Source organism: Aythya fuligula, chromosome 1 (genome assembly GCF_009819795.1).
Source record: "Aythya fuligula isolate bAytFul2 chromosome 1, bAytFul2.pri, whole genome shotgun sequence".
In the NCBI taxonomy this organism is placed as follows: Eukaryota; Metazoa; Chordata; class Aves; order Anseriformes; family Anatidae; genus Aythya; species Aythya fuligula.
The window spans coordinates 21,084,289-21,156,377 of NC_045559.1; the positions used below are offsets into that span (position 1 = coordinate 21,084,289).

At 38.0% G+C, this 72,089-nt stretch overlaps 2 protein-coding genes across 5 annotated transcripts in view; both read right to left on the reverse strand.

Moving 5' to 3' along the window:
• Positions 1-3,863: 3,863 nt before the first annotated feature.
• IL17REL (interleukin 17 receptor E like) lies at positions 3,864-59,786 on the reverse strand. The gene is made up of 18 exons (XM_032200113.1): positions 59,745-59,786; positions 53,091-53,193; positions 33,087-33,114; positions 26,774-26,923; positions 24,290-24,399; positions 22,495-22,609; positions 20,880-20,924; positions 19,908-20,047; positions 19,673-19,744; positions 17,761-17,815; positions 15,864-16,027; positions 13,450-13,494; positions 12,149-12,206; positions 11,629-11,774; positions 9,049-9,108; positions 7,911-7,968; positions 5,735-5,789; positions 3,864-4,792 (listed from the first exon to the last, which is right to left on the reverse strand). Coding segments are annotated over exons 1-18 (1,434 nt in total). The 5' UTR covers positions 59,747-59,786; the 3' UTR covers positions 3,864-4,764.
• Positions 59,787-71,748: 11,962 nt separating this feature from the next.
• MLC1 (modulator of VRAC current 1) overlaps positions 71,749-72,089 on the reverse strand; it is an 18,505-nt gene continuing 18,164 nt past the window's right edge. For all 4 annotated transcript variants that reach the window (XM_032191701.1, XM_032191718.1, XM_032191710.1 and 1 more), the window contains one exon: positions 71,749-72,089. This exon is cut by the window's right edge and continues 443 nt beyond it. The gene's annotated coding sequence lies outside the window, so the exon portion shown is untranslated.

Sequence of the window (72,089 nt, forward strand, 5' to 3'; positions counted from 1 at the left end):
TGAGAACTGTTTTGACACCAACGGCTCCTAGGAAATTGTAATTCCAATAGTTCTTGTGAATCCAAATACAGGAACTTATACTTGTGCATTTAGTCAAAGTTTTGAAAAAGTGACACCTATTGCCACATAAAAGAGTGCAACTTGAGCCAATGGCATAGAGCAGAAGAAAAACAGAAGAGGAATGGGAGTAATAGCTCTCACCACTGCTACTGGACTTGTTCCAGTATGACACTGAACACTGCAGCATTGTTTTTTCTCTAAAGAACTTTTCAGACAAGAGGGAGAAGTTGTCTTCTTAATCCAGGAAATATATTTCTGTGACAACAAAAAACTTGCAGACAATATGAGATATAAGACAAAATCACCATTTTTAAAGGCCAGCCTTTAATAAGATATGAGCAAAGGAGAAATAGCTCATTGAAACCTGTTGAAATAAATCACCAAGCTTCTCCTATTAGCTAAGAACAGCTAAGTGATCAGGTTGCAGTGTTATACTGCCATTCAATCTGCTATCTAATGAACTAAGAGAAGCAGCATCCCTTCCACTTCCTTGTAGCTGGGTTGCTTCCCTTGCGGTGGCTCACATGTGTGACTTTGAAGTTCAGTGACTCAAATCAGCAGAAAACTAACCATACAAAAGTAGTCATTATTTCTTTTCTCATTTATTTCTCTGAAATGGTTTAACAGCAGTTTACTAGAAGGCCAGAAAAGAGATGGGTGGGGAACACAATCTGCAGAGCACTGGATCAGGTCTGCTGTGGCTGTTACTATGGCTTAGTGAATATACAGCTACTCACTAAGATGTGGCAATTCAAGTATGCTGCTCAACTCTAGCTTGCTACCAAGGAAATGTATCCAGAAATGCAAACAAAAGACATCCAAAAATACTGCAGCAGGATCAGTCTGGTTTCCCACACCAGACTAAATGGGGGTATGGCAAGTAAAAATAAATTCCTAATTAGTGGAGGAAAAGTGCTTTAATTTATGCAGTATCTTTAAATGATAGTTTCAAGTTTGTGCAATGTACTAGCCATTACTGACAGTCTTTTGAAAAGATTACTACAGAGCATCCATCATCCCTTTTGCTATACCTCAATGGTAATCTGATATATGCCAATATCTTGGAAGAACTGGGACATTGATGCTCTGTGATAATTGAAAGGATGTCCATATGAAATGGAAAGCAAGTAACTGTGATTTTTTTCAAAACAGGGTGGTCCAGCTGGGCTCACAATCAGCAAGAAGGGAATTTCCTTTAATAAACATGGAGGCACTACAGGATTAGTCAAGTCTACAGGCACTCACATAGGAGATTTGGGGATTTGGCTATTGTTGCAGTATCTTGAGTTGTGCATTGGTCAATATTGCAAAACTATTGCATAGTTTGGGTGAGAAAAAGAAAACATTTCACATTTCAGTGTTCAGCTGAATGAAGTGAATGCTTTTAGGGCTGGAAAATATTCTCATACCTGATTCTTTCAGGATTGACCTACTAATGTCAAAAATGTTTTGTGAAAAAGAAAAATTAACAAATAAAAATAAAAATGTGTTTTTGCATCTGTAGCATCACAAGTATACTAGTGTCTCGTAGCTTAGTAATGCGGAAGTCTAACTACTCTAGAAAAAGCAATATCAGAGTGCAACTCCTTCCAGGCCACTACATGTATAATGCAGTCCTGTTTGAAAGAGCTAGTTTCAGGTGGAGCCAGAATTTTGTAATCAGAAGAGATGATGTTTACCTGAAGCGGTGTATTAGAAACAGAATTCTTGAGGTTCACATTGGGAGTCAATCAGAAGAGCTATCCGCAATTTTCTCAGTATACAAATGCAAACAGGCAGATCTGAGCCAAAGTATGGAAATACAGCTAGGGATTACTTGCAAACATTGCTATAGGCAGGAATGTCAACGGTAAGCATTTAGGCTAAGCTGTCTAGGCTCCCTCAAAAACAAGTGCCAAAGTAGAATATACTAAGTTAAATAAACTTAGGAAGTAGCTATCACTGCGGTGGCAATCATGGGAGTCTGGACTACTACCTATCAGTGAACTGTTAACTTTCAGACATTTAAGTGGCATGTCTGCTACTTTCACCATTCAAGCTTTACTGTGAAGCAGCACCAAAGTGATCAGGACCAGGGCCCATTCTGTTTGGCATTACCATCACTGCAGCCAACAAGGGAAGATTTGACCATCTGATTTAGCATCTGTACAGCCAAAACAGGATCTTAAAATTGAAAGGATCCAGCAACCTCCAGTACAGATATTTTTACTTCAGGACCTTATATGAACTTGTCATCAGAGGTCATATCTTGTCATGGATACACTTTGGTTTTCAGATCCTACCACAGCTGTACAAACTTGATTCATTTTCAGTCTGAGGACATAGACAAAAACATGGTGTTTTTACTTCAGCTGGGAAGCTGAGCTCCACCACAGCCACTCTCTCACTCCCTCTGCTCAAAGTGAAAGGGGGAGAAAATACAATGAAAAGGGAACAAAGGTTAAGATAAGGGCAGGGAGATCATTCAACAATTATAATCACAGGCAAAACAAATTCAGCATAGGGAGATTAATGCAATTTATTACCTATTACTAACAAGCTAGAGGACTGAGAAACTGAAAGCAAATTAAAAACACCTGCCCCCCATCCTTCTTCCACCTCCTCCTCCTAAGCTGTACAGGGGAATGGGGTGTGTGGTCACTGCTGCTTCTTCATGGTCACTCTCTGCCCCTCCTCCAGTGTGGGGTCCCTCCCATGGGATGCTCTCCTTCCTGAACTGACCCTGTGGGTCAGGGAACTGACCCTGTGGGGGCTTCCCACAGGCAGCAGCTCCCCCCAGACCCCTGCTCCTGTGTGGGCTCCTCTCCATGGGCTGCAGCTCTGGCCCGGGGCCTGCTCCTGTGGGGGCTCTCCATGGACTCCAGCCTTCTCCAGGCCACAGCCACCTGCTCTGCTGGGGGCTCCTCCACCCATGGGGGGGCTGCAGCGTGGAGATCTGCTCCATGTGGGACCCATGGGCTGCAGGGGGACAGCCTGTTCCACCAGGGGCCTCTCCACAGGCCACAGGGGAACTGCTGCTGCCTGCCTGGAGCACCTCCTGCCCTCCTCCTGCCTTGACCTGAGGGTCTGCAGTGCTGGTTCTCACTCCTCTCTCCCAGCTGCTGTTGCACAGCAGTTTTGTTTGTTTGTTTTTGGTTTTGCTTTTCTTAAATCTGCTCTCACAGAGAGCAGATCACTTATTGGCTCGACTTTGCCCAGCAGCAGGTCCCTTTTGGAGCCAGCTGGAACTGGCCCTTATCTGACATGGGGCAGCTTCTGGACTCTTCTCATACAGGCCACCCCTGCAGTCCCCCACCCCCACTACCAAACCCTTGCCACGTAAACCAACCCTTCCTACAGAAAATACTTTTCCACTGGATGAAAGTGAGGAGACTAATGTTACAATGATCTCTCTGTTTAATGTGTTGTTTCTGGCTGCAATTGGAAGGGTATTAAAGGAAAAGCAGATGTCTGACTAGATCGGTGCTTCTGTTTCACAGCCAAAGCAAGTAACCAAATGCTTTAGAGGTGATGCCTTCCTGCCTCTGCGTTTGGAGCTGTGGCACTGAATGGAATAAGAATATATCTAGGAGGTATGCACTGTGGACAATTAAGTTTTAGTATTTAAGTTTTAGAGCCAAGCACCATTTGGCCTCTTGAGGGCCACTCAAAAAACTTGTGCTTCAATGTAGTAGCTACATCTCTTACACCATTTGTAAGTCTTCTGTAAATTGTTCCTTTTAAGTCTTGAAACAAAAAAACACATTCAGGTGGAAAATATTTTTTATTGATCAGCTTCTTCTTCCAGACCCTTGCTCCCCACCCATCTTCCTGATCCCACATGAGCAATTCCACATGGTTTCAGGATTTGTTATTAATCATCTTTTAATTGACTTTATTTCCTTGTTACACAACAGGAAGTAAGTATGTTTGACAGGAGTATTCATTGAAATAAAGCCCAAATGTTTGATAATCAGTACAGTGTGTAATATTATTCTCAACTGTTAAGTATAAATACTGATATAATGGGAAAAAAAATACTTCAATTACTTCCACCAAACTGTTTCCTTCTAGGTAGGCTGGATTTTCACATGACAGTTTTAAATAGGTATCAAACTGAAGACATGTACCTCCTCAGACAAATGGGAAAGTCATCTCCAATTCAAATACAAATGCAAACACAGAAAGCAGTTAGATATATTTAAGGAATATAGTCTGTCATGGTGAGGTCATGGCATGAGAAAATGAAGGAAATTACAAAGAAAGACAATGTAACAAAGATGAGAAAACTTCCTCTATTCTTCATTTCCCAAAAACTTTTTGCTTATGGTTTAAAAAGGGAAGTTACAAATAAGAATGTCTGAAATTCTTGTTCCATAGGTACATGAGGTACTGTGAAAGTATTTATTTATAGTATATGATATCAAAAACATCAATTTCAAAGGAAAATGTGAACCTGATTCTCTAACTACATGATCTAAGGGTTCTCTAACTACATGATCTAAGACACGGTTTGTTTTGAAATACTGGGAAATGAGGAATCATAATCCAGCTTCTTTTGGACACATTAAAATAGGCATAACTTGCTAAATTCTTCACCCATTTGAATAATCCCACAGTAATTTGGGGAATTTATTAAGGTGAGAGATAACAGTTTGCAAGTTACACCAAAATACAACTTGATGTTGCAAAGCCACTATGGAAATTGAAAGTGTGTTGTTAACTTCAATGCAAGGAATGCATACTCTTCATTCTGGGGGAGAAACAGAAGAGGTGAGATTTATTTTTTTTCATTTTCTCAGAACTGTGGGAGATTTCATTGCATTTATACTGTTGCAGTTAACAGTAAACTTAACAATTTACCTCTACCTTGAGGACTTGACTGTCACTATCCAAATCACTCAGTCATTTTGAACAAATGAAGAAAAATTAGATGGTTCTTTCTGAATGGTATCTTCTGGCAAGGCAAAAGGCAAAGACTGCCTCAAATCAAAGATGCATATGTTCTGCAGGACTGCATCTTTTTCTCATCTTCAAACAAAGGTTTTTCAGAGCATCTCTACTCTTTATGGAGCTCTAGGTTGCTCTTACTGTTCTAGTTTGCCTCTCAAAGGACTTTCTTGAAGGAAAAGTTTTTGAAAATCTCAGGGTCCTGCCAAGATCATACGTACATTGGCTGCATTAATTACCGATTTATTTTTTTTTACTGCATAGGAAAAAAATGCCCTTGTTTCAAAAAGAGTTATGGGAATGAAAAGATACAGTGGAACAGCTGAGCAGATGTATCCAATGAGTGAGAGCACAGAGGGGACTGTGATCTCCCTGCAAATGCTAGGGAAAAAGCAGGAAACAGATGCTAATAATATGAAGGTCATGCTCAGCAAATCTGAGATTGTTCTAGGGTTCTTGAAGTTCATCGCTTTACAATCTTCTTATTTTCACTGGTTAATTGTCTCCTTTAGTCCTCAGTCTTTGGCAGCAAGGTTGCTACCCCTGATGCCAGACTGTATATAGAGAGATCAAGAGGACAGGAAGAGGGGACAGACAGGAACCTGATATTCCTGACAGTAAGTATAAATTTCACTTTGACATTGTTTCTGTTCTTTAGCAAGAGTAATGGTATGTTTTCAGGATTAACAACTCTGTCAACTACTAAGAGTTTTTAAACAATGCATTAAAGAGAATGGCTGAATACCTGTGTGTCATGGCCTTTGCGGGGCTTCCATTACCATATGTGTGTCCACGAAAACCTAAAGAAACAAGTTCAAATGTAAGCTGCCATTGTGTTTTCCTTATGGTTCATATATTTATTTTCACATTAACTTATTCGGGTTATTTTTTGCATTTAGAATATATATGTTTCTTCCTAAATGGGTGAACTAATGTCTCAGAATATTTGGCTGCATTAAACAGAATCCAGAAAAGTGGGCAGAAGAAAAAAAAAAAAATGGAAAGGAAAGCAAAGTTTTGCCTTTGGTTTTGAATAACAAAATGCATGTTAATAACATCACTGCTCTTTCAGGCATGCTGGTGCTGCATGGTACCTTTAACATAATGTAGTAATGCTGTCGATTTCTATTTCACAAAAAATGTATATAGTAAGTATTTTCACTATGCCATCATAAGATCGTTTCTCATTTACTTTGACGTTTTATACAATTTAAATTGTCACAAATTATGGACAGATCCCATCTTTAATATTCCCTTTGTCCTTGTGTGGATTGTTTCTCGTAGCATCTTAGGTTCAAAGACACCCTAGATGAAATAGTCTTTAAGAAACTTTCATCATCTCTTGATTTTGAAAAGCTAATACTTGTGAACATTTTTGTTATAGAAAATAAACATTTGAGAATTCAAAACTCTTAGTAGTACACATGACAAAACAAGCAGTTTTGACTCCCAATGAGCTATTAAGAGCACAAGAATTACGTCAATGATCTGGACCCACACAGTTCAGTGTCCCATCACTGATGCTGGCTTGCTCCACCTGTCTCAGAGGGAAGTTTCAGTAATCCCCTCCTGATCAGATGGCAGAGATCGATTCATCCCCCTGCTAATATGGATGGCATTATCCCAAAAATATGAATTTTGGCAGAAGCCATGAAGTGTGTTGCATGTATCCTTCATACAAAAAAGCGATCACATATTACAGTTCTGATGTACTTGATATGCACAGTTTATCTTTTATTTTTTTTCCTCACAATATCAATTTTCACAGTATCTCCACAAATTCTTCATCAGAACAGAGACTAGGATGACAAATTCCACATTTTAATCAAATAACGTCCAAAAAGTTCTTTACTCGATTTTCAGTGTTCCACCATTTTCATTTAATACACAGACCTGTTCTTTCATACTATAAAGCAGCGGGGAATTCCCAGGCTGCCATCTCTGGAGCCTTCTGTTATTTTAGATGCTTTTGTCATATCCTTCGCGTTTGTTAAAAGGAAACTATGAATAAGGAAAATGCATCCAGATTACATGAATCACATCACTCAGTATTTAATTGATTCACCTTGAGTGGGCTTGTTATGAGTTTGTAAGTACAGAAAAAAGGGAACTAGTGGTATGCCAGTGCTTGCAGAGATATACAGTTAGACTACAAATTCAAGCCCCCTCCTTTTAAGTATCAGAAAATATGTCATAGAAATTGCTGTTTTTATAATGAACTGGGAGAGACAGTGTTTGCTTGGGTGGGTTTGGGGAGTTTTTTTGGCAATGAGAAGGCTCAGTTTGAGCCTTCTCTCAGCTTGACTCCTTTCAGACTTTTTAATTCTAATCAATCTAATCCTCTGCTCATTTCTATAAACCCCAAAGGCTTTTACTGAAAATTCACTAGCTTTTATAGTGACATACTCTTAGGATTTGGAGATTCAGAATCCTCTGGCATCGTGAGCATATCTGAGTGCACCTCAAATCACAGTAATATCCTCAGAGTGCTTCAGTGGAGAGAACTTCCACCATCCCATTTGCAGAGGTGGAGGATTAACAGTAGGGCTATGCTGCAATCACTACAGTGACAGAACTGTGTGCCTACTTGCCAAGGATTGTTCTTAACTAGTTAACTCATGTACCAACAGCAAGGTAAATATAGGTGTGGTATGCAGAACTTGGCACAGGCTAGAAAATTCAACCAAGAAGCAGAGAAAACACAGCCACACAAGTTGCCCTTGCAGTAGCTAATTAAAAACTACTTCAGGTATGAGTACATTGTCTATAAAGGAAGCTGAGCATATCTAGTTCACATGTAGACATTGACATATAGTCAGAGGAATCCTATCTCAGTTTCTCAATGAAAGCATGCTTCACCTGAGATGCTCTCTTCCGTACAATCAAGACCTAATTTTTCTTTTGTTATCGTTAATACTTACCACAGTGGATATCACAGATCTGCAGTGGAACTGAATAATCTACATCTGTCCTCCAGCCCTTGTAAAAGAAATAATTGAGTCTTATTCCACTTTCAGCAGTACTGTTACTAAATACTTCTGTTGACATAAATAATAAAGCATTGCTTTATTAGTCTACTCAACAGATTGCACTCTTAATCTGTTTTTAAATAAATGCATATGGAGACTGTGGTCTAGTGAGACGCAATCACTTTTAGGTTTCCAGAGGATAAAGCTAATCAGATTTTTTATTTTTTTTTTTGAGAATTATACTCCAACAATGTATTATTTACACAATAAACAATTTATACTGGAGAATATCAATTTTATCACCGAATCTGACTTTCCACCAGGGAAAGAAAAATAACTCTCCTTGCCAAGAAGGCTTTTGCCAATCTCACTTTCATCCTGTCCTTTTCTTCCTAACAGCAAAAAGTGAAGCTGGCAAGGGCCCTCCAGGGCAGCTGCTGGAGCCTCATAGCTCTGGCTGCCAGTCACTCTTGTCTGGTGTCTGTTGAGAACATTAACTCCAGAGAGGAATAAACCTATCATCTTCATGATCATTTTCTATTAATGTTGTCTTAAAGTAGTTTAGCTACAGCGGTGTAGCATAAATGTCAGAAATTTGCTCTGCTGTGCTTTCAGGAGTGCTAATTCCAGCATACTTTGTACTTAGTGTACTGTTAGCTAACTGCCTAACCTTTCTAGCAAATGTCAATTTTTGAAAGATTCATCTATGAGTTGCTTGGATCTTTCAGCTAACTATTACAAAGGAACCTATAAAGACCGGATTAACAATTCCCTGTTGATATTCCTTTATTTGGCACTTACAAAGAGGAAAGATTGTGGAGAGCACCTTCTCTGTTAATTAATATCATCTCAACAAGAGGTGGTGGCAGTGCATCAAGCCATAAATAACGCTCTTTGCCAATTCCATTTGCACAGTGATCAGATCTGGTTAGGAGGAGGAAGCTATGGGAGTTCCAGCTGTTTTTTGTTTGTTTGTTTGCTTGCTTGTTTTATTGGGGGGGAGGGGGGGGGAGGGGGAACATGGAGGGAAGGGGATTAATGATGATGTGTTTATTTTGTACATAGTACTTGGCAAAATCAAGACTCATACCTGAATGCAAATTGTTGATCCACACATTTCCTGTGACATAGTGATTGATACAGAATCACCCTAATGAGTAAGAAAGAAAGAAGTTATTTTCCACACCTCAGAACAAAGAAAATGTATTTTTCTTTCCACCTCTCTGGTTCCTTTGCCAATAATAGTACATGTCCTACTATGCTGGAAAATTAATAAAGTATACATTCATTATGGAAGGTTACTTATTTTCAGAAATACCTCTAGCTCTCTATAACCATCAGCAGTTGGTGTCATTTTGCTAAATACAATTTGGACAGCACAGGAAGAGAGCTAATATTCCTGCATTTTGTGAAGTACATAGTATTAAAATGGAGGAGTATTAAAAAAGGGAGTATTAAAACTCCCTGCCAAGCCTGCTGACACCATGTTAGCCACTGAACATCTTCACTTCTATCCCCTGGTGTATGTGAGTTGAAGGAATAACCCTTTCTTTGCAGTTCTTGTGGGTTTCCGATCATATTGTATGCCAAGAACAAGCTCAGCCTTAGGGTAAAATTGTCCTAAATGACTGTCCTGACACTTAACATTTGATTGTTTATGGTTTGTCCTCAAAACAGTGTTAGTTTGTCCACTAATAACTTTGCATCCTACACCGTTTTCTTTAGTGTGGCAAACTCCTAAAATAATTTGGGGTAAATTAGGTGAATATGTTCTTGCTCAAGCACAACTGAACAGTGATTACTAGAAGGAACATCGGTTTCTGGGAACACAAAGCTAAATCATGATGAAAATTTTGTGTGTATTGCTCACAGTGGTAAGACAGGAACTGTACATAATTTACATTGGTTCCCATAGTGTCAGAGTAGCAGAGGAAATCACAGCTTTGTACCAGAGGGAAGGAAAAAGCATTTCTAAATGCAGCAGTGCCCTTCATGAAAGACACAGTATAACAGCTGGCTCTGACTTATCAGTGCTCTACCATTACCTTTCTTACTTTGCAATTCACACAGGGAACCTTTAAAACTGAAAGTCTACATTCCACAGATTTTATTTGAAATAAGCCATCTGAAAGGAAGTGCCACTGCTAAGTGTTCACTGAACATAGTCTTTGACAACTCTGGTACTGTAAAGATCTCCATTTCTGCCAGTAATACAGCACTTCCCCAGATATCTTGCCCTGTTAGAACAGACTCTTGATAGTTCCACCTGTGCTCTCAGCTCTGAAATCTCTTGACAGTGCAGTTACCACTTCAGCACATCTTCAGCTTGTGCAACAAAACTCAGAGTTGGAAATCTCTGCTTTTAACAGCTGGTCTGTTACACTTGGAACCAGAGATGTAATAAAAACCAAAACAGATGTAATAAAAACCAAAACTGATTTATTAGAAAATAAATTCAGTGTCCACCCCTTTGAGTTTAAGAAGTTGCCTGCTTCATAGTTACCTGCTTGTCAACTACCCCTTGGTATGTGCACCCTGCACACTGAAAGGATCAGAGGTACTTCAAAAATCAGTTGCAGCTTATACATGCAGACAGTGACAAACTACAGCTAGAATATATCCTAAAGAGGACAGGTGTAGGAACTACAGTATGCTTGTGTCTTCTATAACACAACCCCATGAAGAGAATTCAATGGACACAACAAGGAATAACAGTACAAATCATAAGATCCAGATTTCTCAACTTTCTCAAAATCTGTCATGCAACATCTCATATGCTTCGTAGGCAGGGCAATGGCAAGAGCACACCTTTGGGGGTGGACATAAGACTACTGAGAAGCTGGCAGTTGAAACAGCAGGGTGCCTACAGCTCCTACAAACTATTTTGCTAATATTCTCCTAATAGAAAAATAATGTTATGAGCACTCTTAAGCTCTTTGACCCTGCCTTCCAGATGTACCTCCCAACAGATCACAGGTCAGGCCAACACGGTAATTGGTACACAGGCCTGAAGGGCAAGGGCAAGCCACAGTGCTGCACTGAAAACATATGGGATACATGCTTAGCTGCAGGAGAGGAATGAGGCTCCCATTTCATGACAAGCTGCTGCCTGAAATAGCAGTCTCACCCTTCAACAATCTTCTCCTCTCTCCCTTCCTTTTGCTGGAAGAAGCAGTTGTGTACTCACACAGTCAGATGGCTCGTACAGTTAATTTGGCTGACTACTCACCTTTTTCTGTATTGAGATTTTTTTGGCAGCCATGAGATTTAGAGTGGCTCAAGATCATTGTGGAAGTATGCCTCAAGTCTTCTATTTCATGAGTGAGATTTGAGATCAGTTGCATCAGTGACCAATATATGAAAAGCTAATAGTTTATATATACATAATACAAAGAGTGCACTACCAAAACGATGTTAAAAGAATAAGAAGGTTCCACTCAATAGTCACTTTCTTTGATGTGACCTATTTGACTTCAGCATCCTTATTTATATTTTGCACAGAGTGAGGTCAGAATTAGAACTACGTGCTTTAAATGTTCTGGTAATTGTTCCAATAAGTACATGCATGTGTTTATCAATGCTTTCAAGCTGCAGAGCAATAAATGGAATAATAAATAAACACAGATTTCATAAAAAGTATGCCAGTCTTGAAGAAATAATATATACAAACCACAGAGACTGAATGGTGCATCCCAAGTGAGTCACATGAGGCCAGCTGTGTCTTGTTACACACAAGCACTGAGAAGTGTGCCTTGGTTTGGGACGTGAAGAAAACTTGTATCTGATCAGCAACTGCAGCAGTTCTCATTTTCCAAGCTGATATTAGGGGGGGAAATACTTATTTTTAGATGTGCAAGACCATATTTTATATTTCAAATTGGTGTATTTAAAACAAAACCTTTTTAATTAGTTGAGTAACTAATGAGAAAGTAACTATTCTCATTACTTTTCTCATTACTTTTTCATTATTATTCTCTTATTACTTCTTCATACTGATAAACACTTAACCTACCGGGAAGTTTATACATACAATTAACAAGCTGTCAAATCTCTTTGCTATAATTTATAAGCTACAGTGATGTGAATACATTTCTAAAGTGAAAGGTTACTTACTGGAGAAGGTGAGTGAGTGATTTATTATTATTATTATTATTTTAATTTAATAATATGTAGTAAAAAAATGTGCTTACCTGGAAATTCTCCATGTGCGAATGGACATTTAACCCAAGAGCCTTGCTTGGTTGTAAACTGAAACCGGAGAAATTGGTTAGGAAAACTGATTTTTAAATTTCAGTCTGTAGCTACAGATTCAAGTAGAGATAATCAGTGCATTCCAGAAAGGTGCAGAAAAAGAATTCACAGCTTTCCTGCTTTATAGTATCTTCCAATACTTGATTTAAATTAGGTCCACAATTCTTCAGACATTTACACACACACTAAATTTTACAGAAACATGTAGTTCCATTGACTTAAAAGTAGCCTAAAAGAAAATAATAATATGCCTATATTAATCTTACGCGGCACTTTTTCTCACCTGGAATAATAAACAGTACTCCAGCAAATGTAGTGTATCGATCATTTTTATTATTGAATATTCAATATGGGCAATATTCCACATTAAGTTTAATGCAAGCTTCAGAGTTTGCATATATGACCTTTTTTTTAAGTGGTGAAAATGGAGGGCACAATCTGACCCATGTCCTATCGTTGCTGCTGCACTTCCAAAGAACCTCCTTGTACTGGGTCTGCAGGGATGGAGTCACCCTTCCCTGCAGCAGCCCACACAGTGCTGTGCTGTACACCTGTAGCTAGAACAGCCCTGGTATCACTCATGTTGTGTCTATTGCTGAGCAGTGCTGGCAACATCAGGACTCCCTCCAAACGCCTGATCCTGCAGGCTGAGGGTGGGCAAGAGGTGGGGAAGGGACATAACCAGGGCAGCTGACCTAAACCAACCAAAGGGATGTTCCGTGCCAGATGGTGTCACACTCAGCAGTAAAAGGAGGGAAGGGGGAAGGAGAAGGACGTCTCTCATTATGAAGACGTCTGTCCTCCCAAACAACCACTGTATCAAGGCTCTGCTTCCCAGGATGTGGCCAAACACTGATGGGAAATATAAAATAATGTTTTTTTTTTCTATCTGCATGCTTCTGTGCAGCCTTGTCTTGTTTTCTTCCTCTTCCTTTTCCCTTTAATTAGATTATCTTAACCTCAAACTATGAGCTTTTTTTCTCTTGCCAGCACACTTTTTTCTCCCCATCTGCTTCTGAGGAGTGGGAATAAGAGAGTGGTTGTGGTGGAGTTCAGCTGCTCAGCTGGGTAAAACCACGACACTGTTATTAATTTAATCTTTCACATTTCTTTCATTCTTACTTCCTAGTCATCAGAGCTATAAAACAAAACATTAATCCTAAAGAATATTAGCAATTCATTTTTTAAAGCTGACAGACAGAGGACAGGAAAGATATCTTGTACAAATAAATCACTGTACCTTCATGCAAAGCCTCGGGTGAGTGTCCACACGAGAATACTTAACCTGCTTGAAAAGACAGCACTTGTCATTAGCTAGTTTCATTGGCTAGTTTCAGAAAATTAATTACCCCAAATTTTCTTGGTTTTATTACTGAGAAAGGAACTGGTTTATTTGCTTTATAAACATCTTAGTAAGTTACTCACATAAAATAGTAAGAAAATTGGGTTACTGAATAATTATCTTCTTTTTATCTGTAATGTAGCATTTTTATAGTCAGCCTGACCCTTTAGAGTTTAATTAATTGATTTTGTGGTGACTCGTACAAAATTCTGGTTACACAGTTGTCTCCTTCCAGTCCCTTTTTTACCACCGATCAACAGTACTGCAGACCATTTAAACATATACTCAACATTGTTGTTGAATTAAGACTTCCACCTTCAGTTTAGAAAATTCTCAATTTTCAGTATCCCTATTCAAGAAAAAACTTAAACATAGACTGAACTTTAGAAACCTAAAAAAAAAAAAGTCACATTCTTGATTAACAATTGTTTACCTCCCCAAAGGCTTCGCCATAAAAAGCCTTTTCTCATATAAGCCATTAGTACCTATTAAATGATGTTACTATAACAAACACCATTGCTCACGTGACTGAGCACAATGGATCCAACACACAAAACATAGTATCATGACCAAAGTAACACCTCTTTCATGTAGCTTTTTTGAGGACAACACAACGGATGTACTTAGGCTTATCTACAGTAGGTTCACAGAAGATATTTCCATGAGAATCCATTCAGAAGTGGAGACAGAATTGCCATTGATAGAGAAAGCCCCATCCTCATTAGAGAGAACAGTTACATAGCATTTGGGCCTAAAAGTGCATAGTTTTAGAGTGTGCAGCATTGTGTGGATTTACTGGGAAGCTGGTACTATTGGAGGAATCTCTGCAATTGTCTCCAGCACAGTATACAAATGTTCTTCAAGGTTTATAGTATAAGAAATGGACTAAATTTAATGTGTGATTCTGTAATACCAAACTTTTTGCAATGGAATAGAAAAATTCATCCTCTCCAATAATATTTGTTCAGCCATTAAAAGCAATAAGTACAGGAAAACACTCATTGTCTGTAATAAACCAACCTTGCACTGTGTTCTGAGTAATAGATATGACCATTACCAGCCAAATCTCATTATATGCTTCTTTATTTTTCCTTTTTTTTTTTTTTTCTACTGCAATGAATGAGCTGTGCTTGTTGTCAGCAGATGATGAATCCCATAGGGACCATTCACATGTGTAAAATTAAATATATTTGTTTTTGCAAGATCAAAGCTTTGCTGAAACACATAATATGGTGAATCTGAACAATCACTGAACACTTGGCCAATCAAAACACTTTCCTAATCAAAAAAGCATTCAAAAGTTTTGAGTCAACTCCCCCAGATCATTTCATCAGAATAAGACTCATAAAGTTTCAAAAATTAAGAATTTGTATTTGATTGGTTTGGTTTTTGAATTGTTACATAAAGTTTACTAGCTCTTCACAATCAAGAAAGCCTGAAACTTACTTTTCAGGATGAAAGCAGGAATTCTAACCATCCTCATAAATCCAATACATTCAGTATTGTGAGATTTATGGTTGAAGTACATAGCAGTTCAAGATAATTGCATTTAAATTCCTTTTCAACTTTAGAATATAAATGCTGGAGGAACTGAGCAATGCCCACAATTTCAAGACATTGAACCCAGGCTGAGGCAGTCATTTCAAAGAGATCTTAATAGAGTATAAAACTACCATGACCTATCAAGGTACCATTACCTCTCCAGTAAGATCTAAGGAGATTTAGATTCATCTCAATTATATTTTAGATGTCTAAATGTTAAATATCCAATCCAATCACAATAGACCCTTGTCATTTGTGAAGAGAAACGTGAAATGAGAAACTCAGTGAAGAGAAATGGGTACCTTCAGAGATGTATCCCTCTGGACTTTTTTATATACCCATCATCAGATGAGAAGAGTTGTCCTTTGAGTATGTCTGCTTCATTTGCTTACTTTAAAGGGAATCTGAGATGAATAGTTCAGATTTGAACACCTATCTTTTAGACAGCAAAGTCAGGGAAGATGAATCATGTCTTTACTATAAATGAAAAGCAGACCCTATTGACCCCAAAGAATTTAGTAAACATTACTAGCTTTATAGTCATCTCCACATTTTATTTGTTAGTAGTGAGTCATCCATTATTGAGCTTTCTGAATAAATTATGTGGTTAGAGTACAAGAAGAGACTGTGGTTATAAATAGTTTTAAGTATCAGAGAAGAAGAGAGGAATTTGCAACTGCTCTTATTCCAAAGTCTAGCTGTTCATGTTATGCATTGATTTGGTCATGGCCTTCACTCTCAGTGGTTGAATATATCTGCATAGCTCTTACCTTCTCAGGAAAATGTTTGGAAGAGTTTTGTATATCTTCACAGTGGTCATTAGACTTTGTTAATCTGCATAGGTTAACCGTGACAAGCACAGGACAAGCTGGTTCCCAAGCTAGGGTTTGTGTTGCTGGATTATAAACAATATTATCCCATAGCACCTTTGTATCTGTGAGAAAAAGTAGAAACATTGTTCAAAATGTCAAAAAATGAATAAAAACCTTTCCTAAAATTGGTACCTATGTATGTGCTTAAAACTAAAACCATTGCAATTCTGTTCCCTTGTCATTTACACCAATCAGGAGTGTTTCATGCTGTGACAGTGTAAAACAGTAATTCATCCCACTGAAGTGTTGGCATTTGCTGTACAGATCATCTCATCAACCTGAGAGCTTAGCCTGGTCAGTCTCCTACTATGATGACAGATAGGCATCACCAGGGAATGTTGCTTTAGATCTTAAGTAGGTCACATAACCTCCTGGAATTGCATTCCTTGACTATCAATCATAGAAGGAGTGTAATGCAAGTACATTTCTAGCCAAGGACCTTCAGTATATGGTAGATTCAAATGAATTCATACGCTAATGATTGGAGGTCCTGGCACTGGAGGCTCAGGCTCCATGAGTGTTCTGAAGAACTTACATGCACGTACCGCAATGAATATGTAAGCTATAGAAAGAGCATGAGCGTTCCTGTAAGTGCTCTCCATTGCATAAATAGTGTATTTTCCCTTTTTATTTAGTCAAACTGCACTCCATTGCTGCAAAGGGATGGTACTGTCACAGTCACTATATTCTGCCACAACAAAATAAACCAACAGTGAAGCCTGGGTTAACTGAGGAGGAAATTGCTTCCATTCTAACACAAATGTATTGGTCCTGCAAGAACGTGAAAGCATTGCAGTGGATATCTATGCATTTTAATGGAGTTTGGAGGTACTGCTGGAGGTTGATGTTTGTAATTGCTCTCAGAGGTTGTTTTGTTGTGTTTTTTTGTTTGTTTGTTTGTTTTTTAATCAAATACTAAAATCCCTTACTACTCAGCATCATCTGGATCAAAAATATACTAGTACTTATGCTGGACTAAACAAAATAAAACTATTCGTCAGGATGTACTTTTTCTATCTCCTTGGTAGAACTTCTGGTAAAGACCTATACAATATGAGAATTTCATTTTCAGCTGTCATCTCAGACCAAAATCTGACTTTGTTGGAACAATTTATGCAAATAGTTTCCCATTATGTATACGATGTTCCATATGCAGTTAACTGTCATCTTTCTCAATTCCCATTAACTTCCCTTTCTGAATTCCCAATAATCTTCTATTTATTACTGGTTTCCTGTTTGATAACAAAATGTGTTTAAAAACTTGTTTTCACCTTCATTCATTTCTTGTTCTTGCTCGTAATGAGCTAGCTTGAGATATCTATTATAATAAATAAGTAGGCAAGCTGATTTTATTGCCTGGTTATCTACTCTCCTATGTGTTATAACTGACACTAGAGAATAAATTTTTAAAAATGCTCCTCTTGACGGGGGGGGGGGGGGGCAGGGGGGAGGGAAAGAGTGACTTTTTCTTCATCTCTCCAGTCTCTCCTTCAAGATAGGTGTCAGGAACCTTCTTCAAATCTTTCTTCAAAGCCCTCTCCTCACGTCAGCATTCCTTGCATGTGACTTCAGAAAATGTGGGAAATGACTAGAAAGTTACTTAGTGTTTATATTGGCAGAAATTTTATGAACAATTTGTTCTGAAAGTTATTTCATCTACCCACAATATAACAATGTGACGATTTCCTTGCAGTTTTGCAATGCCTGGTTTTCACCTTAGATTAATTTCAAATTGTGACATATTACTGGAACTGCTGAAAAACAGTCAGATAAAGAGTAATCACAAAATACTTGCCATTTTCAAAGGGACAAAGTTGTATCCTCCTTGCATCTGGAACTGCCAGCCAACCCTATAACCCAAAAAGTTTCCGTTAACTAGAGATTTTCAGGAACATGAGTTTTTAACATTTCAGAAAGAATGCGACAGAACAAACATCCCACCAAAGACACATATGCTATGTTTATTAGTTTGGGGAAGCATTTTTTTTAAGTATATTTTGCACTAGATATCTGTTTTATTGTTCATCATTATGGGGTTCATTATGGAGCTCATAAACTAAGGTGATTTCTTCTACCCCTATATTCCTTCTATTTCTAAGTCATATATTTTAGCCCAATTTCATTTAGGAAGTCTTACAGTTTGATTTTCATTGTTTCTTACACTGTCATTATATTCTAGGGGTAACCAAAAACAATAGAGAATCATAATACAAGATCTCATGGCTTTTGTTATGGTTAAGAATGTATCCCTAAAATCTGAGGACTAATACTTAACCCAATCCTGCAAGTATCTAACGCATGTCTGCTACTATAACCTAATTATTTAGATTCATGTGCAAATATATTTATTACTCACAGTCCCCATCTGTTCTTTCAGCAGTCATATTATGGGATTTTCTATATATATGATAGGAGAAATAATATCTTTCTAGTGATCTCCCACCTTTCAGAGTGAAATAAAACAAAATACACTAGGTTTGGAAGAGACCTCCTGGTTCAACTTGCATATTTCGCGTATCAAGGTATGCGAGATAAGGTGCCTAAAATATATACATCTGAATGTAGATTAAATGCCTAAATTCCTATTACAGTGGCCATATGAAGATGTAGACAATGCAGCCAGTGGAGTCTACAGTTCTATCCAGCTCATCTCAATAAGCAAATACTCTTGGTTCACTGAGTAACTTTATAGGCTCTGCTGATTGCATTAGCCAGATTACCATTGACTAAAGAGCTTGGACATCTAATACAAATGTAGATATCTACATCTGGACATCAAAAATGGACATCATTCCATTTTTGCTAATCATTATTGAATACAGATGCAAGATTTGCCTACATTATTCCATAGAAAGCCTTACATTTACTTTTGTGTTAGCTTAGAATAATCTAGCCCAGTAGACCTTTGTTCAAATTTACATCATGTAAGCATGTTCATTTAATCATCGTATGATGAACTATTACATCTAGATTTTTTTCCTCCACAGTTAGTTCTAAAGTAGGACTCACAATGGACAAGTTGTTTTATCAGACCACATACACGAACATGGACTTCATACTTCATCCTCCTTCAGTTATTTCACATATGAAGATATCCAGTCTCTTGATTCTCTTCAATTACACCACTCAGCTGCATTTTCAGCAAATCTCATTAACACATTCCCACCTTCTGTGCCCATGTGATCACCCAAAATATTTATATAAGACCCAAGTGTCTTATATAGACCTAAGTGTCTTACATAGACCTTATATAGACAGACCTAAGATCCTTAAATAACCTTTCTACTAGTACTGCCCCATTCAACAGAAGTAGTTTAATTAGCCCTCCATGGAGGTGTTATCTACCATACGAATCTTGTAAGCCCCAGCTTCCTCAGTTCATCTTTTAGTTTCACATGTTTCTACATCAAATTCAGATAAAATTTGCTGTCTTTCCATTACTTATAAAAAATCAAATTAGCCTTACACAATACTTTCCATAAATTAATGTAAATTGTATTCATTTTTCCTTTTATCTCCATTTTTTAATTAGTGTTTTCTGAAAAATCTCCTCTGCATTTACATAACTATAAGGTCAGATGAACCTTAGTCAAAAACATATCTCTAGAGCCTTTTCGTACGGATTTTTCCTCCTTTTTTTTAGCACAAATACCAGATAAAATTTCTTTAATCAGAAACACAAGTACACATAAAATCCAGACTGTTACCTCAATGCAAAGACAAGGAAGTAGCTGAGAATATTTCAGAGAAACTGATTTTAAAGCGTCCTTCCCTTTTATCTGAAATGAAAAAGATGGTCATGAATCCAGGACAGTAAATAACTTTCAATAAAGTTAAATAAATACATAGAAGGTTATTTCTTATACATATGATCTCAGTGAACATTCCTACATACAATTCTCACACAAGTTCAAGAAAGCAATGCTTCAAGCTTTAACTCACCACAGCAAATTGTCCCACATCTTCACAAGTAAACCATTTGTGACACAAACGAACATAATAATCTTGATCTCGAAGAAAGTTGGATACATTCACTGATATGATTTTCTTTGCCCTTTCTACATTATAATCTAACTTTCCAGCTGAAAAATAGAAGTCAAAGGTAGAATTATTACACCTGCTTCTGTATTGCTTTATATATTTCTGACTTCATTATTGCTTTATAAAAGATACAGAATGAATCTTGTAACTTGATAGAGATGAAACTCAACATTTATAGATTCTTACCTAGGATATTTGAATTCATTCTTTTTGTATACTGTTATTCCTAGAGGTCACCTTATTTTATAACATATCATAATTTTCAAGATAAAAACTTTCAATATTACTAATTTTAAATTAACATTGTCAATATTGAGAAGCCAGGACATCTGCTGATTGTACTTCAGCTTCAGTATGAGAAATATTATGTAGATCATATACAAATAATTGAAACAGACACACTAATAACTACTTCAAAAGCTGATTATCCTAAGGCTGAAATCTTGTTTCTTTGAAAATATGTGCAATTATGTCAGATAAATAAAATTTCTTCTTAGTATCTTTTTATTATTATTATTATTCACAAGTACCCCAAAATTAGGATAGCATTTTTGCAAATTAACCTGATTATGAAATCTGTCTATAGACAAAATATGAAACTAGTAATACCAAGTGCATGATAAGGACATAAACCTATTTTCAAAAACTTAAGTATTAAATAGATTGTAAATATTTTTACCTGCTATCTAGCATTTCCAAGTCTATACAGAGAAACACCAAACATTTCCAGGACTTTCACTATCCAATATATAAGTAGCAATAGATGTAAATTGTCTTTTTTTTTTTTTCTGCTTATTCAGCTATGAAAACATATCATTGTACAGGTCACCAGAAATATCTCACTGCTTCCAGTTATATAAAAGATCAGCTCACCCAAACAAGCTGGAATATATTTTCCCACGTCACTGTTTTTGCAATCTGTAAAATAGAAGCCAGAAGTTTCTTCAGTGCTGCTTTATTGATACAGATGTGTAACTAAGGCTGCCAAATTATCCAATAGTTTACCAACAGTAAGCCTATCTCATATACCCCTTTTTAAAGACTGATTTACATCAATTTCCAGACAAATGGTGTAGGGGCAGAGGGGCAGTGCAAAAGTACCTTTACTACACACACTGATTACACCTTAACTAGCATTAAGGAGCTATTTCACTAGTGTGGGGTTTCTACTGTAAAATTTCATCAGCAGTTTAATGTGGCAAACTAGGATACAATAATGCACTTCTTTACTCAATACCTAATAATAATATAAGTAATAACAATTTCAGTTATTCTTTCCTTGAAAGTCACTCCAATTGTTTACCAGACTCATTCCTCTGCTATAAACAACTGTGTATTTTTATTATTCTGATTCTCTTCCAGGCTTGCAAAGAATTACTGTATTTAGTTCCTAGGGAGCTTGCCAGAAGTAGAGGCTAGCCAACATTTTCTGAACTAATATCTAATATTTGTATATATGAAATTTAAATCTTGATTTTAAAAAACTAAATGAGTTCATAAGTGCTCTTAACTCAGACCAGTATTTTGCTTTCATTTCCCCACATTGCCGTTTCCCTGAGGAAATATTTTCCTGTGTTTTCATTTGCTTCTTCCTCCTTGTAAAGTGGCTTAAAACTAGGCTTTATAAAGCCTTATTTTTCTCCTCTTCATTCACAAAGTATATATCTACTTCAGTAGTGAATTATGGGGTATTCAAGAAAATGGAAGGATTTCTTGAGCAGCCATAACATGCCTGATACTGTGTGTGAGGGATGATCCTGTACCAAGGGCCATGAGCAAGAGCAGCCCACCTACTGTGGTGATGGGAAGGAAGGACAATTATGGGCAGTGGATTGAGCAAAGGGTCTGACTTCATTTTTTGCACCACCACTTTCCTGCACCAGCCACACTGGTTGGACCACAGTGCCAAATCAACTTTTATATGGTAGGCACTGTGCGCCAAAAAGGAAAAAAAAAAAGGACCAATGCTATCTTATCTTACCCGCTTACATTAAAACAGGTGATAGAACAGCTAGCTAATAAACACTTTCTTATTAAGCTTTCCTCAATCTCTGAAATTATCTGGGGCCTAACAGAAGACAGCCTATGTGCAGAGATCATGCAGGGTTGAACCTGCAGGCAGAGAAAGACCACTCTTCAATCACAAGTCAGTCACAAGGTAGCAAACTGGTACAAATGCATAGAGTAGTTTAAGATATATTTTGAGATATGAACTCTAGTCTCTTTTTTTTTATACCAAGTCAGACATCTACATCCACTAAATAAATTATGAAAATATAGAATAAAATTGATGCCGGCATACATAGTGTAGTACCACATAGATCAGCCTCTCCCAGAAAGTGAGTTGGCTTTGCATTTGGGTTTGGGGTGGGTTTTTTATTTGTTTGGTTGGTTGTTTTTTGTTTTGTTTTGTTTTGTTTTGTTTTGTTTTTTCTCTTTGAAAAGATATTTCTTGAAAAAAAAAATCTGTTTAAAGATGGTTTCCTACCTTCAACATAGTATTCCTGACTCATCTTGACGTCACAGTAATTTGGTACTGTTTTCATGGTCACATAGATGTGCTGTGCTACATTGACTTCAAAGCAATTGAATTGTACCTGCACCTGTTTAAAACATTTATAAAGCCAGGTTTGTGTGTGAACTCCAGAATACATGAAAAGCACTAGTTATTAGAATTAAGCAAGCAATATTCTTCATTTAAATTGATTTATATTTACAAGGATCATTAAACATCTTCAGATATTGTAGCATTAAGAAAGTAAAAGAAGCAGATGACATTAAACTAAAGGATTTCAAAAAGAATCATTACTTCTAGTCTTCTTCACGTCCAGAAATCCAACTATCTACAAACTATCACATAATCCTAAAAGAAATACAGGTGCCCAATGTTCAATGAACTTCAAAAGGATAAAAGTTTTTTTGTACTACCAGATGTCCTAGTTTTGCAAGCATATTACAAGCACAAACAGTTGCAGAACAGGAAAAAGAAAAAATAAAAAAGAAAAAAGAAAAAAAAAAAAAAAAAAAAAAAGAAAAAAAAAAAAAAAAAAAAAAACAAAAAACAAAAAAAAAAGAAAAAATAAAAAAAAAAAAGAAAAAAGAAGAAAAAAAAAAAAGCTGCTTAAACATTTAACAGCAACTTCAGCAGATTTTTTAATTCCAGTACATTTCTGAGACAGAAAGTATAAAGTATTTTAGGAGGCAAAAGTTGAGGTCCAATTACAGTAGGTCATTCCCTCACTGATAGTGGTAACTACTACATCAGTGAGATGTAGTAGTACATCTCACTGATGTAGTAGTTACCTGGTACAACTAGTACAACTACTACCTCACTGATAGTGGTAACTAACTACCCTACACTTTCACCTGGATATACTTCTATTTGGTACAAATGCCTTTAGAGAGTAACATTAAGTCACATTTATATTCATTCAACTGAAACTAAGAAAATGTTACTACATATGTTTGTTGAGCCATGCCTATAAAACTTACCTTAATCTGAAAGCTACCAGTTGTTTATTGTCAGCCCTGCACTGTCTATAAGGACTTTTGATCATCAAGTGATACAGAGTGTAAAATGCAACTGGAGTTTGGGAGAACTTTGTTTCACACATGCAATCAATATAACGTGACAGATCACATGAAGTAACACATTTTGTATGGGATTAATAACAGTTATCCACCCCTAACTGAAAACAAAAATTATTCTATTTTAAAGAGTGGGTCAAGCATGGCTTTTTTTTTTTTTCTTTTTCAGTTGCAAATTTTAACAGAGACTTCTGCTTTTAGTTTAGCACATAATTCTACTCTGGTTTTGCAATTATTATCATGAGTTTAGGACAGAAGTGCTTAGGCACTTGGCTGTCTTCTAAATGTGTAAAGTCTGTTGACATGGTTGGACCGAACTAAATCTGTATGCACTTAATGGTCCCTGTGGAATTGTGCTTCTTAGCAATCGGAGGTACAAAGCTTCCCCATAATTTGGTGATCACAAAAAGAAAGCTAACAAAATTGATTTGAAAAGTAGGCTTTGCAGAAACAGCTTCTCTTGATAAAAGGAAAGTGGAAGAAGTGTGAAAATGGTAGAAAATCAAATGTCTGGTTACAAAAGGACATTTTGTCATGGAGTGACAGTCATGGATTTGACAGTGCTGAAGAATATAGTTCATTGCAGTTTTCCACAAAGTCAATCAGAGAATAAAGAGAAATACATTTTTTTTCCCAAAGGCTCATAAACATTTACATGAAAAACAATCCATCCCCCCCCAAAAACTGACGTCTACCTTCTTCCCATTAAGCATCTTGCTTTTTTTCCTGGCAAATCTCACATTTGTGCACTGAGATTGCTGTGTGTCCAGTGAAAGAGAACATATTTCCAGCCCACGAATATTTTCTGAAATGAGTTAAGAATAGATTTCAAATATGTAATTTGAGCAACTTTAACAAAAACAAAACAACAAAAAAAAACAAAGTGTATCTTAAACTTTCCAAGTGAAAGGCACATGTATTTTAACTGTAAAAAAGAGGGACATATATAACACACAAATGAAGGTGGGAGCAAGGATTAAAAATTACTATAAATTAAAGCTTTAATTATGCAAAATCTTATGCAAATGATTAAGCATGAATCACACCAGGAAATATCTAAATGGTAACGCACTAAGCACATGAATGGCAGGATGTTAGTAAAAATAAACTATGCCAAAACATTTCAGTGCCTTTATTTTATTTTGATGCAGAATTATAGAATCATAGAATGACTTGGGTTGGACAAGACCTTAAAGACCATCAAATTTCAACCCCCCTGCCATGGGCAGGGACACCTCCCACCAGATCAGGTTGCTCAAAGCTCCATCCAGCCTGGCCCTGAACATTTCCAGGGATGGGGCATCCACAGCTTCTCTGGGCAGCCTGTGACAGTGCCTCATCACCATCATGGTAAAGAATTTCTTCCAAATAGCTAATCTAAATCCCCCCTGTTTTAGTTTAAAGCCATTATCTCTTGTCCTATCACTGCACTCCCTAACAAAGATTCCCTCTCCAGCTTTCCTGTAGGCCCCCTTTAGGTACCGGAAGAACACTATAAGGTGTCCTCAGCGGCTTTTCTTCTCCAGGCTGAACAACCCTAACTACCTCAGTCTGTCTTCACAGGAGAGCTGCGCCAGCCTTTGACCATCTTTGTGGCACTTCTCTCGATTCAGTCTAATATGTCCGTGTCCTTATATTGGGGGTTCCAGAGCAGAATGCAGTACTTTAGGTGGGGTCTCATGAGAGCAGAGTAGAGGGAGGGAATCACGTCGTTCAAGCTGCTGGCCACGCTTCTTTTGATTCAGCCCAAGATATGGATGGTTTTATGGGCTGCAAGCACACATTTCTGGCTCATGTTGAGATTTCCATCAACCAAAACTGCCAGGTCCTTCTCCTCAGGGCTTCTCTCAATACATTTTCCACCAACCTGTGCTTGTGCTTGGGATTGTCCCAACCCAGACCAGTGTAAGACCTTACACTTGGCCTTGTTGCACTTCATGAGATTTGCACAGGCCCACCTCTCAGGCCTGTCATGGTCCCTCTGGATGACATTCCTTCTTTCCAGCACTTTCAACCACACCACACAGCTTGATGTCATTGGAAAAGTTGCTGAGGATCCTACTGTCCATGTCACTAACAAAGATGTTAAAGAGCGACAGTCCCAATACTGACCCCCGAGGAATACCACTCATTACTGATCTCCACCTGGACACTGGCCCGTTCACCACAACTCTTTGACTGCAACCATCCACACAATTCCTTACCCACTAAGGTCCATCCACCAAATCCATGTCTCTCCAATTTAGAGACAGATATCACAGGAGACAGTGCAAAATGCTTTGCACAAGTCCAGGCAGACAATATCATTTGCTCTTCCCCTATCACCAATGCTGTAACCCCACCATAGAAGGCTACCAGATTTTGGGGGCATGATCTACCTTTAGTGAAGCCATGTTGGCTGTCACCAGTCACCTTCTTATTTTCCATGTGCCTATTAGCATAGTTTCCAGGAGGATCTTCTGTATGATCTTGCTGGGCACAGAGGTGAGACTGATTGTCCTCTAGATTCCTAGCTCTTCCTTTTTTCCATTTTAAAAACGGGGTTTATGTTTCCCCTCTTACAGTCAGTAGGAGCTTCATCAGACTGCCACAACTTCTCAAATATGATGGACAGTGGCTTAGTAACTTCATCCACCAGTTCTCTTCAGGACCCATGGATGCATCTCACCAGGTCCCATGGACTTTGGCTATGTGACTGGAGCTCATATTGGTGAAGACTGAGGCAAAAAAGTCATTGAGTACCTCAACCTTCTCCGTATCCCAGGTAAATAGGTCTCCCATTTCCTTACAATTCCCTCCCGGAGAGGGAACTGTAATTTCAGAAGCAAAAACTGTTTCTTCTGTTGGAGCAGATGGAATTTGCGTTTGTGTATGTGTGTAGATATTTGCATGTGAGAGAGCAAGAAATAACAGCAGTATTCTTGGGGCACTGGTAGAGGATAAGTATAGTATGTTAGAAGTAAAAATTAGTTGCATTGAATTCATCTCAGTTCTCATTCCCTTGGGAAATTCATGACCTTTATCCTGGTTTGTAGTTAAACAGTTACACAAAAAATCTTTCTGACACAACTACATGAAAACACCTTGGACACAAGTATTACACTGTGGAACAAAATTTGGCTGAAAAGCTATAAGCAAAAAGTAAGCAGGAATGATTCAGTAGCAAATCTGCTTCCTACCATCCAGACTCAGAGATCCTTTAATGTTTAAATGAAGAGAGCACGGGCTTCCTTGGACACATTTAATCACTGTTGAGATCTTCATGCTTTTCAGTATCGTAGAAGATAAAGATGTAGGAGCAGCATGGCAGAAGCTGTTAAAAATGTCACCTGCAAATGTAAAACACAAAGACAGAGAAATCTCATTGTGTACAGGATATTTCAGTGGCAGAAAACACCAAAGTTAAGCTCCAGCTCTACTGGAATCAGTAGGAAAGTCACCATTGACTTCAGCAAAGCCAGCACTTTACCAAAGATATCAAGGGAACAGAGCAAGTACATAGCTGCTTGACTTCTCTAGCAATGCAGTGGGAAAGAACTACATTACAGATGGGGTTTCATAATAAATTTCCTGGTTTAGGGAAGTGTTAACCCAAAACAGGAAGGAATCATACTTTAAGTCTAGAGTGTAGCTAGATTAATACTGTTTCTAAGTAATCAGATCTGTTAGATCATGACTAGACTAATAATTTAAGTTGTTTTTTGTTTTTTTTTTTTTTTTTTTTATTAAAAAAAAAAAAACTGCATATTGTGAGCACTCTCATAGGCAATTTTCAATTTTAGGAGGGATTGCCTGATGGTCTCAGATGCTGTTAAAATATAATTTTCACACAAGAGGGCACCATTGCATTCCTAGTCATGGAAAAATCACTCACACCTATGGAATTGTTTTCCCCTTTAGACAGGCACAGCAAGAGATTTATATATATATATATAGTATATGTGTATGTATATATATATATATTATCCAGGCCTTATTTAAGGTGTAAACAGAACTTCTGAACAGAACTACTGATTATCATCTTCTTTTCCTATGCCAATTTAGTCATGCTCAAAAGCTTGGGACATGGGTTCATACAGCTGATTTCTGTAGACTAATGCAAAAGAAAAAACAAAAGTCTTAAGGCTCCAGATCTCATCAGTTAGCCATATTTCAACTCTTTCTACTTCTCAGGCTGCTCTGCAAAGAAATTGTTTATGAATTTATTCCATTCATTTATGAATTTATGTTAATACAGTGGATTTAAGCCCCAATGCATTTCTTAGGCTTATCGATCTCATATACATTGTCTGTAGTCCCAAAAGTAGAGTTGAAGAGAGTGTCTTAATGAATAGCCAGGGAATTGGGTTTTGTCCCTTGGCTGTGTGTTTTACAATGCAGAACGCCTCACTTTAGCTGCAACAATGTGACAGCAGTTTCTTTGAAATACTTCCTACCCTATTAACTTCAGTACATAGCATGAAAGTTAAAAGACACCTAAGTAAAAACAAGTATTTCACTTCCCATTCTCCTCCCCCTGGGGAGAGGCTGGAAGAACAAAAAGAAAAAAAGAAAAAATAAAGAAAAAAGAATGAAGAAAAAAACAAATGAAAAAAGAAAAAAGAAAAAAGAAAAAAGAAAAAAAAAAAAGAAAAAAGAAAAAAGAAAAAAGAAAAAAGAAAAAAGAAAAAAGAAAAAGAAAAAGAAAAAAGAAAAAGAAAAAAAAGAAAAAGAAAAAAGGCAAAAAAAAAAAAGAAAAAGACATTTGACCTTATTAGTCATACTGTTTAACATACTCCTAGAAAGTGCTCAACTATTATGAAGAGCTAGTATGAAACCAGAATGGCATGATACTGTGTTTACCATAAAATACAAGATAACATAGAATCACAGAATCATCTAGGTTGGAAATGACCTTCAAGGTCACAAAGTCCAACCACCAACCTGACCTACTGTAGTGGGTTTAAGTGGCAAGAGTTTGGTAGTGCAGGGACTACAGGGGTGGGTTCTGTAAGAAGAATCCAGAAGGTGCCCCATGTCAGAAAACAACCAGTTCCAGCTGTCCCCAAAGGGACCCGCTGCTGGCCAGAGAGAAGCCAATAAAAGATGTTGGTTGAGCCTCTGTGAGAACAGATTTTAGAAAGGGAAAAGAACTGCTGGGCAACAGCAGCTGGGACAGCAAGGAGTAAGAACTAGCCCTGCAGACACCAAGGTCAGTGCAGAAGGAGGGCAGGAGGTGCTCCAGACACAGAGCAAAAGTTCCCCTGCATCCTGTGGAGAGGCCCCTGGTGGAGCAGGCTGTCCCCCTGCAGCCCATGGGTCCCACATGGAGCAGATCTCCACGCTGCAGCCCGTGGAGGAGCCCCTGGTGGAGCAGGTGGATGTGGCCTGGAGGAGGCTGCACCCCATGGAAAGCCCCCGCAGGAGCAGGCCCCGGGCCAGAGCTGAAGCCCATGGAGAGGAGCCCACGCAGGAGCAGGGCGTCTGGGGGAGCTGCCGGGGGACCCATGTTGGAGCAGTTCTTGAAGAGCTGCTGCCTGTGGGCAGCCCCCACAGGATCAGTTTGGGAAGGATGGCATCCCATGGGAGGGACCCCACATGGAGCAGAGGCAGAGAGTGACTGTGAATGAGCAGCAGAGGAAAAGCATTAGGGACTGACTGCAGCCCCCATTCCCCATTCCTCTGCACCACGCAGGGGAGGACGTGGAAGAAGGTGGATGAGGAGAAGGTGTTTTAGTTTGTTTTCTTTGTTTCTCACTTCTCTAGCTTCCTAATAGGCAATACATTTTATTAATCTTCCTACTGAGTCTGCTTTGCCCATCACGATAATTGTTGAGTGATCTCCCTGCCCTTATCTCAACCCTTGAGCCCTTTTCGTTGTATTTTCTCTCTCTTTCCCTTTGAGGAGGAGGAGTGGGAGAGAGGTTGTGGTGGAGCTTGGCTGCCCACCTGAGTAAAACCACCACACCTACTAAGTCCGATCACTAAACTATGTCCCTTAGTGTTATGCCCACCTGTCTCTTGAATACCTCCAGAGATCAGGATTCTAGCACTACTTTTGGCAGCCCATTTCAATGTTTGACCACCATCTCCATGTAGATACTCTTCCTAATGTCCAACGCCCCCTGTCATACAACTTGAGACTGTTTCTTTGCATTCAAACACTCCTACCTCAAATCATGAGGAAAGGGTGCATCCCTCAACATCTAGACAAGAATTATTGTCAAACACAGATGCCCATTGACTCACATAGAAGATGCATTCACAGTTCTCCCAAAGGAAAGGATGCATGGACAGTAGGATGGAGCGATAAAACACATCCTTACTTATCCCTTCAAGCATGAAGGAAAGTGCTATAAATGTAAAGATTAAAAGTATATTAACCTGTACAGGAGCACAAACTTTTAGGGACAGGTGCCTGACTGTAAGCAGGGACATTTTTTTCTACGTCATGATTTTTACCTTCAAACCAAGAACAAATAAGTAATACACTGGATGAAATGAAAAGACTCTTTCACTTTGGAATTTCTTTCCATTAATTTTAGGATACATCTGAGAATTGCAAAAGATGCTCCAAAATTCATTAATAATAATTTAAATGGGTCAGATCATGCATGGACATATTCGTTTGGATCTCAGTTAATACATAATACAAGGAAGAGTTTACAGAAAATAATTTCCCTTCTCTAAAACATCACAGACACTTCTGGAATCACAAAAGAAGACTCATTTCTGACTATTTCTTCAGTAAACTTCCATTAATACCTTATAATATCCCTTCGCTTTCCCACCCCCTTTAAATAGTTTCCTCTGGAGCACGCACCTCCTTCTTTTTCTCACAAGCAGTTTGATCTACACCTCAGTAGACATAAAGGTGTATCTTGCTACACAAACCATCTGCTGAGTAAATCTTGCCTAAATTTTATGTTTGTGAATTATAACTGTAATTAGCCCTACATGAGAGAGGGATTGTTGCTGTAATAAAAGAATCCTTAATTATGGACACATATAAACCCAGGCATAAAGAAGCCAAGTATTATTATTCAGCATGTAGACACTTTCCTTGTACTTTTGCCATCAGCTTAACCACAGCAGATTATTTTTTTATCTGATGATGCAGCAATCAACCCAGAACTGTCACGACAGCAAAACACACCTTGTGTATCCTTGTATAATAGAAGCCAGAGCTGAGCAATGAATACGCAATAGAAATGATTAGATGGATAATTTGAAGCCTCAGGAAAGAAGATGAAATTGGAGAACAGGAAAAAAAATGCAGTGAAACCCCATTAATAACAGGCCCAGGGCAACTCCCATTAGAAACTCCTAACTTTTTTTTTTTTTTTCTTTTTTTTTTTCTGGTATTTGTACCCTACAAGAATTGTAAGAATCTGAACTACTTAGGATAGTGACAGTGCTAAATCTGTTAGAATATCTACTGTGCACTAAAATTGCTTCACTGGGGCATCATTCCATGAGTATAAATTGCAGTAGCATTTTAAACCTATTTGCATATGATTTACCACGTTATCTGCTGCATCTGTGCATTATGATGATTTAACCATCTTCATAAACAAACTAGATATACTGTCCTAAGATAACCACACTGTGCACTTCAGTTAACAAATACCAACATTTGCAACTTAAAATTACTTGCACATTATGAAACAAATTAAAATGCAGCCTCTCTTTTACAATAGATTTCAATGCACAGTAAATTCAAAGAGTTTTAAAGTTGTGCATCCAGAAAGCATTTCAAACTTGCAAGGATAGTGAATGACATGGTGTTATACTGTGCCAAATATATTTTCTGAGTGATTCTTGAATCAGCGGGTCTTGATAAAGTACAGCTAATTTCAAACACTACAGTAGCCATTACGTACTACTAATACTTTGGGAAAATGGGAGGGAAAAGGCAGTCAAAGCTCCATTGTCAAAAGCTAGAGAGCTGATAGCTGCACATTCTGCAGAATAAAGTCATCTTTTTGGTGCAGCTAAAAGCATTGACTACTGGAAGGATGTTTTATTACATGGTTAAGGTCTTTTGAGGTAATTTTGCGTCAAAAAATAAACAAAATGCATGACTGTAGAAAAGGAAGTATGGAAATTAGTACACACCTATTGTTGCACAAGTGAACTAGGATAAAAACTAAAAAAAAATGTTTTTTTTTCATCACTCTTGTAAGGCTGAGTCATCCTACATGTTACTTGTATTAAAGATAGCTGATAAGTCATTTTCAGGCAGCACTGAAAACCTACAACCAGCCCTGCCTCATGTACATCATATTGCAAGATAAGGATCTTCAGTTTACAGATTCTTAAGTGCCTAAAGTCTATATCCAGCTAGGAGTTAAATATCTAGTTTAAGTTTATGTGCATCACCTAAGAACCTTTGGCAGTCAGATAGAGGGAGAACCCCTCTCACTTCCATCCCAGCACGTAATTCACCTTGTCTTAGGATAGGTGGAATGAATCAGCACCTTGTGGTACCAGTAGTAAGTCCCCATTATCTAGATCTGCATTTGTGTAATACCTAGCAATGATTTTAACTCATAACCAACAGTATTGCAAGTGTCCTTCCCTTTCAGGCCATGGTTGAAGGGTTAGGTTTCCTCAGCCTGTGCTGCCCAAAGGTATGAAGACATGCTTCAGCTTGGCGGAGTAAAGATCAATACCCCTGTTTCTCTCTTCTTCTCTTCCATGCAGTTTGTGTAACTAGCAGCTCACCTGTCTAATCCAAATAATACTCATTCGCAGTCCTGGAATCAGCCACTGATGGTTCACTCTGCTTACCAGTAGAAAGCTAATGACTTTTCCATGTGGGACTTTTGACTGCATCCCTTTCAGAGCCACGTTCTTTCTCTCTACCTCAACAGTACATGTTCCACAAACATCATGCTTTTGGAGTAAGGCTCAGGACAGCTGATATCCAACTCACTGTTCCACCCCACAGCATTAGAATCTCACTCGCTTGCAATTCAGTGCCAGCACTTCTCCCTTTCTGTGGACGCTCTGCCATGTGGATCCAGGAAAGGCTTGGTGGAGATAAGCAACGCTCTGAGCTGGGACTCCAGGTACAACTGTCCTCTAAAAGGCAACAGTCTGTAAGGCACCTGCCTCATACTTCCTTGTCAAGCAAATATGGACACTGGAAGAGTGATTGATGGAGGCTCCACAGTTTAGGAAATTCAAGAGCCTACATTATTACTGTAGCCAAACATAATAAGTAGACGCAGTGAAAACATGTGAGTGAAATGTCAAAGCAAAATCTCCCAAATTTTCCTTATCAAAGCTATGGTAAGGAAAAATACAAAGCAATGATGCACAATTATTAACCTATTATTTACTGCAGCCTACCAATTTCCAGTGTTTTGTACAAGGAAACTTGTAGGAAATACCCTGTCAAATGGCACAGTGATGTGACATGACCAGGAAAGCAGACTTATTATTAGCAATAAATTATCTTTATTTTCAGAAAACAAATGTAGTAAAAAGTGAATGATGTATACTCACTGGAAGGTTTGCTTTTACAATGAACCCCCTGCAAACAGAAACAAAAGTATTACAAAAGCTGTTCTGAGGAAATTAAAAAAATAAACATTACTTAATAATTATAAACAAATATAAACATACCTTAAACAAGTAAGCATATTTATAGACCATAAGAGAAATCACTTCTGAAATGAAAAAAGATTTACAAATACAGTAAAAATGCATGCTACTACCCCATATGATGGCCTGATAAGTTTAGGGACACAAGATCAGTATTAATCTTATTTTCATGTATTTTCAACCAAGGTGTAACTGTTATAACAAGTCTCAGGTTCTATCAAATAAAGATATAATTTTATCATGCACTTCCATTTACACTGACTTTTTTTTTTTTCACAACAAGGCAAAGAAGCTAAGTGATTGTTTAATGGAAGATATCTATAGCTCTTCTGAATGTTAGACAAGTCTTAGAAGATCACACTAGGCCAATAGAAAGAATTATTATGGCAACTGCAAATGAATTTAAGGAATAAGAGTTGTCATTTTATTTCTGAGAACTATCTGGCTCAGGATCCTGAAAATGAAATTACTCAGGCACAGTGCTTCCCATGTTCAAGTGGGCAAGTGTTTTTGTAAGAGGCAAAGTGAGCTGAAACTGAGATTTGAACAGTTTTCCAGCTATCTTTCTGACGAACTATGACCATTCCCAGTAAAATAAAAACTCAACCACGAACTAAAATTTTATAGAATATAAAAATAGCAAATCTTATTCTGAATACTCTGCATTAAGTGCTAAATACAGGCTATAACTAAACAAATATTTTTTTCTCCTGTTCTGACATTCAAGCATCTGACATAACACTTACACTGGTGTTCCTTACTATATGGCATAAAGTATATTCCCCATTACTTTCCTTTAAAAATCAGTGTCTCATTCACAGAGATGCATTTGCCACACCCACAAAAGGAGCAGGTACCACCTTGACTCCTCTGCTCTCAAATGGACAGGAAGCTCTCAGTCCTCTTAAAGCATTTCACAACCTTGTCAATAAGCCAACAGCCTGCGAGTTTTAGAGTCAGCAAAAGTCTCTTAGTGGACATTGGGAAGTTCTCAAGTTGTAGTAAAATACAAGAGTTGGCAGCCTGGGTAGGTAGTAGCATGACATAAAAATAACTATTGCTTTGTCTTCCACGTGGCCATCATCCACAGGTAGTTTTGTCCTCCCCATAAACACAGCTGTAGAGCAAAATCATATTATTTCTGAAGGTGTGAAATTACAGCTGCACATGTGTATGATCTTACCCTGGGTTAGCTGAAATGTGCACACTTCACGTAAACTTCTATCCTTCATGGCTGCATTTGAGTTTTTAGCTAAATAAGTTTGTTTTCAAAGAAAGCCCTTAGAACACCACTGGCCAGTATCTAACCTGTATTAGTTATCATTCTCTTCTATTCATTTGCTCATTTGGAACTTTTATATTTAATAATCTCTTCTGGGAGTAGGTTATCATCTTTTATAATTGGCAGTTTGTCACTATGACCCATAAAAGTTGTAGAGGCATAAAATATGGTCACTTTTTATAATAAGACAGAGGTGGAACATATTTTTATAAACTGCAAATTACAAAAACTATCTGTGATATTCTTAAAAATATTATTTGGCTGCTTCTATACAACATTACATCTACACTCAAAGAAGGGAATCTAAAGAAAATCAAACTTCTTTACATAACTGTTCTAAAACGGTATTTCTGTTTCAATGGTTTCATAGAATCCTCATTTCTCCCTGAAGGGCTGAAAAATTTAACTGATGTGACCTCATTTCTGTTGCAATGAGCTCATAGAAATATTTGTCATTTATATATTATTTCTGAAGAAAAGCTTCATTTGTAGTTTGCTAATTTTTCTGATGCAGATTCATCAGTAGAAGGAAGACTATAGCTTTCTGACTAACTCAGTTCAACACTAATCCAATAAAAGTGGAACATGCCAGCTCATATAAAACTCCACTGGAATTTTAACTGCAGTTTCAAAGATCTAATTGTGAGTTATTTCTAACCAGACCCTGCACAAGTATGCAGAAGGACAATCTGAATTCAGTGCCTTTTACTTGAGGTCCTCAGTGGCCTTAGGGAATGGAATAGACAAACACACAAACTGAATGCAAAAAAATTCAGTGAGTGAGTGAGTTAGGGAGCTAGCTTTCTTAGTAAGAAAACCCAACTAATGGATCAGCTAATTGCTGAGCCACTGCTCACTGGAAGGAATTAATCTCTCATGAGGTTGATAATTTAGCAAATTACTTCCATATTTTTAATTTGCCATTTTACAGCCAGACTATTGAAAATATTCTAGTCAGGTGGTTTGAGAGAGTTCCCAATTGCCAGTCAAAATTTCTTAGATTGTCTTCGAAATAGTTGGCTATTACTTTCTCTTTAACCCTTCTTTCTGGTTACCATCATAAAAATGTATTAGATAAAAATCAAGATTCCATAGCAGTAAACAATATAAATCTCAAAAAACTTGGAAGATCCAACCTTCACTTAAAGAAGACCAATGTTTCAGATCCCCTGTGTAAGATCTGACCTTAAAAATGCAAATCATATGTAAATCAATTAAGTTGCAGACAAGAAAACAAACCACCAGTTTCTGTGAGGCCATAGGATGTTCAAGAAAACCTCCTATATCTTCTAGTATGTCCAAATTAATTCTCGTTTTTCACTACTGCTCATATCAGTCTTGGTCTCTGATCACACAGTAACATCCAGTGTTTATTTTCACATCTTCTCAAAAAAAATTAAAAAAAAAATTAAAAAAAAATAAAATAAACATATCCAGCACTGATTTTGATTCTGATAGGGAAACATTTAATGGATCTTGGGCACTTAAGTTTTTTCGGGGTGCGGAGTTGTTGGGAAGGTTTACATAAATAATCAAGCATTTGCACAAACACTTGCCAGTTACAGCAAGCATTTGGTCACAGCACAATTCCTTTTTTTTTTATAAGTGATTTCTTTTTATTGTACAATACCATAGTGTTTTGTTTTTTTTTCTCTTTTATAGTCATTTTGCAAAATAGTCAAACTAGACCATTTGTCTCAAAGAAGAACTCAAATAAATTAAACAAGTTCCTCTCCCACTTTCTATATCTTTTGTTTTCAGGAATTTTCAGTGATGAATGCAATAGAAAAACATAACACACTAAACCCAGAATGGAAATTTTCTTCCCCTTTCACAAATGCTGTGGGTGTTTTTTCATGCAAAAATGAGATCCTGAACATGATAGTACATTTTAGTTCAATACAGAGAGCATCTTTGATTCATATCTGCTTTGGCAATGAGCCTAAGCAAAATATACTTACACAATGTACAAACAGTTAGGGATTTTCCTATTTCTCTAGGGTTTTCCCCATTTGTGGTATTACTCAACTGTAGCCAGAGGTTATCTGAACAGACACCACCAACGTGCAGCATTCTGAATAGAAGGTGTGGTGCCAACTTTTTAGCTAGCACAGCAACTTCTCAATCTAAGTCAATTGTAATGTCACATTGTGTTGTTTAAAGACTGTAGAGAAGAAAGTGAGACCAACAGAGGAAGACCAGGATTTGGGGGCATGGGGGGTATTTTCATGAAATTAAATAGCGGAGGGAAAGAAACAAAGATTAGACCTACTTTCCATTTTCTCTTATTCCTCCAGGCATTGAAGCAAAAGCAGTATTGTGAAAATTATTCCCTGAATGTTCTGTCAACCCAGGAAAGAGTTTGAGGCAAATTTGATTTCACAGTCTGCCTGCCAGCTGTGTTGTACCTTGTTCATAGGTTCATTCTGTAAGGAGTAGTAATATCCCTTAAAATGCCTTAAAATATATTTTGATCATAATTTGGGGCCATGTTGACAACAGATACTCAGCATTCATTCATTCAAAATACCTACACTAATGTCAGTGAATGTAAAGTGAAAAAAATTTCCCCCTTTTGAGATATCCTCAGCAGAAAAAGCTATTACCTACACTACTATCTAAAGCCAAATTGTCGGAGAGGGCTGAGAAAATAGAACATGACCATATTCTGAAGTTTCCCTCTATTCCAGCAACTTGTGTTCCTTGATCACCATTAAAAGCAAGCAAGAGGCTGTATGTCATCTTACAACACAGTGAGTGAGCTGTCTTAATGTAGTGTGGTCTGCAAGAACCAATGCCCAAATAGTAGCCAAAAGGCTGATAAAGATGACAAATCTAGTCAAGTTGTTTATTATTATTATTATTTCCTGTCAAGAGGGGACACTCTGCACAAATTCATCTTATTCTACATGGAATTAGAAGGGATCTCTCAGATCATTGGGCCTAGTCCCCTGAAAACTGCAGGTGCCAAATCACCTATACCTTTCAAAAACATTTTAAAATAAGACGGGCTTTTGTGTGTACTGCTCCAATGCCAAAGCTTTTCTGGAAGCCCTGTTCTCTAACAACAACAAAACTTTTATTTTCAAAGGCAAATGTAATAATGGTTAGTTTTTATTGACTTCTGATTGTGTTTATTACCTTTTCACTTAAACAGATGCTTTCTAACCTGGAATTTACTTCCCATTGATCCACAACCAGTAATACATCTTGTCTCAGATTTTGTTTTGCAAGAGCCAAACTATTTTATTCTCTCTTTTTTTTTCTTATTTATTGTATTATTTTATTGTAATAAAATAGCCTTTCCTTCTTACCATCCTCCTCCTCACCATTTGTTTCTATTTTAACATGTATTTCCTGATTCCAGGCAGTTGGACCCAATGACCTTAGAAGGTCCCTTCCAACTGCTCTGCTCTGCTCTGCTCTGCTCTGCTCTACTCTACTCTACTCTACTCTATTTCTATCCTATCCTATCTATTATCCGTCCTATTACACTCAATTCCCCTAATGGGGTGGCCAGAGCCATTGTACAGTTCTGAAGACAGTTTCCATGAGGGCCATGAGGGTTTATTTGGTGCCTTATAAAGTAGCTCTTTGTGTCAACCAGGAGCACCACAACCATATGGTTATATCAGTAGCCATCCTGAAATACTGACAGAAAGCTGCTGACCTGTTTCCATGTAAGTAATCCAGTATCAGCTTTTGTCCATCAGCTTACCCCACTCAATTTGTGGAAGGACAATCCTACAGATGTTCTGGGCTTTAAGAGTCCCAAATGTTTTCTCATGGCCTTTAGTGAAAAACCAGACAAAGATGATCTGTCACCTCCATAAAGATAAGGTCTTTGAGAGGTGGACAGTCACAGCCAAAGTACTGTGTATCCATGAAGCCTGAGAAATTTGGATAGAAACAGAGCTGTGTCATGAACTCCTCAGACTTCCAACACATTACCATAATTTCTTACAAAGACTTTCAGATACAGAAGTAATCTGGGGAAAACTTCACAAATGGAAACAACTTAATATGCTTTAGATTTTCACAGAGCTATTTTCATACACAAAGGAGATAATGACTTTGCATTTTACATATCCTTGATGCTGGTGAGAACTGGAACCTCAGAGGACTCAGAGGACATTCTATTTTATTTCATTTTAAGTCATGTTTAAATATCACCCTTACCGTAAGAGAAAGCACAGGGATAATATAAAAGTTCCCATCCCCAAAAAAAAAAAAAAAAAAAAAAAAAAAAAAAGTCTTAAAAACATCAAGGTCAAGTATTTATGTTAGAAAACATGTTATTAGAAATGGGTGGAAATGAAAAATAATAGGCCAAAAAAATACACTTGGAAATTGAATTAAATTGTGAGGATATTTACTGAGAACTAGAGGAATTATAAGAATTAACATGCTTAATATGAACGCTTAGAATTGTTAAGGATTCATAGTTAGTTTTGATACACTGTCCCTGAAAGACCTTTTCGCAAAAGGAGCATCTCTATTGTTTTGACATCATCTGTAATTACTTTCATTGCCAAGGAAAAACTATCTTTCTGGCAAACAAGGTGGTTCTTCAGCTTCTACTGACACTGTAATCAGATACACATCAATGGCATAGAGTGGAATCAGCTAAGAAAACAATTGGACTGTTATACATGCAGAAAAGAAACAGGCACTAGAAGTTAAGGTAAAGCATTATTTTTGACTACTGTTTCTACAAGACCACCTGGATGTTGCCAGATTTTATTACAGAATGCTAAAAACAAAACATCTGAGTCATGACTACATGTTCTCCGACTCTGAGCAGCAACTCTCTCTGCGAGCATACCAAACTGAACAAAAAACTTCCAATCACATGGGTGCAGTGATGAATCTGAGAGGATAAGCACAACTGAGAAGTGCAATAATGAGCTCAGCCTCAGAACTGGGCTAATTGAAGTCACACATCTTTTGGATAAGAGCTGTTCCATGTCCAACAGCACAAGTTAAATTCTGCCTGCATTAACATCATGTTGACATGCTTCCAATTAAACATTGAGATGGCAATGAACAAACAAGGAAGAGATAATTGGGTTTATTGAAGAATACTGGACAGTCCTCGTCAAGGCTTTACAAGGATCTAAGACATAGCATCTCACCAATCTTTGTATGCTGCACCATTTGCCCTTTAACTAGTATACACAAATGGGCAATGAGCCCACTACTTCTTGTTTGTCAAAACTGAAGGACAGCATTTCCCTTACAGCCTACCAGTACTTCAGAAATGCAGGAGCATGTGACTAACACAAGACCTTCAGGCTCCTTAGATTTTTGTCTGTTTAACTTCTACTATTCAGGTGTAACAGAGATTTGTGTGTTCAAGACAGCATATACTTCCTCCTGCATTGTATTGATGCAGAAGAACCTTGTTCCTATATTTTAACAAGACTTCCCCATATTTTAACTGGACTGCAAGCGGAATATAACTTCCCCTGACCGTTACTGCAGGACAGAACAAGTGAAAGAGTTGGCAGCACAGAAATTGTATCTCTGGGAACTCTTTGCAGTGGCATGCATTCATCCAAAAAGTGAATGTCCAGTCAGAATGGTATTGCTTTGAGGTCTCACAACTGGGAAGAATGTTCCCCCCTTGTATTTTGTTTAAGTGAATTGTACATAAAAATAATGCTGTGATACTAAAAGGGCCTACACGCAAACCAATTGCTTTTAAAATTATTGGACCAAAGGGAGCTATGACAGTCTGAAATAAAAGCTGCCTGATCTATTGTGTGCTTCAACTCCAGGACTAGAAGCAGGATTTGCCTGGAGCAACAGCATGCTCTAGCTTCTTATTTTTTAAAATAAATAAATAAATAAATAAAGTCAAACATTTTGATGTCATGTTTCCTAAAATATTAATACAAGTTGTTAACAAAACAAAATTGCATACAATAGACAAAGTAAAATTAAAATGCACTTTGAATGCCATACCCTCAGCTGGTATAAATCAGCACCATCGCATACATAGAGTGTCAAAAATTTCAGACCACTCAGCTACTTGAAAGGAAAACTAATCTACCAAATCAGCACTTCCAGTCTAACAATGAGACAGGGACATTCTAACACAGCATTAATGGTTATTTCAATGAATGACTGGAGTTCTCATACAGAGGACGATAAAATGGAATCAAGGAAATTTCGGGTGGAAAAGGTCTCTGAAGGTCACTAAGCTTAGCCTCCTACTAGAAGCAGTATTATGGCCAATACTAGATCAAGTTAGGCATGAATTTGACCAGTCGTTGAAAAACTAAAGGACATAGGTTCCACAGCCTCTCCAGATAATTGTTGGTGACCAGTACTTTGAAGTTAGGATGGTATAATGATCTCTGCTGCCCAGAAGAAGGTACAAGAAAAGTTTAGTACAGATCCCTCAGCAACACAGACATCACTGTGACTTGCAGCCACTGGAACCAGTGGGCAGTGAGATTCCACAGAAAAGGAAAAAGAAATAAAATAATGAAAAAAAAAAATAAAGAAAAGGAAAAGAGCAAGAACTGAAAATTATTAAGAGACCCCGTGGGCTAGATTGGCCCCTCTTGCTGCTGCTGGAGGCAGTGGCTATTTCTTTTGGAAGCCCTTAACATTTTTTATATTCCACTTACTGTCTTCTCATACATCCCAGCACTATTCCTCCGCAAAAGAAGCAATATGTTGCAGGCCTGGCTTTCCCGTGCTCTGGCATACACAGCGAGGCCCTCACCATTTTGCTCTGGGCAGCTATTCATTTTTCTTGTGCTTAGAGTCAGTTCCAGGAGCAGAACACTGCCCTGAAGTACACTATGGCCTTTATAGATGATAAATGTCATCCTCCTCACATTCACAGACTGTGGAAGACTGGTTTTAACTCCAAACCTTTGAAAGTCAGTTAAAATCTTTCCACTCGTTTGAATAAACTTTGGATCAGATCCAAATGTGGGAAAAACTTTTTGCCTATAAAAACTTTTTGCCTATAAAAACTCTGCTCATGAGAAAAGTGCCACTAACACCATTTCCAAGTAAGTCAATTTCTCTTTGTGGATTTTACATTACTACTGGTAGTGAAATGAAGCCATGGTCTGCAGTCATTTGCAAAATGAGATTAAGTCAGCTTTGTGTTCCAAATCTAAAAGAGGCTTTACATGCCTGAAACATCATTTAAGCAAGCTGTAATTACCTCAGCCAAACACCATGATCCATAATACCCCATTAATTGCCACCTAACCCTAGAGGCACCTAAGCTTATTAGGCAGCTCTCTTTCAGACCTGAGAACTACCTGGATGTTTGGGACTTGGTATCTAGTTCAAGACCCATACAGAGCAGGAATTACACCTACCTCATGCCACAGTTATTTGGGATAGCATACATCCACTTGTGAGACAACCATGTCCCCCAGTGTATCAGGTGGCTGGAAGGGATTTCATGGTAGTGGAGATTAAACTAGCAAAGCTCAAGACTAGCTTCCCTTTCAGAATGGGAGCATTAGAAAAGAAAAGCAGAATAAGGGCATGTTCCAGCTGTTATACTCTATCTGTTCAAGTCCAAACCTCAAGGAGAAGCCACATCCTCCTTAACCTGAAGCTGCTCTAACTCTACACAAGTTTTCTTTTTACCATATTGCCCAGTAAATGAGAGTTTCCCAGGCCTCCTGACAAAGCAGTGATACTGTATAGAGATGAAATGAAAGACTAATGGTCTGAGAGAAGGACAGGCAATAGAGAATGAGATTTTAAAGTCAAGTGCTTTCAACATTGAAATGGGAGATCTTTTTCCTACTTCAAAGGCTACTTACATTTTATTTTAAACATTCATCAAGAAAAAAAGAAGGAAAAAAACTTTGGAAGAGTGTCTCTCAGATGCTACTCTAACTTGGGTATCTGTGCTCCAGAGAGCTGAGTTAAAACTAACCTTGCGCTTAACTTTTTCCCTTGGCTCACTTGAGGCAGAACCCCGCTGAGCATGCAGGTTTCTCATATTGCCCTGACAAATGTTTAATGCTATCTCATGATCTCCATTTTATCTGCATTTAATAACCTAGAGCCATAGGAAAAGAACAGGGTCACAGAATGTGAGAATGTCGCACAGATATTATACTGATTTTTATTTTTTATTTTATTTTAACTGGGTAGGGTGGGGAGTAGTTCTTAAAAACAAGAATGAGCTTCCTAATCCCTTCCCAACCCTGCCAGTGTGGTTCACAAAGTCATATCAAAATTTAGAACAAGAAAGCAGACTTGACAAAATTTCTTGTAAAAGTTTCGAGACTTTGGAGGCCATATGTCAGGCCTGAGACACACTTCAATGTCATGGAGAGAAACAAAGGAGCACATGCTTTTGTTGGTTGCAGCTCTCATAAAAATGGTGTTTCTCCCTCTTGTCCTTAGACACAGAAAAATTTTAAATTGAAATAAGCTTAGAAATACTATTGATTACAGCTCTTAGTGTTAAAAAGTATTTTTAAATGTTGATTTTGTTTTTATTCTAGCCTTAGCTTGTTATGCAGTTGTGTAAGGATGTAAGCCCATGCAAATGATCCCTCGGGCCATACTGGAAGCAGTGGTAGAGTAGTCTCAGACGGCAGTCCTGACAGGCCACTGCATTCCTCCTTGGTGCCATATCATCAGTTAAGGAACTGCTTCCATTAAGACTTCATGATAAAGATGATAAAATCATCATGATAGGATCATAGAACGGCTTGGGTTGGAAGCGACCTTAAAGATCATCTAATTCCAACCTACCTGCCATGGGCAAGGATGCCACCCACTAGGTCAGGTTGCCCAAAGCCCTATCCAACCTGGCCTTGAACACCTCCAGGGATGGGGCATCTACAGCTTCTCTGGGCAACCTGTGCCAGTGTTTCACCACCCTCTGAGTGAAGAATTTCCTCCTAAATTCTAATCTAAATCTCTCTTTTAGTTTAAACCCATTCCCCTTTTACCTGTCATTATCTGGCTGTGTAAAAAGTCATTGTCCATCTTTTTTATAAGCAATCTTCAAGTCATGATAGGCCACAGTGAGGTGTCCCCAAAGCCTTCTCTTCCGTAGGCTGAACATCCCCAGTTCTCTCAGACTTTCTTCATAGGACAGCTCCTCCAGCCCTCTGATCATCTTCATGACCCTCCTCTGGACCTGTTTGAACAGCTCCACATACTTCTTGTGCTGAGGGCCTCAGACCCAGATGCAGTACTAAAACTGGAACCTCACAAAGGCAGAGCAGAGCTCCCTTGACCTGCTGGTCACTCTTCTGTTGATGCAGCCCAGGACACAGTTGGCCTTCTGGGTGGCAAGCACACACTGCTGGCTCATATTGAGCTTTTTGTCCACCAGAACCCCCAAGTCCTTCTCTGCAGGGCTGCTCTCAATGAGTTCTCCACTTAGAGAACTCATGTCTGGGATTGCCCTGACCCAGGTGCAGCACCTTGCACTTGGCCTTGTTGAACCTGATTAGGTTCACGTGGGCCCACTTGTCAAGCTTGTCCAGCTCCCTTTTGACAGCATCTAAAATATATGAGTAGTTATAGTTGTGCTTGCTTTTCTTTCTCTAGGAACAGCAGAGAGAGAAAAATTGTCTTAGTGCATGTAGATGAAAAACATTTTTTATTTTTTTTCAGTTTTACACTTGAAAATCTTGGAGATAAAGGATTTATTCCCTAAATACGAATATTTGGATTTTTATGGCATCTGAAATTCTTAATCCTACATCAGAAACCTATACCAGAACCCCTGCATATATGCCTCTCTTGTCAGGAGCAACAAAAGCCAAAAATATATTCCCCTGAAACTGTGTCAGTACCGGAAAATGAAAATAAATAAATAAACAAATAAATTTGCTGTGTAGAAAAGCTCTAATGAAAATATCTATACTATGAATCTATGAATTTTAGTTGCAATATCTGTAATTCAAGATAACTAATATAGGAGCTAGTTATAAATAAATTTAGAGATTCTAAGGAAGAATAAATCTTATAAAATATAAAATAATAAGTAATCACTTTAAAAGTCATTACATAGTCTATTTCTCTTTTAACTATTAATTCTTAATTTTGAGGGAAGGAGGGCTAAAAAAAACCTAAGGGATAATCATCTAGTTTAGGTTTATCTTCTGAATCTTCACAAACCGTAGTTGCTAAAGTTAGCACTGGTCCAATTAAAGGTGGCAAAGGTCCAAAAGAAGTGGTTCCAAAGAGGCAGGATTCCACCAACTTTACAACAGCCACATTGTTTCACCTGACTCTCCTGATCACACAGTTGTCCCTAGAGGCAGCAATAATTCCTGGGCGCGGCCTCAGTTTAATAATCCCATCAGTGTTCAGTACCTTCATATGTTGCTTCACTCTATGTCTCATTTTTAATGATAGCCCTTACTTACTAAAAACCACCTATGCCACACATTCTCCTAAAAAACATACTTTTTTTTTTTCCCAAAGTGGATGAGAGAAATAAACTACAGAGGCAGACTGAATGCTAACACTAATGTGATCACACTCTGTAAAATTATTATACTATATCCTACAGAAAAATAATATATGAAAAACAAGGGGGAAAATTAAAAGAGCTCATGCTACTGACCAAAACTTAGCATGAAGCTTGATACTCTAATGAGAATTGCTAAAATGCAAGAAAAAACTATGAACAGGGAAAATTACAGTACAACAATATCGACATTTAAAAAGCAGTGGAGAGACCTGTCGTTGCAGTCATGGAAGGAAGAACAGCAGGTCAGGGAGATGAGGAAGTGGGAAAAAGATCAAGGAAGTTTGCATATTTAGGAATGAAAGGGGAAAACAAAACTGAGCACAGTGAAATGTATTAACTGCAATAAATTCTATTTCCTCAATGTTTTTCCAAGAAAAGACAATGAATGTACATCTAGCACCATACAATGGTGTTTATATGATTCATACTTTCTGAAAATATGCAGACAAGTAGAGGCAACTCCAAGACCATCAGTTTTCCAGAAGTGATTGAAATTTACCACACATATTCAAAACAACAAGGCTGAAACACTTTTCTGCAGGAGAAAGAGCCACAGATCATTTGCTTTGTAAAACTTAAACTCTGCTCATTTTTACACAGATGATTCTTTAATGAAAGTGCAAGTTTCATACAGTTTTCCAGTAGGTTGGAACTTTCCCATACTTTGCATACAGAAAGGACAGCATATCCAATACAGTAAGGCAAGTCTTTGGCTCCGTTGACTGTTCCAAAGCAGCAGTAAGTTAAATATGACTTGAAAGACTATCTTTAGATCAAAAAAGAGGAAATTACACATAAAAGAAGACATATTAAGGTTAGAAAAGAACTCAAGATGCCATCTACTCTAAGTTTTTGCCTTAGGAGGAATTATTTTTATCTGAGACATATCTGAGAGATACTCTTCAAGCATGTGTAGAGATCTCTATAAACTCTGCAGGCAATCTATTCTAGTGCTCAGCATCATTAGTTACTGTGACTTTCCAGCTCATTCATGACTTCTCAAAATTCTGGCCCAGTAAATTCATATATCTGTGAAGGCAGGGTCAGAGTTGTGATGTGTCCATATCACATCTGAGTATAAATTAATTTACTGGTTTGGGAATCATTCCTAGCAAAGCATACCAATTCTTAGCCAGAGCTACTCTGGAACTTCCTTTGTAACAAACTACTGCTTGGGAACATTTTCCAGTTTGTGTTTTATTTATGAAGGCAGATAACTATGGTTTTCAAAAAGCAACAAGTAAATGTTAATAAAAGCGGGGGGGGCTGGGGGGGTGTTGGAAATAGGGGGTAAGTTTTACAAAGAAAAATATTTTCCTGAAAGTACAAAAGTACAAAAACTACATCTATGAAGATGATCAAAAGGCTGGAGACCCCATCCCATGAGGAAAGATTTAGGTCAGCCCAGGAGAAAATAGGGCTCATGGGGGACCTCAACACAGTATTCCAGTACTTAAAGGTTGGTTACAAAGAGGACAGTGGCTCGCTCTTCACAAGGAGCCACATGTAGAAAACAAGGGGCAACAGGTACAGCTTTACCAGGAAATGTTTTACCTTGATATAAGAAAGACTTTACAATGAGAACAATCAGTCACTACAATAACCTCCCCAGGGACATGATGAGTCCCCATCAGTGAAGGTTTTCAATGTGCAATTGGACAGAGTACTAGATGATCTCATTTAGGCTCCCTTTCCCAAAGGATTGACCTGATGATCTTTCAAGGTTCCTGCCAGCCTGGGCTGTTCTATGCTTCTATGACTGATCAGTGCCAAAGCTGATGTATAAAACGTATGCAGCTCATGGGGATGATGGTAACATAGTACATATAACTTTAAATGTGTTCCTGTTTTTTACAGCTTGGTAGCCATTGCACCTCATAATTCCTGGTTCCCAAAACTCAAATGATTTTTAGTCGGGGATAGAAACATTGGACCTCCTTAATTCCAAGTTACCCACCTATCTGGGACTGAGGCCCAGATCCTCAATGCTGAGGCAAACACCAAACAGGCAGGAGACTATCCAAAACTATCCTTAGAAATAAATTATTTAAAATATCCTCTTGGTCTTTCTCATTTTTGATCACTCCTGATTCTTCCACAAGCAGAGGCATTCTGGCAAAAGTAGGAGAATGAGACTGTATAAATCCATGAGACAAAGTAGTAGGTAGCTCCAGCAGGTGTACAAATTAAGCCAATTCTAGACCTTTCTGCAAGAATTCCATCAAGGTAACATCACCTGGTCTAGTACAAATTATTACCTCTCTCTGCACAATTTTTCCTGCTTATGTTGTCTCCTTCCCTGGAGATATTCAAAAGACACATGGATGTGGTCCTGGGCAACCTCCTCTAGATGACTCTGCTTGAGCAGGGGGTTTTAGACAAGATGACCTCCAGAAGTCCCTCCTTATCTCAGCCATTCTGCGATTTTGTGATTAGAAGGTACAGTTTAGACCAATTACAAGTAGCTTTCCAACTGCAAAGTAGTCATTCAATGAGCAATATTACACAGATGTGGAAAGCACTTGCTCCTGAATTTTGATATTCCCCATTGAAATTTGAGTCCAAATGAAACTGAAACATATATTCCCTCCCTAAGCTCAGGACTCAAATATATTAATGAGCTAGAATTCCCTGCCAATAATAAAGACCATCTGCTCCCATCTTCTGCTGAACTTATATATTATATATATTTTTTTTTTATTTCTATCTCCTGGTACAGGTACTGATTGCACACACTTGTGTTGATGTCTGATGGTGATAAAGCTTCTAACACTGCCTTGTGTTTGAACTTCAGGACACCTTGTCAAGTCCAGTGCCAACATCGGTTGACTTTTAGTCCCCAGCTTTCATGACTATCTGTAGTGCCTTGGCTTTTGGTAGTCCAGTGGCTCATTTCTTTCCAGACCTTGCAACCTTTTTCCAGAGTTCTTGAGGAAGGAGGAAGTGGGAAAGAAAAAACAAGAACTACTATTGCAATTTTTGCAAGTCCTGAATTGCAGAGCTTTCTCCATCTCCATCTCTCCTGAAAGAAGTGGTGGTAGTTGCTGTAACTATGAGGAACATTGGAGAGTTTAAGTTTTTATTTGTATCTGTTACTGGCTGTTTTCTTAGTTGGGGGTGACGAAATGGGACGGCAACCAATGAATGGCATAGGACACAGCAGGAAACATTAAAGCTATGTGTCTCATGTTATTGCCAAGCTATTTTTGACCATGTAAAACAAAGACCTAGAGATAAATCACCTAAACTTGCTAAACTGCAACTCTCCTGACTACCAGCAGAAAAGACAAGCCAGGATATCTAAGCAAATGGGTTAATATAGTGACTCAAGATGATTGAGCCCCTTAAGTATGACTGCTTTGACTAATGAAAACTTAATACTTAATTATAGTATTCAAAGTACTTAATTAAAACCTGTAATTAAGACATATCACACAGGAAGGTCAGCACTATTTTGTACTTGTGAAAACTGGAGAGATTAAATTACTTGAATAGGCCCACACAAGTAAGTCAATGACAGGCAGGGATGCAAAACCCAGGCTTTGTATTTAGGCTCCCATAGATTGCACTGCATCACTGCAAACTTTAGCAGAGGATATGATTTACATTTTCATGCATTTCCTCCAGTGATTAAGTATATCTTGGCATTCACAAAAAAACCTGTGGTAAACCATCTTCCCTTCCTGGGACTTCACAGTGGTATCTCCCTCACTTGGTCGCTTTGAGAAAAACAGGTCTCTGATCTTGATCTCCATTTACCACGTCTAAAAACAGGTTTTTTTACCATGTCTAAAAACAGTTTTTAGAGAAAAACTGAATTATGTCACCTAGATTCTCATGTGCATTGTTTAAAGTCTTGCTTACCATGATAAAGAAAATGAATGCCAATTTATGTTAGCTGAGTTAGCAGCCTGAGAGCTGTATTGTAACACTGGTTTTGCAATGAGTAGTATTCAGTCAGAATGGTCTGATCCTTGGCATAAATATCCAGTCAAGAAACACTACACACTTCACCTACGAATAGCACAAGCAGGCAGCAGCTATATCAAGAATTTGTTGCCAATAATCTTTATAATTGCAGGGGAATACCACATTTAGTTCAGGGTTTTCTTCTTTATTCATAGACTTTGGAAATGTTACTGCATTTAATGGCAGACAATACAAATACTATTTCATAGTTTTCTGGAAAGGTTTGGGTTTTTTTTGTTCTTTTTCTTTTTTTTTTTTCTTTTTTCTTTTTTTTAATGTAGTGCACTTGATCTTTACCAGCTGTTGAGTCAAATTTGGCGTAGGTCTGTTTCTTTCTGTACAGCCTGCAAACAATGTGTATTGTAAAATGAGTAGGGTACAAACCCAATTTCAATTGCAGTATGGGATTCCCCTATGCTTTTACAGGGAAGCATGGTTGATAACTCTATTTGCTATTGGATGAGGCCTGGAGACCAAACCCATTGTAGTTAACCTTTGAATACCAGAATACCATACATGTTCTAAAGCTAAGCCATTAAAATACGGAAGGTAAAAAAAAAAAAAAAAAAAAAGAAAAAAAAAAAAAGACATAGTACATGATGAAATCTTGGTGTTTCCTTTGCTGACATTCAATCCACAATTGTATATTTTCATGCTGTTTAAATTGCTATGTGATGTTTGCATAAACATCCAATGATCTTTTGTTTTCTCCTTTCTTGTACTGGATAGGAGCAAAGTAATTTGTGGTAGAGTAATGAAACCTGGATATTTTATAAGCCAATGCAAAGATGTCTTGCTGAATACTCCTGGTAAACTAAGAATGATTCATTGAGTTGTAATAGGATCCAAAATCTAAACAGTTGAGTGTGAAGGTTTTATTAGGTCACATACCTCAAAACAGTTATGTCACAATTTCCCTATTACGTACAACTAATGCTTTACTCTGCTAAGTACAAGAAGTTGCTTACAAATACTCAAGGGACACAGTCACCTTAAAATCTAGTCTGATGATCAAACTCAACATTTTCAGCTACTAAGCGTGCTCAAGATCCCCCTTGGCAACACCTAGAGTTTGAAAAATACAAAAAAATCCAAAAGTTTCCCTATTCTTTTTATGAAGAACCATACAACCTCAGGATTGACTCTGCACAACAGAAACTCACTATATAGACTTACAGGAAAACTTCATAAAGGAAGGAAAAAACCCTGTAACATACACTTATAATAATAGTAGCTACAGAAAGCTTCTGATGGCTTTAAAATCACAATATCTCACTATCTCATTAAGTAAATTGCTAGAAAAGGCAATCCCTTTGACTCTAAATTCTCCAAGTTGTGACCTGATATGCTAGAACAGAAGGCAGTAGACATATGAAGTTCAACAAGGCCAAGTGCCGGGTCCTGCACCTGGGGCGCAATAACCCCAAGCAGAGCTACAGGCTAGGAGAGGAATGGTTGGAGAGCTGCCAGGCAGAGAAGGACCTGGGAGTGATGGTGGATAGTCGGCTGAATATGAGCCAGCAGTGTGCTCAGGTGGCCAAGAAGGCCAACGGCATCCTGGCTTGTATCAGGAACAGTGTGACCAGCAGGGCTAGGGAGGTGATCGTCCCCCTGTACTCAGCTCTGGTGAGGCCACACCTCGAGTACTGTGTTCAGTTTTGGGCCCCTCACTACAAGAAGGACATGGAGGTGCTTGAGCGGGTGCAGAGAAGGGCGACGAAGCTGGTGAGGGGCCTGGAGAACAAGTCCTACGAGGAGCGGCTGAGGGAGCTGGGCTTGTTCAGCCTGGAGAAAAGGAGGCTCAGGGGCGACCTTATCGCTCTCTATAGGCACCTCAAGGGAGGCTGTAGCGAGGTGGGGGTTGGTTTGTTCTCCCACATGCCTGGTGACAGGATGAGGGGGAATGGGCTTAAGTTGAGCCAGGGGAGTTTTAGGTTAGATGTTAGGAAGAACTTCTTTACTGAAAGGGTTGTGAGGCATTGGAACAGGCTGCCCAGGGAAGTGGTGGAGTCACCATCCCTGGAAGTCTTCAAAAGACGTTTGGATGTAGAGCTTAGGGATATGGTTTAGTGGGGACTGCTAGCGTTAGGTCAGAGGTTGGACTCGATGATCTTGAGGTCTCTTCCAACCTAGAAATTCTATGATTCTGTGATTCTGTGATATATTGTGCGTACACTGAGAGCTAAATTGTAACCTCTGGTCAGTGCCCCTATAAAGAACATTTAGTTGTGAATTATGAAGGTAAACTGCTCCCTTTTAATGTAGCTCAGGTAGGAATGGGATTAAGGCCATGGGATTGTGATGGGTTATGTAGGAAAACTGAGGTTACTTCCAATGGAAAAGGAAGGAGTTTTCTTTAAGAACCTAGTCATGAGACTCTAACATTCATGTGGCTAAAATGCTTTACACTGGATTGAAAATCCTAAGCTGGCAGTAATTTGCCCTGTTTAGATCATTATTGTTTCCAGTGAGAAAACATTTTTGTCTTAAAAAGTCATTAATGCATTCAAGATTCCACTGAATACATCTAGCAGAAATATTACATACAGAACATAAACTGTATTCTGTCTTTTACAATCAGAAATTATATTGATACTTCATTCTATTATACTGGAAATAATGCATTTCCCCTGAAAATTTAAAACAACAACAAAAAAAATATTTCTTACTTATCCAGCCTTCAGTGCTGGAAAAGTTGTAAGATAGTATCTTGAAAGCAAAGAAAGGGATCCAGTCTCCCTAACCTCACAACTCTGCCAACATCTTAGGCAACTCGTGAATCTGTCTACCTAACATACATACCTAAGACACAACAGAGAATTGTGCCTTTCAAGGTCCACAGAGGTAAAACCTGTCCCCTAGACTGGACCCACCTTAGAAGCTGTTCTTGCATTTTACATTCTGAGTCTGAGACTTAACCACTCTCCAGAGAAATAAATTAGAAAGGTAAAAGAGATCTATTTTAAACACCCAATGCAGCAGATCAAGGAGACCCATTGCAGCATTGCAAGGTGAATAAATTACTTAAAATGCTTATGTTATTGCACTCATAAACTTAAGTACATAACTGTTGCTGAAGAGTGCTTGGGTACATCAAGAGATTAATCTCTCATTACTATATGTTATTATTTTAAAATCATTATCTAAGTGGGGAGAGACTGTGAAGAATTTGAATTCAGAAATATAAAAAACTTTTTAAATATTTTTTCCCCTCAACTCTAGTATTTTATAAGCATCTTTGTTCCATCTTTATTACATTTTAGGATACACACCAAATATAGAATAAAATGCTGTAACATACTAACTTAGTATCTGGGTAGTACCACCACATGTAGACAAAGTCTCGGTTGCCTGTCCTAGGGACTGTGTCATTTTCAAGCAGGACTTTGTACATACAGCCAAACTCTCTCATGCTATGAATTCCACTTCCCCAAAGTAACTATATACTTATCATCCCCTACTCAGACTGAAAATATCAGACACCCTACTCTTTTTATTTTATTTTTTATTTATCTTTCAATATATTCTCATCTTGAACGTCCGGAATGCCAACAGAAGCAAAATATCTCTATACTGCCCCTTTGTGGGGATATTTGGAAACATTCAAAATTCAAAGCCATTAAAGAGATGGTATGGCTCACACTCCACTTTTATGCACATACATAAGTCATTAAATTTAATAGTCCAGTTACATTCATTCCACAAAATGAAAAACAGGTTTTACTCTTTCTCAAGCTTAATTCATTTATTCACAGAAAAGTCAGTGTTTCCTATATTCCTAACATAATGAGCAACTTCTGAAACCTCCCGTTCCTCCCTGTCATCTATTTGGCACCACATCTTATTGTAAAAACTTAATCTTCAAAGTACTTCATATAAACTAAATCATTTTTATTACCGTTTTTCAAATACAAAAGACAGATTTTAAAAGGTACTAACAACAACAGCAGCTGGAAATTGTGTGAAATGCATTTTCTTATTCCCTTACTAACAGTCATCTTTGCCACTTTATATAGTTAATTGAGAATGACAGGAATATAAATCAAATGGTCAGGATAGTTGAAAGGCTTTTTCTGTTTTTGCTTTCCTTCTCTGCTTACAATTATTTTAGCAGCATACATCTATTATATTAAACAATAGCAAATAGGAACAAGTAAGAGATTACCTGAGAACATGAAAGTCCACATTCTTCAATCCTGGGAATAATTTGACAATCAGAATTCCACAAAAGAATTATTAGAAGAATCTGAACATGAATATTTATCATCCTAAATTGAAAAAAAAAAAAAAAAAAGAAATAAAATCAAAACCTCAGAAGAAGTCTTCTACTCTGACAATTCTCTCTCTCATGCCAAAACTTTAATATGAATTTTAGTCCCTCCCACAATACCTCTGAGCTCCTCCCCATTAAAACTTTTTTCAAAGACAGAAAATTGCTAGTTGTGGGAAATAAAAATCATGTTCAACTCATTTCTTGTGTTCCTTAATGAAAAGTGGGAAATATGAATTTCTGACAATCACAATAAAAGCCTTTTCCTTCTGTTTTTCATCATGACTGGTTTGGATGAGTTTTAGTAAATTTCTTTTTCTTTTTTTTTTTTTTTGGAAATTCCATATATAAATGAGAATTTTGTTTCCAGTAGTGATGTAGCAGACAGGTTCACTGGAATCCAAATGCATTATTATGCTTGTTTATCTTCCTGGTTTTCTAATGCACCAAATGAATTTTAAAAAATAAATACATAAAAATAAAGATAGAAATAAAAATAAATAAAAATAAAAACATATCTGTGTTTAGGTCAGTATTCATGGAAGATTGGTTTCTTCTTTCTCTTCAGCAAGAAAACCAGCTCCTTTATCCCAGAAATCTGTTGTGAATTTATTTTTTATTATTTGATTTTATCAACAGAAGCCTCTTGTTTATCTCCATTCTCTATTCTATCTCCAGTTCTTGGATTTTCATCATGCTTGGGAAGTATAGTGCTTTGCCAAAAAAGCAGAGTGCCTCCAGCTCTGGAATCAAGGTATGAGGGCTACAGCACCTCAATACTACTTAGATCAGGAATGCATTCCTTGGAGCTACCTTAAACAGTACCAATCACAAGGAAGAAGTACTCTGAAAACCACACTCTCTAGTTCATATAGAGGCTACATGGTGTGTTATGTGGAGCAGAGAAGAATTCCTCTATAGAAGGCTTGCTCAAAAATGAGAGAGAGATCTTCCAGCATATCAGTGCCACAACCAAAGTCCTCAGCGCTGAAGTTGAACCTTTTGTTTCATTTACAGTATGGAATGTACAATTAACACCATCTGCAAGGGTGTAGCTTTACCAATATTTCTTTTAAGAAACAGGTAGAAGACAATGTCTATTCTGCCAATGTATCTACTATACTTGTATTTTAGATAGTGTCATGTGAGTCCAGAATGTCAATTTTCCAATGACACTTTATTTTTGGAAGATGAATGCTGTCACAGTACTGAACAAATTGTCATTAATTTATTTTGGTTAAAAAAATAATAAATTTTGTCATACATCAAATCAAAGATCCACCCAGTCTACTCTCCTGTGACAAGGAGGATCATAGCATATGCTTAGACAAAGTAAGAAAGAAGTTAAATACATTGCTTCCATGGATTACTTTAATAATACATATACATTTGGTAACATAAATGTTACCAAATTCCAGTGACCCACAGCTTATGGATTTCTTAAACTGAAAGCCATGTGCCTGTCACTATTTTTAAGTTATTTCTGGGTCTTTCTTACATGAATTTGTACAATAACACTTTGCATCTATTTATCCTTTTGGTTTTCAAAACATCCTGTGGCAATGAGTTACACAATTAAACTATGTTTGTTTGCTTTGTTTTGAGTTACAGCTGCTTCCAAATACTTCAGATGAGCTCCCCCCTTATTCTTGCATTGGAAGTAACGGAGAATATTCATTGTCATCTCATCTTTGCCGAGACTATCATGTTTTTGTTGATTTCTAATATTCCCTCCTGCCCTCTTTTTTTTCAAGATGAAGAATATGCCTCTGCATTTTCACTATATGCTTTTGTAAGATTTTTGTAAGGTCCTGCACACAATATTCAAGGAGTGACCAGACTGAAGATCATTTATACAATAGCAGACTGATGTTGACTGAATCATCAGCAGCACAATTTCCCTCCACCAAAAATCCATTTTGCCTCTCCCTTAGACATTTACCAGCATGTCTACTGCAGACAAGTCAGTTCAGCACACACCACCGTTAATAGTTTTGCAACTTCAATTTCCACTGCAATTTATGGGACCTTGTAGAATACTGTTTGATTGTGAGACATTTCCTCCAACTTCAGTAAGTTTCCCTGTAATCAACCAGCTTCATTTTTTATTGTTATTAAATGTCTTGAGCATAAGGTGTCATTTCATATCTCCATTACTAAGTAAGCTCTATAGTCTTTTTAGGGGTCTTCCCTCTCACCTCTGGTTAAAAAATGATGGTGTTTACCTTTCTCAGAACTATTGAGACCTGTATATGCATAAATATAGATGGATGGATGGATGGATGGATGGATGGATGGATGGATAGATAGATAGATAGATAGATAGATAGATAGATAGATAGATAGATAGATAGATAGATGGGATAGACATATAACCCTGAGAGCTGCTAAAAGATGTCCTCTTATGGGTGGAGTTTGAGGGAATACCTTTTTATCTCTGAGTTTTCACTGTATTACTTTTAAACAAGTTTCTTGTGCCTAGAAAGCTTATACCCTTTCAATTGCTCCTTTTAATTTCCTTTTTGAGACTTGTTCATTTTATATAGTTTCTTTTTTCCTTATAGATTAGCATAGCACATTTTTTTGGATGTTGAACTTGTGCCACTATTGAAGAGTGTTTTTTTGAGTGGTTGCTTGGAAAGTGACCAGGAGTTCTTTCTCTTCCTATGGGGTCTGTGATTACTTGCTCCAAACAACAGTCATTTATAGTGTTTACAAATTAAGTTCCTGTATCAAGCCTTGAGGTAACACTCCTTCAGTTTCCATAGAAAAGACTGATGTCTCTATTATTAAAGTTTTCTCCTCTCTTACTCTCTCTGATGTTTCTTAACACACCTCTGTCACCATATGAGTAAAGCAGTCGGTAGCACTTCTCTGACAGTATTCTCTTTCAATCCCAAAAGTTTCTGTAATAGCCACTACTAGGTTCAGCAGGCAACAACCTTGTTGTTATTTACTTTATTTGATAGTTTTTTAAAACCATGCTGCAACTGGCACAATTTACTTTTCCATTCTTACATAATTTGTAGCCTGGAATTACAGTGTTCATTCACTGGTTTTATTATGTCAGGTTGCTGAAATCCATTAGGCTAATATTCTCACTAAATGTTGGGCAGTATAATAGACCCATACCATGTGTGCTTTTTTTTAAAACTGTCACTTATGTAGAAGCACCTATGCATGTGAAATCTATATGGGCACTACCTATTTTCTCCCTGCTCCAATGAGACTTTGACTGTCCATAATGATTCTCAGAAAGTTTCTTGATAACAATTTTCTGTTATTCTTTGTTCTTCACTATACCTTACCTACATTTTAGTCAACATTTGTCTTGTGTTTATGACTTTTATTACTTCATCACTGAAGAACACATAATAGCAAATAATATTCTGTCCTGCTTCTACCAGCTTTCCCTCAGCCTTAAAAATGAAAGAGAGAAAGAGAGAAAGAGAGAAAGAGAGAAAGAGAGAAAGAGAGAGAGAGAGAGAGAGAGCGAAAGAAAGAAAGAAAGAAAGAAAGAAAGAAAGAAAGAAAGAAAGAAAGAAAGAAAGAAAGAAAGAAAGAAAGAAAGAAAGAAAGAGAGGGAAAAAAGAGAGAGAGAGAGAAACTTTAATAGGAAGTGTGTTTGTTTGCACTTTGGCAATAGAGCACTAGTCAAGGATATAGAAAAGACAAAATCTAAACACTTCTCAGTCCATATAGAGTTTGTGTGCAGACCTTGCACATTTCAGAATGGCATTCTGGCTGTTCAGTCTTGGTTGGTTTGGTTTGCTTTGGTTTTTAATAAAATGCAGAGGTAGATGCTGGAGTGTAGAGCAAAGTCCAGTATTTTCCATTCTGCACTCTCTCGTGTCAGGCTTCATCTGTGAACCATCAGCTCAGGTTCCCTCTTCCTAATTCCTCTCTGGCTTTACAAATTTTGCATGCTACACACTGGGTCTGTCTCAGGAGACTACCATTGCTCAAGTGTGTTCAAGCAGCATTATCTGGAAATAAATATTAGGATAGACACATCACCAGAAATATCCAAGCATCCAGGCATGGATATTGTGACTTTTTTTTTTGTAGGAGTTTAGGCACAGAAATCTACATAGACTTCTACTTTGGCTACGTATGTACTGACATTGTTGAGCTGAATATGTCAGTGCCTAGGCGCCTGGGCTGGGAGGCATGTCCCTGTCATATCCACACTGGAGAAGTCCCAGCCTTCTTCGGGGCACAATAGCCACATTCACGCTACATTTTGCAAGAGTATCCTGTGGTACAGCACTACATACTTTCATGTCTCACCAGCACAGGCACACATATCTTCTTATTATTCCAGCTGTCCTGAGATCAAGGGCCGTGGCCTGCAGAGTCCCATGGCTTCCCTTTGAACTTGGTGTGCAGTCACACTGCCTGCACCAGGCCACAGACACCTCGCCTCAGGGTCGCTTGCACCAACCACAAGACAGCTGAGTGTTTATAACTTAACAGCTTCTTGACATGTTAAGCAAGCTTTGGAATAGAGCTGGGTTGGGTGTTACTGTCATCACAACAAAATATTCACAGTAATTCAGAGCTGCTTGGGAGCTGCAGTTTTACAGTTTATCTCCTACCCTGAGTGAGTCTGCCCAGCCAGGGCAGGTACTGAGTGGAGGGTAGCACCAGTTAAGTCTTAACTAGCCTAGTTAAGAAGTGATTTACTTCCAGGCTAAACTACTAACCAGGGTATTGTGTCCAGTGCTGTGGCTTCCCTATAAAAACAAGCAAGCCCCTCCTGTGACTAATGTAGTATTTCTCCTTGTACCCACTTCTCCCCATCCAGATACAAAACATGGCATCTTCTGCTTATTCTGCGTACCTTCAAAGAGGAAAAAGGAATCATGAAACCTCATGTCAGTTGAATTCTACAGCTTGAAAGTACTTGTTATAGAGAGGCATAATATGCTTGGATGACAGCAGCCTACCCGTAGTGAGTGCTCTTAGACTTTCAATGTTGTAGCTGCTTAAGCTGCAGTTTAGGCACATTTTCCTCAGAAAGGAATAATAAATTGAGTTAGATACCAGGGCTCCTTTTCTGTTGTATGGAGAGTGTAAAGGTTGAGAAGAGTGTTCAAATCTGCAAGCATCCTGAACAGAACTGCCTAGAGCTAGTCTATCGGCAAATGCTAGGATGGTGTGTTTAAACCCTTTGCCGCCTCAAGAGATGATGGCTGTAAAGATACAGTTTGTTCCCACAGTTTGTCTCTTAAAAGGCAAATATATCTTCCCTTCAGGCACTTAAACAATGGAAGTAAAAACAAAGCAGGGCATTTTGCTTTAGTAGTGACTAGATTAATACAAAATCACACACAAATAGTGTCAAAGCAGAGACCAGATACATACACACTTCCATGGTGGCATACGATTCAGCCTAGTCATAAAAGGACTGACAGTCTGGAGACAGGAGACAGAAATTTAAAAACCCCTCCAAGGTGAGAACAACACTGGCTCCAAGTATTCCTCCTCTCAGATGAGTGCTGTAATCCTCAGACTTATACATGGCCATCGGCACTTCATTTAAAGCAGATACAGACACTTTTAAAATGGGACCTGATCCAAACAGTGCATTAAACATGCTTTTAGAGCAAGGTTTTGGGGCAGAACAGCACCTATTTCTTCCTAGACTCTTGAGAAACGCCGACTTTCAGATGGATCTTTTTGAACTGTTGCAACAGAAGCCAAATTACAGATGCTTAAATTACTTTTTATCTGGTGAAACACGTTATCCTAAAAGGGTTTATCCAAATATAAAGGGAAACAAACTCTACACTCACCATTAGCCTGGATAAATGTTTTGCTCCTCATTTCCAGCAGGGGCGTAAGCCTCTTACTTTGATCTATCCCTGGTTAACAGTAGTTTCTACACTTAACTTTTTTTCCCTACATGCCTCAGCTACATGCACAAAACCTCCAAATAATGCATTTGCTATGCATGTATCATATAGCACTCCGAGAACCTCAATAGCACATGAAATCTTACACTATAAAATTTTAGATGGCAACAAGTCAGCTCACTTCTTCCTGGTCTTGGCAAACTGCCATAAAAGACACATTGTTATGGTATACTTGGTAATATACTCAGAAAGAAGACCCCTCCTGTAAATCCCAAGGGAACAATGGCAGCAACACAAATTTAATATAAAGTTTGTATACCAACAATTTCAACATGATTAAAAACAGTCAAAATCTCTCTTTATGCTTTTTTGTTTTGTTTTGCTTTTATAAACATTTGCTATGTAAAGTCCTATTCATTGTCCTAATCTTATTTCTAGCCAAGCAGTTAGTGTCAGCAGTGAAAACTTACTGAACAAGAGAATAGTAATGATCAAGTAATTAATTTCTTTTCACTGAGTATGGCAGAACAGCCAGCGACTCTGTAAATGTCTTCGGCACAAAAGAAACAAGAAAAATTCTGTGCCCCAGGGGTCTTCTGAGTGCATTTCTGTGCAACCCATGCACACAGAAATGTAGCAAATGCTGCAGAGAATTGCTAACACCATCTGCCCAAGGTAAGTTATCACTCACATGACAAGCAATGTCTACTAGTATTCCAGAAGCTCTTCAACCTTCTTCTCATTAAAGCATTCAGAACCTTCAAAATAAACATTTAAAAAGTGATGTTCACAGCATCTTTCAACAATTTGTTTAAGCAGGTATATAATTTGAAAGTCACAAGGAGAGTGCCATATACAAAACAGAATCAACACCAAACTTGAGACAAAAATTAGAATACCCACACACTCCCATCTTTCACCCTGAAAATGACACTTGACACATGACAAATGTTTACCATTCTTCACACGTTGGATGTCTTGAGGCATATATATTGACAATATTGACTACAGACTATATCAAGTGCATAAAAATAGCTTTTGTAAATAGTGAAAAATCCACTCAGCTCTTCCTGACTCAGTGAAGCTCGATTAGATTAAGAATAAATTATCTGTGCACATTTCTAATTTTGCTGGTGTAAGCCAGTCTTCACAGTTGCCAAACCCTTCCTGACCATCCACTGAAAGACAGGATTGCCTAGCACTAGGAAAACATTAATATAAATTTGTCCTGGCAATCCAACATTGAAGAGCTCAATATGCGCTTGATTATGGCAGGACTGGAGTTCAAACTCTCTTTCTCATAATTTTCTTCTGATAAACACCTCTTCAGATATCCATCCTGACCTTCACTGGATCAATATTCCTCTCTCCTGAGTAGATTTTTATTTTATTTCTGCAGTTCCCTGGACATCTACTATATCAGTAACCTGCCACCAATCCTCTTTTCCCAGAAAATTTGAAAAATCCTTGAACAGCACAGTTATATCCTGGTTATATCCAAAACACAAGCCTTCACCTCACACTACCCAGGTATGTGTAATCAATTCATTATCTTGTGGAAAGTGCCAGGTCATAAACCGATGCCATATACAGTTGATTAAATGCATAAACACCAAGTCTCTGTGCTTATCCAGCTCTAAAATACCCAGCCTTCATCCCTGATCTAACTGAACTGGAGCTAATGGCAAGGGTTTGTGCTGCTGTCAGTGGAAGCAAGTTTCATTCCTCAAGCTTTCTAAAGAATACTTTGCTTAGCTGGGAGGCATTTTTACATATAAGCTTTTAAGAAGACTGAAGCCACACAAAAGGCAGGAATAGAATTAGGCCAAGGGCAACCTGTGCAACTACATTACGTTATAAAGCAGTATGACTTACTCCAGTACATGCCAGCAGTAGGTAAGTTATATTGTTCCCATAATTCTTGTCTTCTCTCATCAGAAAAATGACCCAATGGATTGCAAAAGAATGGACTAGATGCACTAGACAAACTAAATGTATTCAACTTTCTTTGTTTCAAAAATGAGATGCAAATTACAACAGGAATTCGGGACCCTCACTAGACTTTTCTGATACTTCTTCCTCCATCACTACAATTTTCAGTATATCACTGCAACTATACTATAATTATTATAAGTGTGTACAACTGTGTAAGCAGCTGTGATAGCAATAAATTCAAATTGCAACCATTTTAGTTTCATCAGTGGAAAAAAAAAAAAAAAACAGTATTTGTCCCTCAAAAATATATTAATTGCAAGCTATGCCTTGGCTACAAAATATAATATTTCTCAATAAAAATACCTTTATCTGTGTGCACATCTCTCTTGTTGCTTTTTTCTTCAGCCTCCTGTGGTATTCTACTGCTGGCATTTAAACAACCCATTTGAAGAATACAGAAGCTGCTCTATTCTAGAAGTTTCAAAAATAAATCACGTTATTCTCAGTTCTGTTTCATTAAATCTAATCAATACCTCAATAACTCTAAAGGAATTCCTCTGCCTACTTGCCCTCTGGAAATGGAACACTGGCAAATCAATCCTTTGACTAACTCTTAGACTAGCAGGGAAAACATATTCAGTTTGGGCAGCGACACTGGCCTCCTTACTCTAGCTTTTGTCTGAACTATATCAATCTCTAAACCTGAAACCCTGCCAAGTTCCTCTTGATCATATCATCAAACATTCAGCCCTTTGGAATACATTTTAAGAGAGAGAATGACATCCACATGACTTTTAAAAAAAATAATAATAATAACGTTCACTTAAAATCTTCTGTATGGGTGGTCTTGCACATTTAGAAGACAGTAAATCCGTGCCCATACTTTCTGAACTGTTGCATAATCTTTGTTTTTATAGTTAACAACGATCCCCCTACTGGAAAGGAGGAAATTAGACTCTGGGGAAGTCCAGTGAAACAACCTATTATTCTGATTAGAAGCTTCTTTTTCTGCCTTTTTTTTTCCAGGAAAAAAAAAAAAAAAAAAAAAAAAAAAAAAAGAAAGAGGTTTTCTTAGTTTGCTTTGCTGTGTTTTTTTGTTTGCTTGTTCATTTGTTTTTAAGACTGTATATATCTCCTAAGATCATCCTACACACTGTGATCATTTTCCACTTCACCAACAATGAAAACTTAGCAGGAACATATTCTCCCTATACAGCAAAACCTTTTAATGGTACAAAATCAGCACTGGTGGCTCTGCCTAAAGCTTTAAAAAACATCAGCTGCTTTAATAATCCAGTCAGCTGATTGATAGAGTATGGAACTTTGGACAAGCCTCACGTAAAGGTATATATTCCATAAATTACGCTTACAGTGCAGTACGTACCCCTTTAAATTGTTTGATTTTTTCACTGCTCTGTGTAGTTGTTATGCATATTCACGTATCACAGATCTTCTTTTGCATGTGATATCAATAAGATAAGACATCTTTAAATTAGCTCCCCAAGTACAAAATGAAAATACTTTTTTCCTTGCAGTACCAATTATTTGCTACACGTGGAATATCAGTCATTCAAGCAATATCCTTCAGTGGCAGGGAACCTCTTATTCTAAAAATTTAAAAACAAAGGCCACGCCGTCAGAGGATGCAGCTATTTTCAGCCTTAGTACACATAAGCAGCATAGCTTTTAGAAAAGTAAGCCAAAAAAAAGTATGTATGCACTTTTGAAATAAAACTTAGGTTATGATTATGATCCATTAGCTGATCCACCTCACATGCATTGTAAAAGTTACAACAGCCATGGAATATGTGCAAGTTAATAGAAGAAGCTCATTATGAAAACCAGAAAATTTCATCCTTTTCTCATACAGCGAAAAGGAATGCATCTTTAAGGCCAAACTCTTTAGTTATGCAAATTATGCTTCAATGCTAGAGTTAAATAGCTGAATGACTAATGAATCTACCTCACCTTTCTGAAAGGCCCTGGGGGTAAATGACGTGTCTTGAAGATTAACATTTCCGTACTTTCCAGTACCACGATAAGATGCACATTACCAGTATATCTCAAATAGTAGATTTTGCTTACACATATTCTCTTGCAGGACTGAAGACAGACAGTAAAACAACAGAATGTATCTGACTATATTTGATGTGATGAGGTGCTAAGTTTTCTGAATCCAACTCAGATTTGGGCTGTCTTTATAAGGGTGTAACAGTATGGGAATAATCTGTGCATAATCACCTCTGGCAAGGTGAACATATCTACTGGCAGCATTGTCTGGAGTGAGACCCCATATACCAGAGCTCTTAATGTATGTTATAAGGCCAGCTAAATATTCCATGGAAAAAACATGTTCTTCTGACTAAGTGATTGTTGGTTCATACTTTCGGTGGCTTTGTGCAGAAACAGTGCGCATAACTTTCTAGTCTAACATTCATACAGTTAGTAACTTCCAAGGGCTTATATTTATGCGATCATAATACAAATTCTCTTTTTATATCAGTCTTGGATGGTAAGAAATGAAGATACCTCTTTGTTCTTGACTGTAAGAAAGGATGCCATGACCTACTCTAACAGGTCCACATCTTTCTATTGCTGGGTGTTCCTGCGCTTGCAGTAATATCATGACTACGAAGCAAGCTCAAGCTAATTTTAAATACTATATAGCACACTGTATTACCTACATATGATCTGTTGTTTCAAAGGAACTCTTTCAGTTCTGTGTGCTTCCCAGGCACAATGTATCTTCACTTCTAGAGAAAAAGCAAAGAACTTCCATTTCTCGTTGTGTATAACAGGGACACTGACTTTGGCTTCTGCAAGTGTATAAGACAAATCATGAGCCACAGATAGTGACTTGGTTGTTGTGTAACATCATCTAACTGCTTAACTGCTGAAAATTAAGCAGAAATTTGACCATTATTGCTAACTCTGTACTTATCCATTCAATTCAACCTGATATGCAACACCTGATTAATCAAGGCCCCACATCATTATTAATACTATCTTTACACGTGACTCCTTTAATACAAAATTACATGTTGCACTTATACAGTGCCAAGTTTTTTCCAGTGTAAATACATATTTACTGTCATCTCTTTCTGCTAGCCTCCAGGCAAATACCTGCTCTGTGTCGTGTGTCTGATTCTCTGAGTTTGTCTGAGTTTGTCTGAGTTTGTTCCATTGTGACTCTACCCAAGTTAGTTCAAAGTATCTCAGAGCACAGACAAAACTGATTTTTCCACCCTGAGCATGAGGAACCATGCTGTTCTTGCCACAGAAAGAGATGGAATTGTGATCCCAAAGCCTTGGACAGACAAAATTGTCACCCTTCACCTGCTGCCTTTGTGGAGTTAACTACACCACCTGCAAACAAGAGTCCCAAATACATCAAATCATTTCAAGAGGGCATAGATTGTATTCTGTGGCCCTGGAAGAAACACAGAGACCATGAGGTCAGTCGCCACTCAAAGGTCTGTTGCCGTATATATACATCTGCCTACATTGACTATGATTAGAACTACCAGTATTTTGCTCTGATGGAGATACTTCTTATTTTATTTTCCTTAGAGTTCCATCTACCCACATCAAAATACAAAAAGTTATACCAAAGGACAGGACTGAGTTCTTCCACTTTTCAGGCTCCAGTTGCAAAATTTTACTTCTAAATCAAGCTGGGCATAATATATTTTACATACGTGGTCTTCAATACCATGGTTTTCCCACAGAACAGTAAGGAGATGAATTTATTCACATAAAACAAATCAGAAAATTCTTCTGTAAGGTGCGTAGGTGTTTAAAGCAACACTCGTTTACTAACATTGACCTTCCAAGATACCTTTCCAGACAGGTGAAGACATATCCTACATCTAGCCCGTTAGACTTTGGCTTCCCAGCAGCTACCACGGGATGGTGATGAAGGGCTAAACCACTTTCTCTCTCTTCTGCTCCTTTGGGCACATGTACCTTCTGTTTTCCACACAGGACCATTGGAATTTCTCAGCAGCCCCTCACCATCAGTCCTTCCAATCCGAAATACCAAACAAATACCAAACTATGTTTAACATAGCAACCATAATCCAAGCAGCAATGAATGAATGCAGTACTGGAAAGTTTCCTCTGATTTCTGTGGAGGGACTACATTTATCTACTTATTCAGCCTCACTAGTTACATTGATACCAATGTACTAAAAGATAGAGAGAGAATTTTTCAGATTTGATGCACAACATTTTTGCCTGGAGTCTGAGGCTGCTGACTCATGAATGATAGGTAGGGAAGGGTATAAACATTGTGATGAATCAATTTCATCAGATCTGTGTTGAACTGTCTAAAAACCCAAATAGATATTACCTTACTTGAGTTCAGATAGATACACTGACTTTGTTATCTCTTATTTTGACATCTATATTATGTTATAAAATTGAAATGTAAATAAAGCCACACTGAAAATATACAATACAATGTCCTGAGTTTACCATGTGCTCATATCAACCAAGTTTCCTAACAGACAAAAATTAGATGACATGGAAAGAGCATTTGAAGCTGAGTTCTTAGGAATGAAATTCCCATAATATCATTCTTTTTTTTTTTTCACCAGCCCAGAGCTCTGCATGTAACTAAGTACTTGAAATACTTTGTTGCTTTGATTTTAGCAATATAAATTTTTAATTTTATCTGATTGTGGTTTTCTGCATGCCCACAAATATTCTTCATATATGTCTGCTTAAAAGAATATGGCTATTGAGGAAGTTAGAAGTAGTCCTTACCTAAACAGCTCCAGTGCATTTAAGATTCACAGATTTAGGAAGCACATAGGCTGAAGTCCTGCCCTCTTGTTCTCAAATGCACAAAATCCTACCTGCCAACAAGTCTTGCAGGCACTAAGATTTAAATAGTATACCCTCCCCAGTGTAAGCAATTGCAATGAGTGACACTCATGAATCAACAGACCCAAGTGCATCTGTAGAGAACTATGTTGGATCCAATTATATCAAAACCTCTCAGTTCTCCACCTCACCAGATACTAAAATTTTTCAGTTGTGCTGCTTTCATTGAAAACACTCAGCAAAAATCTTCTGGGATTATTTAAAAAAAAAAAAAAATCTACTTCATGCTGGTGATCCTGTTTTTTTTTTTTTTTCTGGTTTGGTTTGAATTTTGGTGTTTTGTTTTGTTTTGGAAGGTGGGGAGGGAAGTTGGGGAGGTGGTTAACTCCAAAATTCCCTTTTGCTCTGAAATGTCCATGAGTAGATTACAACTTGCCTTTAAAGTCCTACTGCATCATTGTTGTGACAGACTGGAGGTTATAAAGAGAAATAGATACTCTGTGATTAGGTATGAGATCGATGCATTAGATTATGAATAAAATAGTTATTGAAGTATTGGGTCATAATATACACAGAGAGATGCTTCACATGAGGACAGAAGAAGCTTCTAGCTTCTAGAACAGAAAATAACCCTTAAAGTGGAAGGACTGAAATAAAAACTCCTTCCCAGTTATCAAAATTTTAGCTGAGGTCAGCAAGGTAGGATCTCTGCTTTTAGGCTGCATTAACATCAGGACCACAGAAGAAATAAAAATGAGGTGAGTTACAGAAAGAAGGAAAGCTGCTTCTCATCATATTTTTCTTTTCTCGCAAAATCTGGGAAACATCTTGCATTGAAAAACATGGAGCAGCAGATGACAGTGATATGGAGGAGTCTGGAAAAATTGACAGAGCAGCAATATCAACAAAGTGATGCAATGCAGGCCCGAAAAACAGGAAGTTTTGAAAACTTATCAGCAACAATGCTTGCTTAAGATACTACTACATCTGCTTTCTTGGGGTGTGACATCTCAATCCTTCAGCTGAAGTGAGGGTGTTGAACCACATTCTAAACTATACAAGGAAATAATTCAGCTCGAAAACTTATTCAGAACAAAGAGTTATTTTGTGTGATTTAAGTGATTTGGGTATTTTTAGGCAGATCAGGCTGAAGTGTCAGAGGTGTCTTTCTGGAACTGAAACTGTAGAAGCAGGCAGTATGGAGTACATCAAAGTTTTTCTGCTATCATTTCTCTTTTCCATTTCAGTCTTGAACTTCAGTGTTTATGTAATGCAGACAAAATTATTCTGATTTTTTTTTGGTAACTTTTTATATAAATCAGATGTTGGAAAGTACATTAAAAAAAAAAAAAAAAAAAAAAAAAAAAAACGACTCAAAGATTAACCATATTGAATTAAACAAGACCCTTTCCGTAGACTTCAATGAAACTGGGTAAATGAGCAGCAGAAGAACATAAATAACTTAAACCAGGACTGCTGGCGAAGAGCACATATCCTCAGCACTGAGCCTCAGTGAGTCAAGGCTTGTGTCTAGAAAAACAAATACCACAACATTTGATATTAATCCTGGTTATTTGTTAAACTGTGAGTGCAGGAACAGACAAGAATCAGTTGTGATCCCTGCACTGTTGGTTGGGGCAGTAGGAAAGACAGACTACATCCTACCACAGACGATACAGGGGAGGCAGGGCCATGCCATCAGCATTTCCTCTCTGATGGGGCTTCTAAAAGCAACCAGTGCTGGGCATCCCCTAGCAATTCAACCCCTGCAGAAGCCCTTGGCCTCCTGTAGCTGCTGGAAAGCAGAGCTGGAAATACAGAAACACATTTCCAAGTTCCTTCTGGATGCCCAGAGCATAAAAGGACAAACCTGTGCAATACCAGGCAACCCTCCTGTTTGAACTATTTATTTTCCCATTCCAGGACACACAGGTGGTTTCTGATACCAGAATCCCTAAAAATTCTGTATATCTGATTTCTGCCTCCGCAGTTCTCAAGAAGCAGAACAGAAAAGAGCAGGGCTAGTTTAAACCCAAAACTCTGCACTTTGTTTGAAGGAATTGCCACTTCCAAGCATTGATATAACAAGATGTTTTCTCAAACTAGGAGCTACATCAGATATTTAAAATAGAGTGAATGACGGGAAAAATCAGAAGAGAGGGGAGAGGAGGGGAGGGGAGGGAAGGGGAGAAGAGGAGAGGGGAGGAACTTAGTTTTATATTTTTTCCTCATGCAACAGTTTATCTTCACAGGACAGAAAGGAAAAAATATAACCTCTTCACTAAAGATGTACAACCTTCAAGAAAATGAACAGTAACCCATAAACAGAAAAGTTAATTCAGAAAAAAAAAAATGTTAAAAAAATACCCCAAGGAAAGCTCCAGTATGCATTACACCAGGATATTGTATACTGAGACACCTCTCCTGCCTTGAAAAGGGAATTGTGAAAAGCAAGTTTTGATTATATATGATGTTTATAACTTGAAAATAACAAAATACTGATTACAAATTATTTTCACCTTAATTTCTTTCTTCATCACTTCTGCATAAATCTGATTCATCATAACATGCTCAGCTGTAGCATTGTTACTTCACTCCTTGGCTGTTTCCCCTATAAATTTTGGGGTAGACAAAGTTTATTGTGAAATACCTCATATTAGTATGAGGTTATAAATGGTAAGGGGAAAAAAAAAAATCCAAAATTCATCTTTCAAAGATACTTTACCTAAGGAACGGTTAGTCATAAAATGAATGATACTCGTATTTTCTTCAGACTGTCATTTTCTGAGGGACTTCCCACTCCATAACAAACAAAAAGTACATTTGAAAAAAAAAAAAAAAAAAGGAAATTATTATAAAACCAAATCAGTTGCCAGGGAAGCATGACTGCTGCTCAGTTTCTGAAACTAATTTAGATTTTATTATTTTGATCTGATGGAGTCTCTTCAGAAACACGAAAGCCAGATCAGAAGCCATGCAATATTTTACCTGAGAAACTCCTTTAACTCTAGCTGCATTAATAGTCACCAGCTAAGAAACCGACTGATTACATGGTCAGTCAAAAGCTGTAGTTCCTGGTACGGATCGGGTACAGCCATGCTTTTTGGAACAGGGGAAGTTCCAAATGGGGGACGTTCCTGTGGAACAGGAACTGGGGCATGTGACTAAAGCAAACCATCACTAAGGAATGTGGTGGGAAGGGAGAAGGAAAGTACTAAAACAAAACAAATATGCTGCTGATCTACCTCCAGTGAAGTCATATCTAACACCTAAAGAAGGGCCACTATGCGTTTTCAATGTCCTAAAAATGCTAACTAGATCAGCAGAAAACTATTCATATTTTTTAAAATTATTTTCCGTCAGTTTAATTGAATACCAGTCATTGAGAGCACAAGGGAAGAGTCCAGAAGAGACAATTCCCTTCAGCACTGAGGTATCTCATAAAATTCTCCACTTTCAGCTGCTGGAGATGAACAGTATGAAAGACCTAAAAAACTCACAGAATCACAGAATCACAGAATTTCTAGGTTGGAAGAGACCTCAAGGTCATCGAGTCCAACCTCCAACCTAACACTAACAGCTCTCCACTAAACCATATCCCTAAGCTCTACATCTAAACGTCTTTTGAAGACTTCCAGGGATGGTGACTCCACCACTTCCCTGGGCAGCCTGTTCCAGTGCCTCACAACCCTTTCAGTAAAGAAGTTCTTCCTAACATCTAACCTAAAACTCCCCTGGCTCAACTTAAACCCATTCCCCCTCGTCCTGTCACCAGGCACGTGGGAGAACAGGCCAACCCCCACCTCGCTACAGCCTCCCTTGAGGTACCTATAAAGAGCGATAAGGTCGCCCCTGAGCCTCCTCTTCTCCAGGCTGAACAAGCCCAGCTCCCTCAGCCGCTCCTCGTAGGACTTGTTCTCCAGGCCCCTCACCAGCTTCGTCGCCCTTCTCTGCACCCGCTCAAGCACCTCCATGTCCTTCTTGTAGTGAGGGGCCCAAAACTGAACACAGTACTCGAGGTGCGGCCTCACCAGAGCTGAGTACAGGGGGACGATCACCTCCCTAGCCCTGCTGGTCACGCTGTTCCTGATACAAGCCAGGATGCCGTTGGCTTTCTTGGCCACCTGAGCACACTGCTGGCTCATATTCAGCCGACAACTCGTACCAACTCAAAACTATCCATGCACAAATAAAAGCTCATAGCCCCCAGTCCACCTCTGCTGCCCCAGCTGGCAGGGCTGGGGGGCTTCCCAGCCCTGGCACCTCCTGAGCCCACCTGCTGCTGCTTCTGTGACCTTCCATGGACTGCTCCTTGTGCAGGTGGATCCACAGCTCACCATCGGCTTCCCAGGTGGGCTACGGAAGCAGATCATCTACCAGCACACCCTAATTAACACTACAAACAATTAGATTTGCCCTGTGGTGAACACCAAGGCAGAAATCCTTTGGCTGGGGATAGCAGGGGCCACAGGGTGGGTGTTTCTTTGAATTACAGAAGCATTTACCCACAGAGTGAGGTTTTACAGTAAAGCTCTGTGCCTGAGAAAGACTCTTCATGTCAGCTGCCAGCCCTACGTTGGTTATGGTTTCAAAGTCTCCATGATTTTCTTTCTTGCATGGGATAAGAAAATTTGACTTCCAGAGCAATGTCCACAGCCCATTTCATTTTCCTCTTTCTTTTTGATGAATGCTGTTTTCTTCACCTATTAAAATTCTTCAATTTCCCAAAAGAACGGTAAATAGCACCTATTACACTCTGTCTTTATTTTTTTCCTGAGCACTCCTGACAGCAAAGTGAAGATCAGCAGCAGTTTAATCAGTTCTGACTGTTTGGAAGAGAGCGTCTCAAAACATTTGACTCAAAAGGAGATTAAAGACACTCAGCACCTTGCCTTGTAAGTAGATGCCTTTCGTGGATAGGAAATTCCCTAAGAATGTGTCACTTCCTGCTAATTTCTTTTCCAATTGAGCTTGGTGATAGAAGTATGATCTTACCTTCTGCATAACCAAAGCTAATCATCATTTGATAAAAATGATAACCTCTTGAAAATACAGCTTCAGTTTAATGAAGGCATTACCACATAAGGGAAAGCAAACGTTTAAGGTACATTCAAACTGTTCTACACGTGACTCTCAATCCTTTCACTCTAGAGTGATTCATGAAGAACTTCTACACTACCGTCTTTGTCTAGTCTTCAATCCATATGTGAGATTTAAAAAGTCATTTGAAGTTTAGATTTTTTATTTGCAGGTAGAACTGTCACTATTTCTTTGTGACTTTCAAAGAAACACTGTACAATCAAATAAGTACTTTTTTATATTTATAAAAATTGTAAGATTGTAGCAGAGAAAGTATTATCTATTTGTGTTGTTGATAGAATGTTCACACAAATACCACCAGTAAACAAACACATGAGATTTGGCAAGAGTAATCTCAGTGTATAAAAATGCCATACTTGTTGACAGCATTCCCAAAACCAAAAGCAAATATCCTAGTGAACCTGAGGGGCCACCCCTCACACATACATACCTTTTTCTAGCTTTATTTCCCCTCCCCAAAAGCAAAGAGGTGAGCTTTGCACCAGGTTCTGAACAAATTATTTGGTTTCAGATTAAAAAATAATGGACTTCAAAGTCTAGAGTCTTTCAAAAACACAAAAAACCACCACCACCATTCATCAGATATCAGAAATTAAAAAAAAAAAAAAAAAAAATCTATCACCATGGAAATTCTTGTATTCTCCAAAATCTACCCAACCATACATACAGTTTGGGTAGGAGGAAAAGACAAAGGGTATGGAGAATATCCCTGTCCATGTCACTGACAACAACGTTAAAGAGCAACTACATTCTTTATGTTTTAAAGCGAGTAAGGAAAATGAATGAAATGTAACATACTTAAAAATACATCTTCACGTGTGAAAAAACAAACAAACAAACAAACCTTTTCCTATCAGTATTAGCTCCAGTTATTTGGCTGATTGTTTCTGTTTGTTGTTATTTTTTTCATTTTGATTAGTGGATTTTGTGCTTGAACACTCCAAAAAAGTCTCTTCTTCCCTTAACAGCCCAGAAACTGCAGCTTAATGGGAGCAAATACCCTATTTTCACCTCCACAGTTAGAATGTCAATCCACATACTTGAGTTTCCACATAATAAAGACTTTTATTTATATAAAAGCAATGAGATGCAAAAGAACTTTACAACTCCTACAAAAGTGAAGTATAAGCAAAAAAAAAAAAATTAAAACTTGTACACATAACTTTACAAAAGC

What these genes read in the sequence shown, in the direction of transcription:
- IL17REL (XM_032200113.1), bottom strand. An exon ending in CGCACATGGAGAATTTCCAG is followed by an intron (nt 11,775 to 12,148) that starts GTAAGCACATTT and finishes CCCTAATATCAG; the next exon opens with CTTGGAAAATGAGAACTGCT. An exon ending in GCAAAGGCCATGACACACAG is followed by an intron (nt 4,793 to 5,734) that starts GTATTCAGCCAT and finishes TTTCTCCCCCAG; the next exon opens with AATGAAGAGTATGCATTCCT.